The following is a 69,500-nucleotide window of genomic DNA, read 5'->3' on the forward strand; positions in this document are numbered from 1 at the left end:
GGGATGTATCGTAGGATGAAATTACACCTCAGCTAAGCCAGAACCAAAAACAAGTTATAGTGTAGTGTGCTCATGCACATTTCTCGAGAGTATTTTTTTTTCAAATAAAAATGCAGGGAAACATAATTCCAAAAGTTGTTCCTTATGCCTTCAATAGAGCAGTTTATTTCTGAGCAAAAGGACAAATGACTCAATTGTTAATGTAGCAAAACAAAGTTTGCTCATCAATTCTTATCAGCCAGTCTTTTACCCAAGCATCTAAAAGGAACCTTCAACAGCTTTTAAAGAAAAGGTAGAGTGTGAAGTAATGATGAAAATATGGCGTAATAAAACACTGCAGGTGAAATACGTTTATACACCCCCACAACTATTTTTCAAAGTCCTTGCTTGGCTTTAGATGCCAGTCTGCCTCCCAGCTACAAGCCCAGGCTGAGAATGTGGAGGAAAACCGGTCAACATTCGGAGGATTAATAGAGACTCTCTGTTCTTTGCCCAGGGGCTCAATGGGCAGCCTCCATTTGTCCCCAGGAGAGGCTAAAGGTCGAACTGCAAATTGGCCAAGAGCATAGTGCTTTATTCAGATGATCAAGGCAAAGCTTGATCTCAATTGCTGTTTAATAATTCCATGAAATTTTATGGACTTAAATGTTGCAGAATCATTTCCTCCTTTTCTGATGGGTGAAAAGGAAGAAAAAGAAAGAAAGAAAAGGCTACGGCTTTTATTCACTAAAATTTGTTCTCTTGCAGGGGAAAAGGAACACACTTGACAGCTTATTTACCAAAACTCACTAAAGATTTATTGATTTGTCAATCGGTGCCTCAAGCACATGCTTCTCTTCATTGGAAAAAAATTATAATTTCTAGTGGTATCTATATATAACTAAGCAAATGCAAGAACAATTTGAGCTCCAACACTCATTCTTCTTAGGGTCTGTGGGAGGTTAAAACTGAAAGTTTTGTTAATGGAGAAAAAAATGCTTGCGTGGTTCCACTCACACAATGTTAGTAGGACAGCATCAAGGAACCCAACAGCTATTTGAAAGACTGCAGGAAACTAGAACCCTTGGAAAGGTAAATACAATGTGCTTCCAGATTACCAGCTGCAAACCATTTTCTTTGTCATTTTACCATACCTTGTGGGCATTTGTAGCAATACCAGCGGGTAAAAGTAGAAAGGATTTTTAAGTTGGTTTTCAAACAGCTCTGCTTCTTAATGAATCCACTTCTAAATAAAAGCCTGCATTTCCTAATGACTGAAAAGTCTTGGCTATCTGTAGCTGCAAGGGCTATTAAACCAATGTGGGACTTACATCTGGGCTTGCTAAGTTTCCTAACATTGATTTCAGCGTTGAACTCTCTGGAAAAAATTCCTGCACTATCTCGGCCTCTTCTGTTGTGGGAAGAATCCAGAGAAAGAAATATTTTGGGGAATATTAAAAAGACAGAATCTATTTCCCCAAAGGAATAATGGAGAAGATATTAAAAAAAAAAAACAGAAACCAGCCCCAGCCCCTCTCCCCCAAGCAGAAACTAGGCAGAGGCCAGCTTTTAGAAAAGCAGAGGTGATAATCCTTTCAGAAAGATTGGAGCCAGACTCAGGTCAAAGTACATGACACAAGAAATACAAAGCCTCAAACAGGAAACAACCTCAAGAGCCCCAGAAGATCTAAAAACCCACCAGTCCCAGCAACATGTGGTCAGCTGCTCCAGAACCTCACATCTTCTGGCTCTGCTCTTTAATAAACTGCAACCTTCTTTCTAAAGCAGTCTCCATTTTGTTTATTCCCGGCTTGGACTGGACCCTGATGAAGATATTTCATTCAAAGCTATATTTACAGGTCTTTGCTGAAAGAGTAGATGGCAGCTGTGGCTAAGCTGAGCAAAGATTGCGCCCTTTCCTGGATTGGGCACCCTTCTCACAGTCACTCATGCTTTGGCACTGCTTCTGTGAATCACTGCAGAGTGCTATATACGGGTCTGCCTTTGAAAATCATTCTGAAGCTATAACTGGTCCAGAATATAGAGGATATATAGAGTAAAGCAGTAGCAGTTCTGGTGGGCACCGTCTGAGGTCATTAATCTCCATTAAGGCCACAGCTGTAGCTGTTCTTCCTAATGGGCAGTACCTACATTGGTTTTGCTTGAAAATGTATCTACCTGTCCAGAAAAGAAGAAAAAAGGAGGCAAGGAAGAATTGATTCGGGGAGTAAGGACTAGTTGGAAGCATAATGCAATCTGCCTTGTAAAAATGGAGTTTTGTCACATGCCACACTGTTCTGTTAGACTCTTTAAACTAGGGGTGCCAAACTGCCAGCCCGCGGGCCTGATGCGTCATGGCAAAACCGCGCCCACCCCATTGCCGGCAATGGAAAAAAGTCATGATATGTCACAACACGGGTTTGCGAGTTTGACACCCCTGTCTTAAACCATGCCTTCATATGTGAAGGTGGAACATCCAGTTATACTCTGGAGGGACTGAATTGGGATTATAAATATGTGCCAATTCATATTGTGTGTTATATTTTATGGTGGGACAGAGATGAAGGAGCCCTGGTCTCAAATTGTATTTATTTACCTACTAATCAATGAGATTTACATGCAAATCAATCTATTTACATTTAGATTTCATATCCTTATGATTAGTACTTGAATGTCTCTCCCCAAAATCCTGGGTTGGTCTTTGTGGCTGTCATTGACGTAAATATAAAAGGACTCTGAAAAATTAATGGCAACAGAAGAGGAGAAAATCAGTGGAGCTTCTCACCAACACTTGTTTTACATTATTAAAAGACTACATATAGTAAGGCTGCAATACATTTAACTTCAGGCAAAAGCAGGAATGTTACCATTAGTATACTGCAACTGTCAGCCAAAAGTTACATGTTATTGAAAATATATCTAAGAAAAAAAACTAAATGAGAAAGAATAGAATAAATTATGGAATGTGCAATACACTTTCCTTAATAAAAAAAAACCTGTATTTGGAATTTTTTATTCCATTTTTAGGAAGAAGAAATTAAAACTAAGATACTAAAGAAAAATAATATAAAAACACTGCCCTCTAGTGTTGAATTTAATTAAAACCAAAGAGTTACAAAGGGTTTGCACTTTTTTAAAACACAAAAACTTTTCTCTTTAACCAGAAAGAGGAAACGGGGCTTGTTTTTCTGCTTTGCAAAAACCTATGCACAGTGGTGGGATTCAGCCAGTTTGCCCAGTTCGGCAGAACCGGTAGCAAATTTTTTGTTGCTCAGGCCCAGAATGGACTTCTGGAAGCGGCATCCCCACAGAGAACAGATTGTTCACATATTTGAATCCCACCACTGCCTGTACATCACCTTTCCACCTCATAAAGCTTTTGATGGGTTTGGATTTTTGGTAACTGGAAACACTTTGCCATGGTATTATGAATTGTCAGAAACCACTCTAATTAAAAAAAAAACAATCTACCTTCTGCCCATGAACTAAATTAAATTGGCTCTAAAGCGCAGAGGACAGCAAGTAATTATTATTTTTAAAAGCGCCAGTGAAAACAATGTGTGTTTAATAAACTTATATGATAATATACATCATATGGAGAAAATGAATGGCAAGCTCTGTTGCTATGTGACCACAAAACATTTTGCTATCTTTCTGCAACATTCAGGTTTAGTTGGATATATACAATTCTATTCAAGGAGTCTATTCAATTCAATTCATTTATATAAGTCTTAATTGTTTTCCTCCCTAATGAATGTTGCGTATTGAATGTACTTGAATAATATTTGCATTCAATAACTATATATAGACTATAAAGAATATGAAAACCAGTTTCATCTCTAACTATAGTTTCAGAAGAACCGGGCTCCTTTAAGAACATCCGCTGTTCAAGGAATCGAGTCGCCACTAAATGGTAGCAACTGGACTATAACTCCCAGAATTCGTAGCGACGGCCTCCCGCTCTCCCCCGCCCCCCGCCTTCTTCGTTTCGCCCAGCGCGGGGCACCGCGGTTCTCGCGAGATGTCGCTGCTGTTTCCCGGCATCCATTTCGTGGCGCTGAAGGCTGAAGGCGGCGGCCGCCATATTGGGAGCGTTGGGCCGGCTGTAGCCTGCGGGCCGCTGGCGCGGAGAGGAAGCGGGGTCGGCGGCGGGCGAGGTCGGCGGCGCCATGAGTGGGGGCACGCCGTACATCGGCAGCAAGATCAGCCTCATCTCCAAGGCCGAGATCCGCTACGAGGGCATCCTCTACACCATCGACACCGAGAACTCCACCGTGGCCCTCGCCAAGGGTGAGCGCGGGCAGGCCCCGCAGGCCGGGCGGCGGCGGCGGCGCTAGGCGGGCTTCGGAGGGCCGAGTCTCGCCGCGAGCGGGATCCGGACCCCCAGGGGCCGCGGAGCCCTCGTCTCCCCCCACGGGGACCTTCCCGCTTCCCCCTGGTTGTTGAAGTCGTTGGCTTCCCCAGGGCTTTTGGCAGTCGCCTGACCGATCGGCCAGTTGCTGTGTTAGGATATGAGAGAAAAATCTAAATTGTTCGCCTTTTCCTTCGGTGATTCACGCGACGGTTCCCTGGCTTAAGCCCGGAGCCCCCTCGCAACGTTGAATCAAAATAGTTTTGGGGTGGTTCGAAACCGTCTTATTTAAAAATGAGCCTTGACATGGTATTTTGAGCGTTACTTGTGTTTAAAGGTTTTTTTGTCTACTTTTAACGCCTTTCCTGGATAGTTTCAGGACTTGATACTATTCCTGCTGTCACTCTATATTATTGTTCGCTGAGTTTCATCCCTTTTGTCTCTCTTATCACTAATTAAGTCTTTAAATACTCTTAAGGAGGATAGAATAACAGAGTTCCCAATCCTCTGGGTAAATATTCCTGTTCTGCTTTTCACTCTTCCCAGATTTACTGCATGAAATACTTAGTGTTACTATTTGTAATATTTTGGAAAGAATTCTTGGTAGAATATGTGTTACGCATTTCAAAGCCTTTTCAGCCCTCCAACATCTTCAAATGGACATTTCCAGATTAATGTCTGAAATTGGACACTTAAACTGGGATCTTAGCTGTTTACCTGAAGATGCTGGCAATCCAACAATCCCTGTATGGGGCACTGGGACTCTTGCTGGAGATAGTGATGTGAGTTGTAATTCAAAGTACAAGAACTACGGTATTAGTTTTGAATTTGGTTAGTATAGATACTGAGGTAGACATATCAAGCAGCAGACTGATCTGAAAAAGAGAACTCGTATCATTTCCCCAGGAAACATTACATGAAGACAAAAAAACTTATTTGGTTGAAGGCAAAACTTCTTGACTAACCAAGCAAGTTCTGCTTACCCAAATTATAGGAACCACAGTGCAATGACAGACTGAAGTTTTGTAAAGGGGAGACCTCATGTTTAAACTGCTGCTGCAGGCTGAAGATACAAAAGATAGCTCATGTGGAGGAAGACCTCCGCTGAGGCTGTAAAAAGTAAGCCAGACTTAGTAGGGCAGAGAAAAGGCAGGAGCAGAGAAGGTCAGCCAGTTTACTTGCAAGGAGAAAGCCTCACCCTTTTTGACAGGCTGCACTGGAAGCTGGCTAATTAGCACAACAGACAGATGGAAACGATGCTGGGAACAATGTGTTCATTTTCTAGCTGTGTGTTTTCTGGTTGTTGTGATTCTTGCCTTGCTTTGGATTGACACAGTGCCTTGTGAACTCTGGGCTTTTCTTGCCTCACGAACCCTCTTGTATTGTGGATTTAATGTTCCCTGGTGGGTTTATTTTGATTGGGAAACTTTGTGGACTCATTGCCCATTGCTCTGTGGATTAGCATTGGTCTGCTTGTGGCTGGAGTTAATTGGGACAGTTCTGGGTTTTTGGTGAAGGGAGTTGCGGGGGAACTCCTTGGCTTTGGGTGAGAGCTGAGATGTCTGCGACACAACCAGTTACTCATCTTTGTACATGGAATAAAGAGGGGCTTTAAGATTACAGAGGATCTGGCAGCAGTGCAGTCAATGAAAGAGACAATAAAGAATGATTTGTTCACAGAGGTAAATGCATGCTTGTTACAAGGTGGGACTGAAATGGGACAAATTGGCAGATCTTACAATAAATGGTTGTCACACAGGGAAAATGAAATGGATGCAGGATAGACTGAAATGAACCCTAAACAGAAATTAATATTTTTACATTGTATTATACATCAGGAGATGTTGTGCTTGAGGCTACACATGAGTGCTTCTGGTTGTTTGTGCCTGATGGATCCTTTGTAGCTTGGTATGATGTGACAGCTCATCACTGAGCAGCATGCAAATACTGAAGTAAACAAGACATTGTTTCCGATTGATATGCCTCTATTTAGCTCTATTTTTGAGAAATGTTCATTTGAAAATATTGGCATAGTAGACAGATGTATGAGTGATATTGCTCTAGGATTGCTTAGAGTAGGCATGTCCAACACTGTAGTTAATGGTGCGCCACAAGATTGTGAACTTGTAACATTAATATGTAATTTATATACATTAACTATTGCCCAAAATGATTCTTCATTTGGTTGGTCACCCATGGCTTAGAGACAGAGCAAATACTTAATGATCCAAATTCTTGAATTATTTGCATATAACAATAATATATACAAAAATTTGTTCTGCAGTTTGTTCATTTGGAACTGAAGACAGACCAACTGACCGGCCTATACCACCTCGTGATGAAGTATTCGAATACATTATATTCCGTGGAAGTGATATTAAGGATTTAACTGTTTGTGAACCTCCTAAACCACAGTGTTCTCTTCCCCAAGATCCAGCAATTGTTCAGGTATCACTGTGTAACAGTGAACTATATGTGGGTCTAATTGTGAAAAGTGAAAAATATGTTTGTGTGTGTATGTGTTAAAGTACACTAAATGTTACTATACATAAATATTTGGTGAATATTTCCCTGAATTTGAGAGAAAACAACCAATACCTTTGCATAATGGATTTTTCTTTTTTAAATATGCTTTATTGATTTTTAACATAATCGCTTTAATATTTGGTAAACAGCATGTTGTCTAGGTTAGTATTTAAAAAACAATAACAATTTCTATAATTCTATAGTCCATATTATGGCTTTGCTTGATTTTCTCTTCTTCCAATAATATTCTTTTGTCAACCTTAAATTAATAGTTCTTATTATTTGAATAAATGACAGTTAAATATAAACATTTTGCTCATGTTTCTGCAAATAATAACCACATCAATATAAAATTTCTTTTCTGATTAATCATCTTGATTGCCTCATCATAGATCCTGTTTACAAAGTTCTTATTTAAATTTGTTTTCCCCACAACATTCAAAGCATTCTTACTGGTTAAGATTTTCTCAAAATTAGTTACAGTTAAGTATTTAAATCTTTTTTCTCATACAAGCCATCCCAACATTTTTACATTTCTCATATCTTAAAAAAAGAAAAAGAAAAACAGAGAAAACATTTCTTTTATATAAACCATACCCACTTCCCATCACCTGAACGCATTTCAGGTGGTCGATAACTTGTTCATATGGCCAGTTGCCAAGTGCCCTGCAATCATGTGATCGCCATTTGGAATCTGCCATTTTCCCAAAAAAATCAATGGGAAGCCAGCAGGCAGCGTTGCTCCAGCGCTTTGAAAGATTTACCCTCCCTTCCTAAAGGAATGGACCTCGAATCAGGTGAAAAACTAACAAGGGCCATGGTTCAGAGCCTTTGATCAATGTTTTTCCATGACTCCACAGGGGAAAATGCTAGCAAATGCCAGCATTCAGAACCTTTCAGCTTGCTAGCATTTTAGCAAATGCCATTTCTGCCCCTGTAGAGGGGAAAACTCTACTGTCAGTATCCTGGGCCTTCCAAAATGTTGCCATTTATTATTGTTTTCTCCAGAATTGAGATTTGTCTCTCCAGTGGAGGAGATATTCCTTGGAACAGACTTCTGCCATAAACACTAGGGAACACCATCCTTCTCACAGTTATTCTTCCCGGCAAATGAGTTGATGAAAATTAAAATTACGCATGTCTCCAATGTGTAGAATGAATTTTTATGAATGGACAATTGTATACCACTGATTGTTAAGAGTTAAAAAAAGAGCCTCTTGTTTTTATTACTGATTTGTAGAAAATGGCACGAAATCTCTTTCAGACATTGTTTTCTTTAGTCTTCTCTAGGGTCGTCTTCTACTTCTTCATACCAGTCTGTGGGTTCCTATGGCCCTTTTGGCAGAATGCCGGCCTACAGTCAGTTTAGTCCAAGCCCATTAGTGGGTCAGCAGTTTGGGGCTGTCGGTGTTGGTAAGCTGCATTGTTTTTTTCTTCAACAAGCAAAAGCCACGTGCACAATAGAGGGACCTCATGGGCAAACTGAGGGGTGCCTGTAGCTCTCTGAGCTGCTACCTTCTGGATGAGCTGAGCTTCTGAGGGGCCGTGAAGGGCAACCCCATCTATAGAGAGAGCTCGTTACATGTAGCCAAGGTGGCTGAGTGACTTGATCTGTTAAAACGTGTTTTTTTTAAGTAGTAAAAATAACACAAGTGAGATGTGACACTTTTTTTTATCTTGATGCAGGAAATTCATTAACATCTTTTGGAACAGAACCTCCAGTGAGTTCTAGTTTGTCCCAAAACAGTGCAGTTGGTTCCACTTTTACAACAGATGCAAGATCGCTAAAAACACAGCTCTCTCAAGGTAAGGATTAATCCTTTCACATTCCTTGTAATTGTCGTGTATTCCACAATGTAGTATGTGTTCTGTAAATCTGTGCTCCCCAAACAGTGATGATAAACACACGTTTAAGCATAGCATAACATTTTTATATGTGCTGCTCTATTTCTCCATATCAGATATTAAAGCCTTGTGAGTTCCTTGAATTTTGGACCACACTAGATCTTAGTGAGGAAATTACAGGTATAATTTCTAAAATCCTTATTTGAGAGTGATCTATTTTCTACATGAGAGTACCAGTCAGCAGGTATAAATGCAAACAAACATATCATAGAAGAAACCTAGATTCTCATGCCCTCATATATTTCTTACTGGATATACAAATAGTCCTTGACTTACAACCATTTGTTTAATGATCGGTCAAAGTTGCAACAGCACTGAAAAAAAGTGGCTTATGATTGTTTTTCACACTTATGACCCCTGCAGCATCCCCGCAATCACGTGTTCATAATTCGGGCGCTTGGCAGCTGGCCTGTATATATGACGGTTGCAGGGTCCCAGGAGAAAAGTTATCGGAAGAGAATTAGTGACTGAAGATAAAGGTTTACAGCAAGACGAGTTCCCTTTATTTAAAATGAGAAAGGGAATATTTTCATCTAACTTTACAGATAAATTCTATTTGAGAAAGTTATGTCTTCAAGTGAATTAGTAGATTTCCAAGGAATCCTTAAAGGAGGCCCAAAGCTAATACTATATTCCTGCTTCTGTTTCAGCTCGGTCAACCCCTCCTCCCTTAGATCACTTGAGAAAGAGTCCAACCCTGGAGCAAGCAGTGCAAACCGCATCAGCCCATTTACCTGCCTCAGTCCCAGTTGGGAGAAGTTCTGTTTCAAACCGACCACTTGGGTCTATCAACCAAAAAACATTAGATCATCAGGAACACCGGAGAGGTAAAATATTACTTTAGTATGATATTGCTGCAACCTTGTGTAGGGTGGGTTGTTTTAGATATTTTGAAAGTCCCTGTGATTGAATTTTGAATTTGTCTTATGTGCTAAAGTGGAATAGAGATCATCTGCCTGCAGACAATTGTCAGGCCTTGAGATAAAATGATAGGTGCATCTTTATGTCTTGTGTCTGGGAAGATACTTCTGGCAGCAGGGAAGTCTGTTCAGTGGAAAAACGTATCCTTTTGTTCTGGGGCATATGCAGAACGGAAAGCTTAATGGTTCTTAATCTGGAACAAACCCATCACATTCATTTAGAGTCAGCTCGAGTTTGGCAGAAATGAAGCCAGGAATGTTTTGCTTCTTCCAAGCCCCAGATGAGATAAAGCCTGATAAAACAGAATAATTATTCTGTTTATTATAATTATTCATTATAAGTATTATTTGCATTTCCTCAATTTCTAGCTGAAGCACAGAAGGTGGCAAGATATGAAGCAGAACATCTAAGACATGAAAACAAGCGACAAATAGGTAAGCTGAAATCACTTTTGAAAATAAAACATTCTGCCATAGGGTGGGCTAAACTACAACAATGTCCTAAAAGGTCTTCCCTGCTTTAAAGGGTTGAGAATGTAAGAACGTTCCCCCTCATTTTCTGCTTCCGTTGGACATGAGAACAACCGGATAGAACGTCTTGCATTACATTCCTGAATATAGGGAGGTGGCTTCCGCCGTTGCTGATTGGAACAAACCAGGACCAAAGTGGATTTCAGCTCTGATCCACAAACAGCTGGCTCCTTATCAGACATTACCAAGATGTTGTTTGTGAAAGAGCGAAAGCAACTGCTTTCCTCTCCTGAGAGATTTGGGGGCAGGGGGCAGGGCTGGCTTCTAAGCTTTCTTTCTAAGGAGACCTGGTGTGTTTTCATCACTGATGACTTTTGAGTTTGTGTCTCACCCAAAATGCAAATATTTTTGATCCTGAAAAGATTGAGGAGTAGAACAATCTTCAGTCTTATGAAGCACATTCATTCAGGATTTCTGTGACTTTTTAAACTAATTCATCCAAAATAAAACATTCAGTATGTCTTCAGTAAACTGATTTTGTCTGGTGACATCAGATATAAGTTGTTTCACATTATTAGTATTAGCAAGCAAAATATTGCCCATTGTTCAGTGTTGAATGTCATTTGAAGATGCTGTTTACCAAAACCTGGAAACCTGTGGAGCCCTTTAGACCCTGGTTTTGTTTTTTGTTTTTGCTGCAGTTCCAGGGGCACCTACACGGAGGAGCCGGGCAGGCCATCGAGGAGGCCGAGGAAGGTTTGGTGTGAGGCGGGATGTTCCCATGAAGTTTGAGAAGGATTTTGACTTTGAAAGTGCAAATGCACAGTTTAATAAAGATGAAATAGATCGTGAATTTCAAAATAAGCTAAAACTGAAAGGTAAGTGGTGAACAGAGCCTTTTTTATTTGTATGAGGCTTGCTGACTGTGGAGTTAAATCTTATGGGTGCTTTTGTTGAAGAGAGGCTTCATTTAGACATAGTCAAAGTCTTTGAATTTTCTCCTACATAATTTTCCTTTTCCCTGAAGTAATTGTGTTGTCTTACATTCTAAAATGCAACTGTGTATGCACCAGATTTAAGTACCCAAATTGTTTGAATTAATAAAATGTAATTATAGAGTTTCCAGTGGGTTCAGTTTATACCTAATTGTGCTTAGAATAGATTGAAAATCATCATGACATTGTGATTTCAAGTAGTTTGATTCTAAATGTGACTAAATCTGGATCTAGCTGATCTCCTGGTGCAACTTTAGTTTTTGCTAGTTACAAGAATATGGTAAAATGTGGTAAAAGGGTACGAAAAGAACCATTTGTGTGTTTTCCCAGTTTTGGGGTTCCCTTCCCCCATGTGACAATGCCATTAGCAGTCATTGAACTGTTCTGCTCCAAAAGTAGCTACACCAAGAAGATCAGGCAGTGATAGTGAAATTAAACTGTTATCAGTCTTTTCAGACATTATTTTCCTAGAATGGTCATTGAGGTTGGTCTTTTTCTTTTCTTTTCCCCTTTTGATTTTCTAGAGGATAAGCCTGAAAAACCTGTGAATGGGGAAGATAAAGGCGATTCAGGTGTTGACACCCAAAACAGCGAAGGCAATGCAGATGATGAAGACCCTCTTGGCCCAAATTGCTACTATGACAAAACCAAGTCTTTCTTTGATAACATTTCTTGTGATGACAACAGGTACCAGGTTTTTCTGAGCAAGCTACACACAATGTTCTTTTGATACTAACATGTAGAATGTCTGAGCCAGAATTTTGAATGTGAATAGAGAACTGAAGTTTCTTTTTCACATTAAGCAGAATGAAGGCAGTAGAATGAACTGGACTAGTGCATCGTATAGGTGGGTGCAACTTTTGATTTAACGCAAATATTAGTAACTTGTTTTTATAACTATAATCTTTCTTCTGTACTCAGGCTTGCCACAGTTCATTCTACTCTGCTCATTTTGCTGCAGGCCATATGAACCATAGATGGAGACTTCGAGTTTCAGGCTTGTCCCGACTTGAGCATTTAGGAAAGAAAGACCCTCGACTCCATTTTTGAAGTGAAAGGTTTACTTTTACTAAAGTCAAGTGGTTACAGCATAAGCAAAGCTGGATCTGAATATTCCCAAGCAAAGTCTGCATTTTTCCCTCTTCCCTGGTCCTCCCCCATTGACCAGTTCCAATGATATTTGGTGCCTCTTTGGTGGAGTTTTGCATTCCATTCTCATGGCCAATCTGTTCTGGATTGACACCTTTGGTTCCTGTCATCCTGTCATTCCCCCCTCCTACCTCCCCAATTTCTCTCTCTCCCCTGCATTTTATGGCAGGATGCCAACAAAGCAGAGTGTGGTGAAGATGGCAGACCTGACACTGAGATTGAGACTTCTGCTAAAATCAGGCAGGTTCTCTCAAAATCCAAGGCTGAGGCAGTGGACAAAGTTGTTTCATCATTTTTCTCTTGCAAAAAGGTGCAACCTATTTTTTTTTTTTTACATTTGGGAGACTTCTAAGTACTGCGTCACTTCATCAACAGTTTAATGAATTCCTTCTGATCTCAGTTCTCTCCCAAGTGGAACTTAATGAAAATGCTGGCATTTCTAAATTCACCTGTCTCTTTTCCTTTGGGTATCTACTACTAAAGGTTTGAGAAACAGGTTACATAATGTGCTGTAATGCAGTTTTTACCTTTCATTTTGCTAACTAACCCTGGCATTTCTAGTGGTCATTTGGTGCAGATATCTTTTTATGAAAAAACTGGTCATGACTTGAAGCAACAGCAACATATCACTTCTGTAACTTTCAGAGAACGAAGACCAACCTGGGCAGAGGAAAGAAGAATAAATGCAGAGACATTTGGAATCCCATTGCGTTCAAACCGTGGTCGGGGGGGATTCAGAGGCAGAGGGGGAAGCGGAGGAGGTGGTGGCTTCCGGGCAGGTAGAGGACGTGGAAACGCAAGAGGAACCTTCCATGCTCCTCGGGGTTTTCGTGGTGGATTCAGAGGTGGCCGTGCTGGCAGGGAGTTTGCGGATTTTGAATATAGGGTAAGGCAGTTACCAATATTATTACTATCTGTAAATTGCTAATTGTCGTGCTACTTACAGAACTGAAATAGTTTATATAATTCACTCACTTTTTTCTTTACTTATGGTACCATTATCTCAGTATATCTTTATGGTTATCATAAAACTATTTATAGCATGATCTTACAAGTACAGTGAAAGAGAAAATCTGAAATGGTTCTGTGAATCTTTGTGCCAGTTTTTCCTTTCCTTTTCCACCACTGGTTGGTGCCTCATTGAATTAATTAATTAAGCACCACAATAAATGGGCTACAAATTCATGGTGAAGTTTCCTTTTTATCAAGTCATATCACTCCTCTGTCTTACATCATTAAGCTATACTCCCCAGCAATAGCAAGGATCTTTCCATCTGTACTAGGCAATGAATTGGGACTTTTCACAGACTAAACATAGGCACTAAAGTAAGAGGCATGCCTTAATTTTTTCTCAAGAGCAGAAATTGTTCTATTTCATTCATATTTTGATGTACAGTAGTTATTGTTATTTATGTTATATAACACATAGTTGGTAAAGTAGATGTAATGAAACTCATTCATTTTGAAAATTTTATTAGTTTATTATTTATCAAATTTGTATGGCTGCCCATCTTTCAAAATGTTTATGTTCTTGATCAAATTGACTTTATATCAGCTTGAACCAAAAATAATGTTAATCTTATATTACTTTTTAGAAAGACAACAAAGTTGCAGCATAATCTACAAAGAATTTGAAAGCAGGTGGACTTGCTGATCTTCATGGTACCGAAAAGGTGTTGGTTTTTTGCAAAGAATTATGTTCATTTGCTGTTAAAACTTCACCAGCACTGGTGTTTGTTTTTAATTTCAAAGGAGCAGTAGCTTTTTTTGAAAATATGGCCATCTTCAAAAACAATATTAAATATATTTGAGATAGAAAACTTAAATAATTTCTTACATATAGTTAAAGTATAAAGCAGTACTTCTGTGGAGTTTTAGTATTTTTTTTTTCATTACACAAAGGGTTTTTCTGAACTAAAATTGTATTTTATAATTGCTGCAGGCTGCAAAGACAATTGTATGCAGAAGGCCGTCAGTACTGTGAGTGTGTTGATCCTGTGAAGGTTGTATTTGAAATCCTATAATCTCTCTTCTCAGATAGTTGTAACTTTTGTCAAACAGGATGCTGGGCAGTAGAAAATTTGGTTTGTCAGTAAAGAAAGTATAAACATTGAAAATGCTGTTTCTTAGGCAAAGGAAGCTTTTTATAGTTGTATAATTCCATGATTATCCCATTGCCAAAGAAACACTAGGGATTTTGTATAGCTGTATAAAAAGCAACTAATTTTTTAAGAATAAACATTTTTAAGTCTTACAAAACTGCCGTGTTGAAATGCTAAACACATGTTTGGAAGGTTTCTTTCTAGCTTTTCAGCTTTAAATTTGTTTGTTTTTATATTTTGACTACCAATAAATATTTGAAATGTTCTTCCATTATTCAGAAGGATTAAAATATTTCTCTTGCAAGAAATTCATTTTCTAGTTTTTGGTCTTGCTGAAGGACTGGACCACACTAAGGGACTATTTAGATAAAGATAAACTGTAACACTTTATGCACAGTTTGAAAGTCACGTTATGATAGTAAGTGAAAAAAGAACCAGCCCCTGAATTGTTCCCATTGAGGTGCCTGGAATAAAAATGAAATGTCTCCATGTATCGATTCTTAAAATGTTTTGTATTGTTGGCATACTCAATTAAAAGTGATTTCTTAGTGTCTGCAATTGCCAGAGTTTTGATGGACTGTAGCTTGGAGACATTGACTGTTCATTTTTACCCCAGTATCACTAGAGTGATTTTGCCTGGAGTAACTGAGGTTAATTCTGAATAACTAGTTATGACTTCTTTTGCTATTAAGTTATAATTAGATACAGATCTTTAATAATTTGTATTTTTATGTATATCTGAAAGCCACAAGAATAAAGGGATCCAAAGATTAAAATATTTTATCTAATTTGCTGAATTTTTGTTCATTTTCCTTCATGTTCAGTCGTGATAAAATGTGGATAAATGCACTGTTAGCAAATGGGAATATTAAGGTGATAGAATCATAATTTTATATTTTTTGTATAGCACTATAAGGAAGTATTTTGTAATTCATTTCCATATGAGGTCAATTATTTGGCAACTGTAGAATTAGATACTATTGTTTAGTAATATTCTGCATGTTCACAACAATGCCTTTTTTGGAATCCACAAATCATGATACTGAACAGTTTTGAGGGGGCTTTTTAGACAAAAGGCAAATGCTGTATTGTTGCAATAACTATGTATACTGTATAAGGTGTCCCAAACTTATTTAAACCAGATAAATTGTAAATACCAATGAGACGTTATGAAGGTATGATTTGGTTCCGATTTACCCATCAGTTATTTGAGTTTACTAATTGGGGCATGACATCCCTTCAGTGTATCTTGCTACGGAAAAGTGGGTCTTCTATTTTAAGCCAGAATAAAACCATTCAATAAGTAAATTAATCTTTGTGAAATTTCTTTACAGCTCCATCATATTTCAAACGTAGATATTTGGGCCACTTCTTTTGGCTCACTTGTTTTAAGACCACAGTTTGATCACCTGTTTAACAATTAAACTTATAGCCTCACAGCTTTGGATGAAAACAAGCTTAGTATTAAACTTAACTGGCCTAAATTTTAAAGTTTTGATCTTTTTCTTATATTACATTATCTTAATGGTCCATGTTCTTCTATTGGCATTCGGTATCAAAATACAGAGAATAGGTTTACTGTATTAGGATCATCTAAACCACAATGAAGCCAAAAAAGGATAAACACACTTGATGTGCAAGAAAATCAAGATTTCCAATTTCTGGTTTTGAAAACCAGTGACTCAGCCATAGGAAGCTGAGAATGTTTGCTCTCATCCCACCGATGCAGTTTTTGCACATTTACATTTAAGAGACGACTCTGGACTGCAAAATGAAAGATTGGATGACCTTCGATTGGAGGGAGGCAGATCTTGTTCAATAACCAACGCTCAGCAGGGATTTTAATCTCAAAACGGGAAATGATTTAAATCTGTGCCTGCCTGAAGTTAGAAAAACGTGCAGACTTTTATGTTTTATTTTGGTTACTCCTGGCTTTGCCTCCGAGGCCTGGGCGAACCGGCTGCCCAAGGAGGAGCCCCGCGATCAGCGTTCCGCTCTCTCGCCTCTCTTATCAACCACGGAGGCGGAATTGCCGTAGCCGTAGCCGGTCAGGAAGGTGAAAGGCGCGCAAGAGCTGCGTCGGAGGAGACGCGGGGCCCGCCCGGGGCAGCAAGGCGGCCCCCCACCGCTGCCCGCGATGCCCCTTCCCAGCCGGCTGGAAAGAAGCAGCTTCGCGCGCCCACATTTGGCCGTCCTCGCCTGCCGTCTCCAGGGGGCGGGCGCGCGCCACGCTTCCGGTCGCCCTGCCGCTGTTTCCGCCACGTGGGTGGCCGGAGGCGCCATGGCGACCGCGCCGCCCCGGGTGCTATTGGGGCTGTGCGACGCCGCCGTCCCGCCGGGCGAGGGCCTCCCGTGGCAGGGCGCCGCCAGCAAGCTGGGCGGATCTCCGGTGGGTCGGGGACCCGCTGAACGACGACGACGACGCCTCCCCCCGGCGATCTGGGTGGGACAGTCTGAGGGCGCCCGGGCGGTGATGGGCTCGCTCGGGCCTGGCTCCCCGCCGGAAAGCTCGGGAAGATCTTCGGAGGGCCGCGAGCCCGTCCCCGCCGCGCCCCTTGAGCCTTCCCGCTGGAGGCGCCGCAGCTCAGCCGCGCTCTTGCCCCGCGGTGCTGGCGACAGCGAGGGGGCGGCGGCGGCGGCGACGCAGGACGGCGTGTCGGTCCCGGCTGCTCTTTCTCGGAGCGCGGCTGACGCTTCTCTTATCAACCACCCACCCCGGGCTGGGTGGCCAGGCGTTCGCTGCGAGGCCGAAACGCTCTGCCGAAGTTGACCTCGCCCGCTTTATGGCGGTTGGGGGGGGGAAGGGAGTAGCTGGAAGCCACGACCTTGGCCGGGGCTCTCTGGCGCTGCGTGGCAACTTGCAGGAAAGAAAGAAAGAAAGAAAGAAAGAAAGAAAGAAAGAAAGAAAGAAAGAAAGAACGAAGAAAGGAAGGACGGAAGGAAGATACTTTATTAAACAAGTTAAACAACTTCCGGTTCTTTCCCTTTTCTCCCAGGATTGGAGGCTCCCGGCGCCTGTGGCCCATCCTGCCTGCGGGAGTTGCGGGGCTGGCTTGCTGCACGTGGTGCAAGTCTATTGTTCCCTTGAAGGCTCGCCCTACCACCGTGTCATCAACGTATTTGCTTGTGCCACGAAAAGCTGCTGGGGGAATTCTGAAAGGTGGTTTGGGTTTCATCTCCGCTTTTGAGGGGCAAACTCTAGTGCTTAAGTGAGACTTGTGTACGTAACTAAGAAGTAATACGATCTAATACTTTGCTCTGTAAAGTTCTTTAAATTTTCTGCAATTTCAAGAAGTAGACCCTTCCTATTGTAAGAGTTTGCAAGAGAGTTATGGATGAGACCTCGAGTGGTAAAGAATATTCCAGAGCTGCTAATTGGTTCAGGAACCCCAGCAAATCATTAGCATAATTTACAGGTTCAGCAACTGTTTGAAGTTGTGACACTATTGAACAAGTGGTATGTGCAACCCATCCTTGAGAGGATTGCAGCATCCCAGTCATGTGATCTCTACTGGCTTCCTACAAGCAAAGTCAATGGGGAAATCGGCAGAGAAGGTCACAAATCACTCCCATAAGCCACTCCCACTGCTTTTTTCCCCACGAGCCTGCTACACAACATCCCCCTGCCGTCACTCCCTATCATACATTTGCCTGGCCACATTCTGTAGCACTCACCTGCTGACTGGCCTTGTGAGCCGACTGGGACAGATTTCCTGCCAGCTTCCCCATTGATTTGGCTTGTGGGAAGTTACAAGTCGTGGCCACATGAGGTCCTTGCTTAATAATCCATGATCCTCATTTAACAACGGCAACTGGGACTGTGGGAATTGTAATTTCTAAGCGATGGAAGTTATATGATTTGGTTTATGATGGAAATTGCCATCATTAAGCAAGGACTGCCTGTATGGCTTAGTATGCTATGTCAACCCAGCCATTGTGATTTATAACCCATGGTTTATTTTTTAGTTTGTTGAGGTAATCGGTGGTAATAAAGCAGACCGTACGTTGCATGAATATTGTGCAAAGCAAAATAGACTAGTGGCCTGCTTTAGAATCGGGTGGCATCCTGCATTAGTTCACCCAGTGAGAACAAGGCAAAAAAGGAATACAAGTCAGAAATTTCTTGATTTATACAGGTTAACTTTTTTGCAGTAAGCAGTCAAATCTAGTAAAGTTACTGTGAAGCAATTTTGTTAGCATTAATTAATTTGTTTCTGTTTTGCTGTTGTCTGTACCATGTTTTTAAAGCTGGAAGGTGTTACGATCCCAGTATTTGCAAGTTCCAAGAAAAGAAATACAAGACTGCGCAGGGAAGCAGGTATCGTGGGCCACCGAGAGTATATTCCATAACTCGTTGCCTGGGGGAACTTCCAATGTAGAAGTACAAGCCTTTGCTGGACTATCAGTTAGGAAATTCACATTAGAATTGGGGCATTTAATGGCCATTGAACTAGTAGCTTGAGTTTAGTGGCTGAACTCGTCCCTAAGTGTCAGTGAAACAGGGAGAGGGAGTGTTATATATATTAGTCTGTTGAAACAAGGGTAGCTTGCAACATGCTACAAGATAATATGTGTAGTCTTCATCAGAATATATTATATTTGTGCACCTTATCTAAGTATAGCTACTGTATATAGCTTGGTATAGTTAAAGGGAATATTAATGGGAAGACTAACATGCCTTTTTATATCAACTTCCCAGGCTGGATGCAAGGGCAGACAAACATTCTCTGTGAAGCAGAAATATTCCGCTATGTATTGGTTAGGTTATAATGGGTAAAAAAATGTTCAGATAGTTAAATACATATACACCTTACTAGCATTGATAATGTTACCTAGTTTGGGTAATGAAACACCTGCAAGTTCAGAGAGCGCCAAGTACCCCTTATTTCAACCCCAAGCTACAAATATTCTTTATCATTTAAAATGGTTTTTTTTTCTATAGCCATGTGTTCATTTCAAAGGTGTTTTCAGCTGTGCAAAATCTGCATTGTGTCTCCTAAAAGAAGCATAAAGAGATCAAAGGTATAGCTTTGTTCTGCAAGCAGAAGGGCCCAGCCAGATTTATTTATTAGTTAAGTTTATGTAGCTGCCCATCTCAAGTATGGCTCACAGGAATTAAAAAAGAATATTTTAAAAAATCCTGACCTCGTCTGGATTAAAGCAACTGCTTTAGAACTGCTTGGATCTGGCTCTGCGTAAGTTACTTCTGCATCCCTTGGTTTAATAGGAGCAAGAAAGGACACAAGCAGCCACAGACTGGTGCAATGGAGCAGATGACTGGGGAGAGGACTGTGAAGAGGCCTCTTCTGAGCCATGCGGGATTTTCAACACTTTCCCCAGAGAAACACACTGTGCAGCTCTATTCCAGAGGATGAGCCTGGGGAAGAATACCGGGGGGGCCTTTTGTAATCTGGCTCAGGAAGAGCGAACCAAGCCCTCCAGCTGCGTCCCCGAGTTCCAGCCCTACTACATCAGTGTAGTGGATGAAGAAGACTACCTTTGTTGGGATGACCTGGATCACGCTCAGAGGCTTTTAAAGGAGTATCAGCAGAGGGAGGATGTGGACTTGGAACGTTTGATGTCAGCAGGGTGAGGCTTGAGTCAAGGTTAATCTGAAAGTTTCCCCTGGATTGCAAAGGTCCTAGAGTGGCCAGAAAATTTGTACCAAGCAACAGCCAGGTCTGCAGATGTGGAGAAGGAGAAGCATAGAACAGAGTATATTCAAGAGACTTGCTATTTGAATATTTATAGTTTTCTATTCTAGGCATCAAAGCAGTTCACAAAAGTACAGACCATTCAGATAACAAAATACAAATGTAAAAAATTATCAGGATCAGTCATAAAGTCAACAGCACAAAACAGTATAGATAAATCTTCCTCCAGACAGAGCTTCAATCCTGCTGTCATGGATTTTAACCACATCCTGTGGATATCCCAATCCATAGTTTTCACTTTTTCTGTTTAGTAGAAAACACTTCTGAATTTGTTACTAATATTGTGATTGGTGTCATATCAGTGCTTCTCTATGCTTAGTTACACCACTGATGGTTCTGGGGAGAAGTATGAGAAGTATGAAGCTGAAAAGAAAAACCAGATATTCTACAAATTCATGAAAAGAATTTCCTCCTGCCAGGAACAGATCTTAAGGTAGGTTAGGTCCATTTATTTAGCTTCTATGTATTAAAAAACAGAATGTGTTTGGAAATAAGCTAGAATTTAGAATATATTTGAGCTCTACTGTCAACCCTCCCACGCAGTTTATTCAGCAAATAAAGACTCCTTGGCCAGTTTCATTTTCCAAGAGTATAATTTACTGAGCTGGCATGGAAATGGATGTAGAAAAGCTAATTCTAGCTGTTCCCGCAGAAATAGCATAAGTAAACATCCCCCTTTCTCCCCAGCCATCCCACAGTCACTTTATTTCCTCCAGTCCACTATGTTCATTTTGTTTGGGTAACGGGCTGGACTTTTCCAGCTGCCTGACCTTGAGGCGTTGGCATAGCTGCAAGCTTCGAGTGGGCTCTCTTGCATTCCTTTGGCCCCCCTCCTAATACCTCCCTTACATTCCAGTGTTTCTTGTCTGGCTGTGAGCAGGGTTTGCAGAAGGAGTATCCTAAATCATGGGAGGCAGGCTTTTAGACATTTAAAAACAAAACATTTTTCCTCCAAGCAGTGGGGCCACTGATAATGTAGTGATGTTCCTGGACGATAGAGAAGGGGGTTATGCCGCTTTCCTTTACCAGTGGAAGGGGAGGATCTGAGGCGAATAGCGGCCTTCAGCTGGCAAGTATTTTGTATACCTGCTGTAAACATTAAACAAGAAAAGCAGTTGCTGCAAATTGGCAGGTTGCATTGAATTTCAGACCTGCCTGGTGCAGGTTCACAGACCGGGGCGTGGGTGCTCGGCAACCGGGCCCCATTTGTAACAGAATATCTTCACTTCTGATGTTTTCTTTTAAAAATATTTTATTATACTTTTATTCCATGTGTTACTAATATAGGGCCATGGTGGCGCAGTGGTTAGAATGCAGTATTGCAGGCAAACTCTGAGCACAGCCTGGCATTTAATCCTGGCAGAGCTCAAGGTTGACTCAGCCTTCCATCCTTCCGAGGTCGGTAAAATGAGGACTCCGATTGTTGGGGGCCAAGAGGCTGACATTTGTAAACCGCTCAGAGAGGGCTGTAAAACACTATGGAGTGGTATATAAATCTAAGTGCTATGGCTGTTGCTAAAGTTATCATAACTATTTTTACTGTATTTTTTGTTTAGTTGCCATGGGATAGCTTTTTCTGTAAATTGAAGCTTGGGGGTAATAATATGTCTGGGACCTTTTGACTCTTAGATACTCCTGGAATGGCCAGCCTTTATTTATTACCCACCCATCTGCAGACTTGCAGGCAAGAATCCCATCCTGTAATAACTGCAAAAGCAAGAGAATCTTTGAATTCCAACTGATGCCAGCCCTAGTCAACATGCTAAAGACCAGAGAAAATGGTAGGTAGCTGAATTAAGATTTTGTCTTGCAATTAGTATTTTCTGGGGGGATCCTCCTTTCTGTGGTTTAAATAGGGAAGAGAGGCTGGGTAGAAAACTGAAGGTTCTACTTCAGAATAGAAGGCTGTTCAGCTAATTTCTGCCTATATACTGCTTCTGTTTGCAAATGCCTTGTCAGTCTGGGTTTGGCTGTTCCATTCACCCTATGAATTTCTCTTACAATAAATTATTTTTTTCCACATGCTTGGACCATCATATCTTTCTAAATATAGTAATCTTTTATTTCTAAGAGTAATCCATTCCTTTAACCATGTTAACGCACATGCTTGGCAGTATAAAACCCAGTCCGGAAATCCAAAGCCTCCATTTTCTTTAGATTCTTGTAACATTTTCAATCTTGATTCTAGCTTTTTTCCCTTGCCAGGTGAATTTCAGAATATTCTAGCTCCTGTTCTTGAGGAGCAGCTGACAGTCCACAGGGCCTTGCCATGAATTCATGTTGTGCTCTAGTTGTGTCCATTCCTTGACTGGGAGTTTTGCTCATGACCGCAGACTCATATTGTGGTCACCTCCCATTGGAGCTATGGCTGCCTGGACCTTGCCCTTAACTGCTGCTGCACAAGTTGCACTTGTTTCCCGTTTCTTTCCAGGTGCTGGGTGTCATTTTTAAAACCCTGCATGCCACAGGGCCAGGTTATTTGAGGGATCTGCTCTCCTAGATGGTACCTGCCCATCCCACTAGATTGGATAAGGTGCTTGTTCCGGATCTCCTCTGTTAAGTGTAATCTGGTGGAACCCAGGAGATGAGCATTTTCTATAACTCTGCCTACCCTATGGAACAGCCCTCTCCCCTAAAATACAAAGGCCTCAGTCCCTCCTTGCTTTCCAGAAGGCTGTTAAGACCTGTCTCTTCCCTCAGGTATTGAGCATTTGAGGCATTTTTTGAGAGACTACTGTTATGGTGCTGATGGGGGGGGGGGCGGTTGAATTTTAAAGACAACACTTTCATAAATTATCTTTTTACATGCATTTGTAATGAGGGCAATAACCCTGAAAAAGCTCTTCTTTTTTTGGCAGATACATCAATAGAATTTGGAACAGCAGTAGTATACACGTGTGAGAAAAGTTGTTGGATAGCCGGTTGTTCTTCACCCTTGGAAGAATTTATTTTTGTACAAGAAGATCCAGACCAGCAATTGTTTAAATAGATTCTATTTAATTCCTTGCCTAACCGAAGACACACAAGAAAACTGAACCAGGTATCACGAGGCCCTGTAATTTGTGTAAAAGAGAAATGTTGTCCTCCACTGGTCCTACCTGCCTAGCCTTGTCCAGGCTCAGAAGCATATATTCTGCATAGGCGCCCCCATGCACGACTGTCAAGCACTTCATGTCGGGGGCTGGTTTCTGCATCTCCTGCTGCAGCTGGGCTGACCGTTCTGAGATTGTGAGGAAAGGCAGCTATCTGTTCTCCATTTCGGGGAGGTCATGGATGTGACCCCGGAGGCTCTGCTTTTTTGGTGTTCTAGAATGACCTTAACAGGTCCCTTCCTCTGCCTCCCCTTTAGTCTGCCTTTCAGAGAAAGCAGAAGGCAGCTTTTCCAGCAGGCGTTCGAGACCTGATATCCTGTGTTGGGATTAGTATACGTTCCTAATCTTGTGAGCTACCAAGAGTCACATGGCTGCAACATGGTATGAATTTGATTAATAAATATTGTACTGTTGCGATGATTTCATGTATTTTTTACTGTTACTGTAGGGGTGTGTGTGTGTATGTGTGTGTGTAGTTCCCTTCTCACCCGTATGGGTGGCATGGATTTTTCCCAGTCTCCGGTCTCCACCAAAGGCGATTCCGTGCGGGGTCTGGACGGAGAGTTCTAATCTCATTTTTGGGCTCTGTCTCCGCTGCTGCCTGCCGGCCGCTAGGGGCCGCCGAGCAGCGAGGGCAGCGGCCGCTCTGGGAGAACGCTTCCTGCTCTGTGGTGACGGTCGCCGGAGGCGGCGTGAGGAGCGGCGCATGCGCGGCGCCCCGCGGGAGTCCCTGGCCGTCCCTTTTCCCGCCCGCTTCCTCAGCGCTCGGATGGCGGCGGCGGCGGCGCTGGCCCCGCAGGGGGAGCTGGCCCAGGCCGTGGCGCGCGCCCGGGTGCTGGTGGTGGGCGCCGGCGGCATCGGCTGCGAGCTGCTCAAGGACCTGGTGCTCACCGGCTTCGCCCACATCGACGTGGTGAGGCCCGGGAGCTCGCGCGGCTCGGCGCCCGCGGGCCGCCCGCGTTCCACCCCCGGGAGGGGCGGGGCTTGGTGGCGGCGCGGGAAGGGCGCCTCCTTCCTCCGCGGGGGGGGGGCGCCTTCCCCGCCGCCCGGCGCTGGGCCTTTCCGAGGGGCTCCCCGGAGGGCAGGCGGGCCGGGGCTGGGCCGGAGGGTCCCCGGGAGAGCAGCCCTGGCGCACCGGCTGAGCATCCAGGCGGGGACGCCGGAGAGCGGGAAGCGGCGGGGCTCGCAGCTGCAACCGGTGTCCGGCGGAGGGAGCTGCCCGAGGGACCCGGCCTCCTTTGCAGCAGAGCTGGTGGCCCGGGGCCTCCTCGCGAGAACCCTGGGCCGCCTCCCGCCGCCCCCTCGGCCGCCCTTCCCGCCGCCTGGTCCGGGCAGATGGCGAGGGAGCGGCCGTCCGGAGCTGCCCCGATCAGGGGTCCCTCTAAGGCTTTTGCGGGCAGTTTTGTGGCCTGGCCCGCTTAGAAGTGGGGGCTGCTGAGGGCGGAACCTCCACGCGGAGAGCCTGGAAAGAAAGAAACAAAGGAAGGAAAAGAGCAGCCTCGGCCCTCGTGGGCCGCCCAGAACTGTCTGTCTGTTGGGCTCCTGTCAGGGCAGGCAGTTCACCTTAGACGAGTGGTCTGGATTTTGGGTTCAGTTTTTCTGCTCTTCATATCTGAAGCCTTATTCTCTTTATTCGTTAGGTGCTTTTGAAATCTTATGAAAGTATGTGCAAAGTAGCTCACTTAAGTTATACGTTAACCCGTTTTCCTGGATTAGTACATTGCAATTTACACTAGCTCAACATTAAGATAAAAAGTGACCTCCCCAGGTTAAAACTAGTGAAACTGAATATGTTTTATAAATGCATTTAATAGGTCTTTATACTTATAGTTTGCCTGTGGTTGCTACAAGATTGTCTATTCATAACTGAGCTTTTTCTGCTGTCGATTGCAACTCTTTGAAATCTATTCCCTGCAAAGTTGTTATTTACAAAGTTGTTATTTACAAAATTCCTTAAGATTGGGAGGAGTCTGTTTCAGTGTGTACAATGACTGCTGTGTATTTGTAAAAGAATTGTGCATTGTTTTCACAACAGCTTGGGATATGCAGGAAATATAAAATGCTTAAAATTCAAACTTTAATATCACAAATAATACAAAAATTGTAGAGGATTTCAAATGATATTTTCAGACATCCATAAACTGCTATGTCCTTATAGATATTTCTAGCTGAGATAAGTGTACTTTTGCACCTGTATGGGATGGGTATAGGTAACATTTTTTCTGCTAATAAAGCTTAGTTTAGCTACGTTTTATTGATTAATCTCATTCTTTAATTTGACTTCACCGGGACATAGTGGTAGGACAAACAAATTATGATATTGGAACATCACTGATTTTATTTTATAATGCAAATGAAAATCAGTTATTACTTGTTGATTACTGCAAAGTAAAAGCTAGAAAATAGGATAGAAGGGTATATTTTTAATGCGCAGTAGGTTGGATTCAGATTTAATTATACTGGGAGCAAATCCACTGATACTTTGATTAACCAAAGTCTCACTGATTTCAATTATTCTAGTTTAAGTATGACTGAACCTGGACTCAAATTTTCTGTTTGCATTCCAATAATTATGGGATTATCAAAGCCCCTATGTGAAGTCTTAAGCATACAAAGAAGAGACCCATTTGAGCCATTTGCCACTCATGGATGTACAAGATTATTGTGCACAGAAAAGGGGTGGTCCATATTTCTGGGTCCTTCCTAATCCAAAAAGCAATACCGTGATCTCTAATATGCATAACATATGCTTTTGTTAATTCATCTGAACAGATCTGGTAACTACAATTACTATATTTCTAGATTGATCTGGATACCATTGATGTCAGTAATCTCAATAGGCAGTTCTTGTTTCAAAAGAAGCACGTTGGGAGATCAAAAGCTCAGGTAAGAGGAATCCTAAGTATACACAGTTTCTTATATTTTTCACCTAATTTAAATTATTCACCATTTATATCCTCTCAAGAAGTCATTTTCATTTGTTCCTCTCCATTTTTCATTGTACAAACTGTTCCTTAAATATTCATTTATTTTATTCAATTTTGTGTCTTTCTAACTTACAAATTGTGGCCTTGGGTTTCTAGTACTGTGTTAAAATCAAAGAAACAAGGAATAACAAAAATATATTTAAAAAACAAACAAAAATTACAACTCCAAAGCCATTCAGATCTGGGCACTAAGTAAAATCATAAGTTGTTTAGGACTTAGAGCAGGGGGTCCCCAGCCCCCGGTTCTTGGGTATAAACATGCTTTCTTGATCTCTTGCAGGTTGCCAAGGAAAGCGTGCTACAATTTCACCCACAAGCTAATATTATTGCTTATCATGACAGCATTATGAAGTATGTCTGATTCTTGTTCTTAAGTGTTTTTAGTGCTTATTTTTTAAAAATGTGTATTTTGGAAATAATTTTTTTTATCACACACAGCTGAGTTTCTTCCATAACTTGTAGCATTGTAAGATATCAGACCATTTGAATTTTCTTTTTTTACTTAATTCTGATTTGGTAACACAGAATATCTGATAGCTCCTGAAACTTCTGAAACCATCACCTTGTTATCAGCTATGCATATTCCAAACAAAGACAGATTTCGCTAGATATCTGCCTAGATATAACAGAGTCAATTTTATTCAGAAAATAAAATGTTTTTGTTTGGATCGTAACTAGCTTTTGCTTAAAGAAACAGGTTGTGGAAAGAGCAGTGATCTTCTATCAATTAGCTTTCCAGCCTGAAATAAAACAGCCCATTTTATTTTTCTTCAAACTGTTTTGATATATTAACTGAAAGTATTTTTGAATTAACCTGCTAATCCATGCAGTTTGTGTAATGGACTGGGTAACCAGTGGAATTGCAAGCCTAGTGATTTGATGTTTGGAAAAGGTTGTATTTACATAGGTTTCATTTGATTTAACTAACAGGTATGTGATCTTTTTCTGCAGCCCTGATTATAATGTGGAATTTTTTCGTCAGTTCATCCTAGTAATGAATGCCTTAGATAACAGAGGTGAGATTTCTCTTTGCATCTTACATTTTTTTAACAGACAAATACATTTGTAACCCCAAATATTTGCTACATCTCTTTCACTGTATTTCATAATAACATGGGGTGCATAGAATAGGTTGACCTCTGTGAAGCCCCTCAAATATTGGAAGACAGCTATTTTAGTCAGGTCTATTTTGTAGGACTGACATCACTGTTCTTTCGGGAGAAATGTGGCAGTTTTGAACGTAGATCTTTTGGTTCTTGGAAGTCAGTAATGGTCATCTCTTTGCCCAGCTGCCCGTAACCACGTGAACAGGATGTGTTTGGCTGCTGATATCCCTCTTATAGAAAGTGGAACCGCAGGCTATCTTGGGCAAGTCACTGTTATCAAAAAGGTAGGACATTATTATCTTTCTGGTCTCTGATGCTGCAGCATTGTAACCCTCAAAAATTATCAATACTCTACGGCGTTTTTTCCCCTGTTTTTTCTTTCAATAGGGAGTGACAGAGTGTTATGAATGTCATCCTAAGCCAACCCAGAAAACGTTTCCAGGCTGCACCATTCGGAACACTCCGTCTGAACCCATCCACTGCATTGTGTGGGCAAAGTATTTATTCAAGTGAGCTGCCTCTTTGGAAGGGGAAAACGCCATTCTCCTGCTCCAGTCCCAGAGGAGTTCCGCTTCTCTCGGCCCTGCGAGCGCTGAGAAGCAACTCCTTGGGCTGGGGCTCTGTACCTGCTTTATTTAGATTTATCTGCCAGGACTGGGATCGCATCTTACAGAAGAAACCTGGACGTAATGAATCATTACAGCCAGCATGCTGTAAATGTAAACAGTTGCAGCAGCCAAGAGCGCCTGTTTTTCTGTGGAAACATCTCTGAAGTTTTTATAATAATTCTTCAGAGATTCTTCTTTTAAAAGCTGCATTGAATGATGAATACCAAGAGTATTATAACCGGCAGGGCCCTTTTGGACAAATTCCAATACTGGCAGTCTGTTCTTTACAGATAATCATCAGATGATTTGGAATTGGTTCAAAGGATGATCCAGGCACTAGAAACCCTCAAGGAAAGATTGAGGAAAGTGGTATATTTGGCCCCGAGAAGCGAACTCTCAGGAGGATGCAGAGGCAGTTATGAAACTTCTGTAAGGGTGACATGTAGAAGACCAAAACCTGCCTTTGTCGCCGCATAAAATAATGGATTAGAGAAAAGCAAATTCCAACTGAATGCCAGTTGGATCAGGTTGCAAATCCTGATCGCTTGAGTACAAGATGGTGCAACTGTTGTAAATGTGAGCCTGTTTCCAAGCACCCAGATTTCAGTTCTGATTACAGGGATGGTGCAATGCTTTTAATTTCAAAGGCGATAAGTCACTTTTTCCTAGGCTGTTGTAACTTGAACTGTCATTAAACCAACGGCATAAGTCAAGGACTGCTGTATAATATTTGAATCCAGATCAAGACTGATTTGGACATACAGCATCTCTAACTCTTACTGTGGGATTTTTTTCTCTCTCTAGTTCTTAAACACTTGCCTGTGTGATATAGTGTTAAATTGGGCTAAAGTCAGCAGACATTCCAAAAAGACATCCTTTGCTCACCATGAAATTATACATCTTGTGTGTTTGAACCCATAGCCAGCTGTTTGGAGAAGAAGATGCTGATCAAGAGGTGTCTCCTGACAGAGCTGATCCTGAAGCTGCTTGTAAGTGTAAAATTCTTCTTTGTTCTTTAAACGAGCCCTTTGCTTTGCCTAATGGGGGCCCAGAACCTTTCACAGCTTCTCACCAGGCTTTTCTCCCAGAGGGCCTTGCCACCAAAACGTCGCTACCCAGACCATCAAAGTCTTAGCCGTTTCCTTAAAAGGTTTGGATTAAGAACATACATGTCTTGGAATCTAAATGATATCCACGTATCCTAAGAAGTACCTGCCTTGGGCAAAAGGCCGTGGGCAAAAGGTCTTAGTAATGAATGTAACATCTCCCATTATTGACAGGGGAGCCAGCGGAAGTGGAGGCTAGAGCAAGAGCCTCAAATGTGGATGGGGACATCAAACGGGTTTCAACCAAGGAGTGGGCTAAATCAACAGGCTACGATGCTGTTAAGCTTTTCACTAAGGTAGGGCATGCTCACTGTTTATGTCTCTGCAAGCTGAAGAAAAACAGAACTGTGAAGTAAATGTCTATAATGGACTTAGTTCCATAATGCCTAGTTGTACAATAGGATGTAGTGATGAAATTAAATGAAACATGGTACTATAGTAGTCATCATGTGCGCACAGCTCCAATCATGTGAGCATTGGGCTGGCACACACATGCGCGTGCAGCTCAACTGCTGGCCCACCAGTCACGCCGGTTCTGCATAGGCCACGACCCAATAGTGGGCCACAGCCCGGGGGTTGGGGACCCCTGCATTAGGCTACGTCAGTTGATGTTAAACCTTTAGAGTTCACAAAATGTTCGTTAATTTTGCTCACTTTATCAAATTTACACAAAACTGCATTCAACAATTTAAGATATTCCATAAATTTATTATTGTCAGCAAATTTCAAGATTGTGTCTCTTTGAAACAGCTCTAATATTCCCAATCAGCCCTAATCCGAGAGCTGTTAATATTTATAGCATAAAAGAGCATCCCTTAATATTAAGCTTCCTTTCCAAATCTGGATTTCTAGCTTTTCAAAGATGATATCAGGTACCTGTTAACAATGGATAAGCTCTGGAGAAAAAGGAAACCCCCTGTTCCTCTGGACTGGAATGAAATACAAAATCAAGGTAAGCATTTTTAGATTAAGAGTTGAAAATATCTGAATCAGCCAAACAGAATTTCAATACTGGCCTTCAGCAGAACTGTGTATTTACATCATTTAAATTTGACAAGTTGTTGTTGCTCTTTAAATTTGTATGCCATCCAATTCCCAAGGACTTTGGTAACAAAAAACAAACAAACACCCAGTCGTTTTATTCATTTAATGTATAGTCACTCATTATAGCACACAATTTCACATAAACAAAACCATCAAAACAGTTGAAAAACAAAACCATTAAAATACAACTAAATTGATTAAAAACTATAAATTAATGCTGCTGTTTATTTGCTTCAGATGTGTATTTGTGCTTGTAATAGTTGCAGAGTGAGTGGAACTCTCATTAATGTACAAATAATATATTTGATGTGAAATTGCATTCAGTTTAGAATGTTTTAAAGAACAACTTGCTCAGTTTTTCTTTTCTCCTTTTGCATCTGAAGACAGCAGCGCATCTAACCAGCAGAAGGAGTCTCCCTTGGGCCTCAAGGACCAGCAGGTTTTAGATGTAAAGAGCTGTGCACATTTGTTCGCTAGGAGCATAGAGACCCTGAGAGTTCAACTGGGAGAAAAAGGTGATGGAGCTGAGCTTGTGTGGGATAAGGTTAGTTCAGCAAATGTCTGAGAGTCTGTTTACTGCAGAGGAATAAACCAGCCTGCTAGCTAAGAAGTAGCCTACTGTATATTGTTGAACAGAGCCAGAAAATGCTATTTAAGATGAAATGAAGGCTGCGACATGAATCCATTAGAAAATGTTCTTTACTGGACAAATGTGCAAGAAAGGTTTTGAAAATATACGAAACTGAAGAAAATGACCCATATATTTTATATTTATACTTCATGATGGGGCTGTAGATACTTTCTTGTTAACTGAAGATAGAAATCTTGTTTACAGGATGACCTTTCTGCCATGGATTTTGTCACTTCTGCTGCAAATCTCAGGATGCATATCTTTAGTATGAACATGAAGAGCAAGTTTGATATTAAATGTAAGTTTTGGTTTCCCTAAGCTTTTTAAAACACTTGCTCTGTTGTTTCTACATGCAGGAAAAGCATCCTATTTTTGCTTCCTTTTCAGCAATGGCAGGAAACATCATCCCTGCTATAGCTACTACCAATGCCATAATAGCTGGTCTGATAGTGCTGGAGGGTCTAAAAATTCTCTCAGGAAAAATTGAGCAATGCAGAGCGGTAAGTGTGGTAGCAGCTGATTACTTTTCTTTTCTCCCTGGCCCTCCTGAATCTATGATTTGTTTCCTCCTCCAAGATCTTCCTGAACAAACAACCTAACCCCAAAAAGAAGCTGCTTGTTCCATGTGCTCTGGACCCCCCCAATCCTAACTGCTATGTTTGTGCAAGTAAACCAGAAGTGACGGTGAAACTTAATGTCTACAAAATCACTGTTCTAACACTGCAAGACAAGGTAAATCAGTTGCACTTTCCCCATTCAACCCCTGCTTGGACGGCATTGACAGAATGCGCCTCCCCAGGATCTGTGGTGCCCCGGCCGATGTTTAACATTCTTGTTTTTAATTTAGAGAGAAAGGGAGAAAGAATTTTAGCATCTGAAAGTATATTTTCATCTAACAGATAGTTAAAGAGAAATTTAATATGGTAGCGCCTGATGTCCAAATAGAAGATGGAAAGGGAACTATTCTCATCTCATCAGAAGAAGGAGAAACTGAAGGTATGAAATTAAAGCTAAAACAGGATGGTGAATATTAAAAAAAGGGGAAAAAAACAGTTCTCAACTTTCTTTATGTTACATTTCATCAGTATTGCTTTGTCCAAACTCCACAACACTCTGTCCCACCACAATAGAAACAAACGCCTTATTTTTTTCTGAAAGCACATTACATTGTTTTCTGGTTATAATTAATTTAACAAACATATCCTCTTCTCAATTCACTACCTTTACAACTGAATTAATTTTCATTCCCCTTGTTGTCTAATAGTAAGACAACAAGGCAAAATCAAAAGTAAATTCTCACTCACTAAAATCTGCTTGCAGTCGAAGCAGCAAAAGGGTGAAAAGCTGCAGTGTTTGCAGGCAGAAATAACAGGATTGAAAGCCGAGATCTTCAACAATGGCAGCAGCCTTCAAGGAAAAATTTGCTGCTTAGACAGGTCACCCTCATCCCTTATTCTCCTCCTCCTTTTCCAAGAAGCAAAAGAGAACAGTGGTGGGGGGAGAGATTTCCCTTCTTCAGCCACTTGTAAAGCAGGAAAAACCCGTGAAAGGAGAGCACGGACGTTCCCTTTTCTCAGTGGCTTCTTTGGGAATCAAAACTTATTCTCCTTGTGTCCTTGCTAGAAGTGCGAGATGCAAGGAAAACGGTACCTGTGATGACAGAGAGGGAAAGCAGAAAAGGTTTCACAAATGAGGATTGGACAGTGACTCACCTGGGCAAATATGGAAGTGGGAGAGATAAATGAGAAAGAAGGGGAAGAGTTCTCAAGTCCTTCTTCTACCCTGAGCTGAACTACAAAGAGGAGTGCATATCAGGCTGGAAGATGGCCTGCTTGCAGTTAGACATGGGGGTTGAGTAAGAATGTATTTTGAGTCATTGTTAAAGCAACTGTTTGGTCAAGGAAGAAGTAATTCTGAAAACACTGGCTCCTGCACTTCCATAAAACATTTACATCTTTTGTGCATATTCCTTTCTCAAATATGGTACATGTATCTCCCACTTTTTTCAGTCAGGCAAAGAACTGACTATAATTCAATGTTTTGCCAGCCTTGTGTTTGATTATTATAACAATTTTGTAGGTTAATGACATTTTCATAAAACATTACATGTGTCCTTTTTCTGATTTCCTTCCTTGTTTACAGCAAATAACCACAAGATGTTGTCAGAATTTGGGATTCGAAACGGCACTCGGCTGCAAGCGGATGACTTTCTGCAGGATTATACCCTACTCATCAATGTGCTACACAGGTGAGGAAGGTCAAATCCAACTTTATGAGATATTGCTGAAATCAGAATTTCTGCAGAAAGAATGACAGAGATGTTGCTAGCAGAGAGATCAAATCTGTGGCTTTTCTTGGCCAATGGCAGGAACCTGGAGGAGGCTCAGAAACACTTCTCATTAACCAGGCAGCCTCGCCCATAGAAGCTTATTCTTGTCTGTGTCTTTTTGAATAGCGAAGACCTTGCGAAAGATTTGGAATTTGAAGTTGTTGGCGATGAGATCGTTGGCCCCAAATCAGAACAGCCCACTAGAAATATCACCAACGGAAGTGATGATGGAGCTCAGCCATCGACATCTACAGGTAAGAAAAAAAACAATATTGCTGAGGTACTTCGTCATTTTGGAAGTTTTGGCAGCCAAGTTGCATGTTGAAATGTAATGTATGTTGAAGAAAACTAATTATTTTATTTATTTATTTATTTATTAAATTTATATACCGCCCTATCTCCCTTGCGGGACTCAGGGCGGTGAACAGGCTATACTAAAAACCACGAATAAATAAATAGTTTCTGTTTTAAAATCGAATTGAATAATAGGCCTGTTCTAAAAACACACCCATACAAAACCCCCCCACTGAAACACAGTCCAAACTACGCCAGGCCGGCCGCACGGAATAGATGGGCCTTCAGGGCTCGGCGAAAATGTTTTGTACATTTTTTAATACTCTGTAAAATACACAGATTTTATTTAATCCTCTAAATAAGGATTACGCCATTTACACTACTAGATTTATCTTGTCCTTACAACCACATGTCTTCCTCTCTCTTTGACCAGACATTTTAGGAATTAAAGTGGTTTAGTAATTCACATCCTTCACTGCAAATGTCAGGTTGTGACGTATTCATAAATGGTGGTTCTCCAACAGCAGAAAGTACTAATAGAAATAAAAATGCATAGATGCTTCCTGTAAACTTGCATTTTAAAGAACTGTAAAAACAGTTTGCAGTATGATAACTCTTTTCTAGCTCATGATGATGATGATGATGTTCTGATTGTTGAGACTGAAGAAGGTCCATCAAACAATGCCGATGGCCCAGAAGCTGAGAACCGCAAGAGGAAGCTTGAGGACAAAGAATACACTGGGGCGAAAAGAATGCGTTCCGAGCTGCCAGATGACAAACAGGATGATGTGATAGCCCTGGACTGAGGGCTGCCATGCCAGGGGGTGTGCCCCAAAAGCCAGTGGAAGGGAGGTGTGAATAGCTGTATCAGCCCGATTTGCAGAATCTCTTTCTATCAAATTTAGATCTTCCCCAGTATGCTATTTGGAATATACTGGGTTATCTTATCTACTCCAGCAGTCACAAAGATGAAGCTCTCTATAATGTTTGAAAGATGAATTGATAAAGGAAAACAAAGGAACCGCAGATTGGTAAAGAGTTATAAATTGGTAATTTTTTAGAACATTTCAATTCTGGCTTAAAAAAACATTTCTTAGCCTAGTTCTTGCAATTTGTCACACCTTCAGAGCTAAATTTGAAAATGAATGAATTGTGTTTCAAGTAATCATTGGACACTATGTAAATTACTGTAAAACAATACTCCGTCAGCTGGTAGTGCCTGCTGTGTCAACAATGGATGTTGGTGTAGTGTTAGAATTTCGGATTATTTATATAGGATGTTATGTAAAACTTAACTGCTACTCTACCAGGCACCTGATGGACCAAATAAATACATTAACTATAAACTACATCTGTTTGCACAGACCACCTGCGTGCTGACATGAGGATTTGTAAAATGAATTTATAATACTGTACTAACTTTGATATTGAGTATCCACAAACATACTGCAGGGCTTTTAAAAAAGTTTATTTGTTGGCATTGAAAAGGGAGGGTTTTTTAAATAAAAACAATTCACTGATTTTTCAGAAAAAAATCTTTATTTGCCATGAGAACATTTAAATCAACTTCTTAAGTGATTTCACTGTTTCAAAAGTATGAAAAGTAAGTTGAGATATGTAATCCAACGGCTAGTCCCCAATTGTGGTTACAAAATGAAAAATACCTGCAACCTCTTTGTGCTGGGAAAAGCTGTCCTTTACAGATGGCTTACAATTCTGCTTAGATGGCACCATCTCATAGTTACTTCTTCAGATGATGTTCTAGCTAATTAAGCATGGCGGGTAAGAGGGTTGCCAGCTTTATTTAGTAATCAGGAGAGGAGGAGGAGAAAGAGCTCCAGACCATCTACCTACAAAATGTGGACAGAATGAAACTGCAGCAACAGTAGGTCGCACGTTTACACAAGCTATATGTTCCCTGATAGGAGTTGGAGCAGATGAATCTCCTTTTCCAATTGTGCTTTCTTGTATAATCCCTCTTCAGTCTCCCTCACATACGCTGGACTCAGATACCACACTAAAGTTAAATCTAGCCGCCCAAAGTCGCTCAAGGGTAAGACAGGGACAAGCCTGACACAGAGCATTAGATATGCTATACAAAACAAAGGCAAATTGTTAAACAAAGAATAATAATTCAAGACTTTAACAAACAGGCCCCTGCCACATTTCACCCCAGGCTTTACAATTGCTGATAAGGAAGACAAAAGTGTGTGAATTTGACACTACCTGGAATCAGCAGAAGAGAAAATCACTAAAAACAATGTCCTGCAAATAGAAGTGAACTGACTGGGGCAAAAGAAAGCAAAGGTAATATCAATAGTGAAGGCGCCTGGGGTGCAATCCTAAAAAAACAGGAGCACAACTTGAGCACCATCCGTCTTGACAAAATTCCCAGCATTCCCATTGCAAAAGGCAGCTTTACTGGGAATAGCTCCATCTTGTGACCAAACCTATCCAACATCCAGATCTTCTTATCCCAGGACCCTGGAAAGGACTCAGTAGGTGGATAAAAATGCCAATCCAGTTTTAAACATCTGGCTGACTGTCTGAGGACTCCCCCAGACGATTCCACAGATACCTCTAAATGTCATCTCGGGGGAGGATGAACTGGTTCTTGGCTGGCCTGTCAGGAGCTGAGTTAATTGATGGCTCTGAGTGGTTGTCTGGAAGGGAGCTGGCTGAGGCTCCAGCTGGAGAAAGCATGCAGTTGCAGATGGTCAGTGAGGAGGAAGAGGAACTGCCTTCTGCACCTGATCCAAGAACACGTAGGACAAAGAAAAGTTGGAGCAGAGACGGTCAGCCAGACTACGTGAGAGAAGAAAGCCTCGCCCTTCTTGATGGGCTGTGCCAGAAGCTGGCTATTGAGCACAGCAGACAGATGGAAGCGACTATGGGAACATGTTCGGTTCCTAGCTACGTGTTTTCTGGTCGTTTAGATTTTAGATTTTTAGATTTTATTAAATTTATACCCCGCCCTTCTCCCGGAGGACTCAGGGCGGCTTACAGCCAGTTTAAAACAGTAATACAATACAAAATTTAAAAAGATTAAAAATAAATATTTAAATTTGGCCGCTTCTACTAAAAATTTAATTTAAAACCCCTTTAAAATACCCCTAGGCCAGTCCTGCCGCTTTGGATCGACACCATACCTTGATTTGAACTGTGCCTTGGAAACTGGACTTTTCTTTACTCGTAAGCTCTCTTCTGTTGTGGATTTAAGTTTGCCCGGTGGATTTATTCTGCTTGAGAAACTTTCAAGTGCCTTGTGGAGTCTTTGGCCATTGCTCTCTGGATGAACATTGGTCTGCTCATGACTGGACTTAATTGAGACAATTCTGGGGGTTTTGGTGAAGGGAATTGCTGGGGAATATTGATGAACTCACTAAACCAGTTATATGTGCCTGTGAGTGAGCGGGGCAGCACATTATGTGATGAACTATAATCGTAATAGGCGTCCCCAGAGAAGCACTATCTTGATGTGGTTTTGTAGGGCTTGTGTGCTCTGAGGAAGAGGAGAGCTGTGCCAGAGGTTCACTAGAGGAGCCAGACAAAAGAGTCTCTCCCATTAAAAATATGGTGGCCTAGAATTTGCAGAAACATCTACTCGGTCAGTTGTCTCAACACAAACTGCACCAGGTGTTTGAGTTCCTGGACATCCGGAGGGAAATGGGCTACAGGGCTCAGGACCGTTGGCTGACCTCCGGCTCACAGGTAATACAAGAAGGCTCCACACACATCTGCACTTCCCAGGTGACCCTGAGGACACAGCTCCCTATTCTGGATGGGGATAACACAACAAATGGGAAACTTTGCCTTCATTCCCTAAAACGGGAAAAGTGGGAAACGGGTCATCAACTCACCCCAGAGGAGGCTTTCAGGAAACGCCAAGCTAATCGCCTCATTTAGTTAATTATCACACCTGCGCTCCTCTCCCCAAGGCGAGCGATCCTTCCTCGCGCTTACGGCCCTCCATCCTCCTGGGTTATAAAGCGAGGACTGCGCTGGCGCAAGCGGAGGCCGGCGCCCATTTCCCCGCGCCGTCGGGCCGGACCCCGAAGGGCGCCGCTGGGCAGGCACAGGGCGGCGGGGGGGGGGCTCAAGCCGCAGGGGGTCGAGGAGCGGGACCCCCCCCGCCCGCCCCGCCCGGTCGCCCGCGGAGAACGGCAGCAGCGCAGGCGGGGGGGGCGGCTCCCCTTGCCCCGCCCCCGCCCGGGTCAAGCCATTGTTTGGCGCCGGAGCGAAGCGCATTCCAGAGGGACGCAGCGCCGTCGGGCTCCTCCGCGCATTCCTGCCCCACACAAAGAAGTTCCTCCGCCGCCGCCTCGCCCGCACAAAGGAGGGCGCCGTCCGGAGAGCGCCGCCCCGGACAGGGAGCGCAGCGCAGCGCAGCGGCCGGGAGTCCAGCGGCCGGGCGCGAGGCGGACCTTNCTCCAGCCCGCGCGCCAGCCTGGCCGGCTCCTCCGACGGCAGCAAGCCCAGCAGCGCCCGCACCAGCGGCATCAGCATGGGCTACGACCAGCGGCACGCCAGCCCGCGCTCCTCCGCCGAGCTGGAGGCCGCGACCGGCCGGTCCCCGGCGCCGCCGGGCTCCGTCGGCGCCGCCTCGCTGGTCAGCCCGCGCTCCAGCCTCTCCAGCCACAGCTCGCGCAGCTCCCGCAGCTCGATGGGCGCCTACCCGGAGCTGCCGGCTCCCTCGCCGCGGGCCTCGCTGCTTCCCGAGGAGGGTCCTCAGGCAGCCCCCGACGCCGAGGCCGCCGCGCTGCCCTCCGGCCCGGCCGCCAAGTTGCGGCTCCCCTGCCAGGTCACGCCGGCCCGGGAGAGCGGCCCCAGCCAGGTGGAGCGGCGTCTGGAGGCGCTGACGCTGGAGCTGGAGAAGGAGCTGGAGATGCACGTGCGGAAGGAGTACTTCGGTGAGTGCGGCGGCCGCGGGAGGGAGGCAGGCAGGCAGGCAGGCAGGGAGGTCGTCTTCCCCTTCTCGGGCACGGCCCCCCGGGCTTCCTCGGGTCGCGGCGTCGGCCCGGGGTGGCCCGGCCAAGGAGGCCGCCTGAGGGTTTCCCCCGAGGGCCGCTTCCCACGGCCCAACCTCGGCCCCACCTTGGCCGCCTCCCAACCTGGTTTAAACGGGCCGGTTAAAGAGCGTCCGGCTCTCTGGGCAGCACGTGCTGAGGGTAGCTTTCATTCTGGTGAAAAGGTTTTTCTTTGTGCGGTCCCGACATTTTGTGATGTACAGTCTTGTTCTGCTCTGGGCCAGATTCTTTCCCAGCCCCTGTGAGATCCGAAGGCGCCTTTCCCGCCCCCCCCCCGAACAGGCTCCGTTCATTGCCTTCGGGAGGGGGGGAGACGCCCCTGAAACGAAGCTGGCTGGAGTCGGTGCTCCAGAGGGGAAGAAGAAGAAGAAGAAGAAGAGGGGCGCCTCCTCCGCCTTTGCTGGGATTCTTTTTCACTGTAACAAGACTAGTTTTGTGCTTGGTCACTTTTCCCTAGTTAAGCAAAGTTTAAAAAGCAAGTTTGGCCTTCAGTGGTCCGAAGGGCCCCTTTCAACTCTAGGCCGCTGTGAGAACCGGAAGGGCCGCTGCCTTAGCAAGAAGGCCCCAGGCAGTCCTTTTCTGGGCCTTAAAGTTTCCTGGAACATCTGGCCAGCTAGTGGCAAACTGACAGACAGGGTGGCCCTTTTGTACCATCTGGCAGGCGGTTGGGCTGCTCTGCCAATCTCTTCATAGGGCCCGCCTTCTGGGACCTTCAGCTTCCAGAATTTCCAGCCATCAGAGGATCCTGAACGCTAATGCCCAGGTTGGGAAGGCTGTTTGAATGCTGAAAGTGCCCCGAGAAATCCAGGCAGGTTTTGGATGTGGCCGTCTGTACTGCCAAGGCAGGAGAGGGTATCCTTGTAGCAGCTACAAATCGCCCTTAATGGCCTTTGGAGCAGGAAAGCTCTTGGAGCAGGAAAGTGGCGGGCAGAAATTTTTCATCTTTAAGTGGAAGAAGGCTCACGGTTTTCTTTTTTAATTTTGCTGTGCCTCTTTCATGAGTTACATTCTAGTTACATTCTCATGACAGGAAACTACCATTTGCTTTCTTGGTTAACTTGGGAATTCCATGACCCAGAATAGTGTTCCAGGTCTGTGCAGTATTTGCTCCTGACCTGATGAAGTTTACCATGTTTCCAAGGTGAAATGACTGATCATCTCTCTGAAGGTCAAATGTTCCAGATCATTTTCCTGCCCTGCAACATCCCACCTTTGTAAGAAAAGACCAGGGAAGTGCAAGATTGGGGAGTTGCGTGTAGGTTGCTGTAAATCATAAGACACTTTCATGGAAATCGGGCACTTTTTGCTGAACCACCATTGACACTTTTTTTCTCATGAAATTGATAGTGTTTTGGTTTAGCATTTGTTTTACTTTCAAGCAAAGCTAAAACAAATGCACTAAGCTACTGCTGCTTGTATTTGGTTAAAGCATCACGGTATGTGTTTAGATTTAGTTGAATCTGAAATGTAGCAAAATATAGGAAAATGTATTTTCAAAGTGCTGTATTTCAAAATACATAAATACTTGGAAAAAGCATTATACCAGAGGCTTCCAAACTTCATACTATGTGATGTCTAAAAGTGATAAATGAATTTGTGTGAGCTCCCATTAATAAAGCAAAGGATTTAACTGGAATTAGGGCTCAGCAAAACATACATATTTCACTTACCTGGAATAATTAAATTTGTAGTCAGTACAAAGGGAGGGGAATAAACATCTTAGAACAGGGTTCTCCAGAGTGGTGGGTATCAAGCCCCAATCCAAGGCCAACATTGTTATTACTATTACCCAGAGTACTCTTACACTATAACTAGTGTGGGAGGGTGTCAGTGAACAGTCTGAAATTTCATGAGGTGGTTGATGAGCTGAATAGTTTGGAGAACCTTGGAAGATTTAGGAGTATCTTGACAAGTTGTATTCTTTCATACATTTGTCTTTGTGACTGGATTCTGCTTCCTTCTTTTGTTCAATCACAATCAGTCAACAACATATCATCTGCATACATTCCTGCTTCTAAGGTGATCCCTCAAATGTCAGCAAAGGCATTTCTTATACAGGTAGACCTTGACCTTGACCCTGACCCATTTGGTCAGCAATGTTCCGGATTACGACTGCGCTGAACAAATGATGGTCCTCAGAGTTTTGGCTGTTGCAGCACCCTGTGGTCACATTATTGCAATCTAAGTGCAATTGGTTGCCAAGTGCTACAATCGTGTGATCATCATTTGCAACCTTCCCTACTGGTTTCCCCAGAGAATCAATGGCAGGGAAATGTGCAAGTTGTTGGAATAAGCTCCACCGGCCATGTGTCCTCCTCTAATCTCTGTGTTTCAGCTGGCAACTAGCACCCCACCCCCATACATACAACCTCCCCCCCCCAACCCTTGCTGTATTTCTCACGGACCCATGCCCTCTCCCCACCTGCATCTCTCACAGCCTCAAGTACTCTCCTCAACCCTCCCTGACCCACGCAGCGCCCCTCTCACACCGTCCCCAACTTGCACTGTGCCTCTGCCTGTGTCTCTTGCCTAGGCCTTCTTGTTTTGGATTTAAACCATGTTTTTCCCCTTGTCATTTTGGCAACAGATGGGGTCTATCCATGACAAGGTCATCTTCCTTACAGTGCTCTTTTAAGTCAGCTGTGAGTGAAGAATATGGGAGAGCTGCGCTAAGGCCCTGAGAGATACCAACACTGGAAAAAGAAACTTGTGCTTGCCACCTCCTCATATTTAGAACTCTAGTAATCTCTGTTCCCACTAGAGGAACTTGGAAGAGGCCATCGAGTCCACTGTTTCACCAGCTTAATACATCCGGTTGCTCTGGTGCTATTTGAATGCATCCAGTGAAGGCAGCCCCTCCCCTCTTTGGCTTTATTCTTGTTAAACTTTTTTAAAGGATGTACAGGAACATAATCCAAGTGAAAGCTAGTAAATTCGCTCATATTCTGTGTCTTCTCTTGGGATTGATGGAGAGCAGGTTTTGACTTCTGTACAGTATTTTAGGTATTGGGAGACTATTGTCTGTCCCCCTCTCATATTTTCTCAAGGCTAAATACAGTCAGTTTGCTCAGTCTATACTCTTAGGATTTAGTTTCCAGTCTTTGTATCCTCCCCTGCACTCTCTCTTTCTGTTGTACCTTCAAATGGTAATTGAGGCAGAGTCTAAAGGAGAATATAGTGGAGCTGCTAAAAAAACGTTTCCATTGTGATAGGCATAGGAGTATGTTGGTTGTAAATGGGAAATATTTCATTTGTTGGAACTCTCTAATCCTGTGTCTTCCCTCTCCATGAATTGACTCTGCAACTCCTGCTTGGAAGGAATTGCTTTCAATTTTATGCACCTGCCAGTCCAACAGCCCAACCTTAGTGATGTGCCATGTATACATAAACTCTGTAGGATAGTTCCCGATGCATTCTTATGACGGGCCTAGGAGATGTGGGATGCTGCATGCGAGTGCACATTTTAAGGAGGCTGTTATAAATTGGAATGTGCCCATTGAGTGATGATTTAAAGATGGGGAGCATTTGGAAATGACAGGGCTGAAAAATTTACTCGGTAGAACAGTAAGATTAGACGTGAAAGACTGCTTTTTGAAACATTGCCATGTAGAAGTGCCCCGTGGTTGCTCTGGAGAAGGACTAGAACCAGGAGGGAGAAATTGCACGAAATAACATTTTGGCTCAATTTTGTGTGAAGCTTCCTAGAAACAGCTGATATTATGAGTTCTGATTTGCTTGAGGGAAATTTGTTGTCCCTTCCAAGAATGTGATTCTCGGAAGTTAGGGCATCGGGTGGGATCTGTTGCTGTGTTTGAAGATTTTTCTAAATGAAGACTTATTAAAATAAATGTTGATTAAGTGAGCATGTTAATGTAAGATTGCACTAATTTTGGAAACTGAATTAGCCGTTCATGAGTTACCTTTTTACCCAGGCAGAATTTGCACATTTATTGCCGAATTCAGGCTGATACAGCTAGGGCAGGGGTAGGCCACCTTGGCTCTTTTATGACTCGTGGACTTCAACTCCCAGAATTCCTGAGCCAGCATGTAGGTGCCAAACCGAGACAAAAGGAGTGTTATCTTATGCCCTTTCTGGAATCATCTGAACAGGTGCTGCTCTGAGTGGGTGCCGGGTTTGGATAGTACACAGCGACACTCTGTGAGGAGAGTGGGATGGGGCAGGGCATTGAGGATGAGGCTGACCGAATCACTTTTTCTGTTTGTCTTTTTAATATGCTCGTCTAAAAAAGGGGCCGTAGCGTTTCTTCATTCTTCGGATGCTCCAGTGCCTCTTTGAACAACTTTCCCAAGTGAAATAGCATCTGTTTAGTGGAGGGAAATGACCGCGATCTGCTGTACACAAATGTTCTCCCGAAGTACTGGAATTGTCCATAGGCCAAATTTTATTTTCAGTACATAACTTTGGCAAACAATGCAGCTGTGTTTTCTTCCAGTGACTCGGCAAATGCTACTCTTTGTTCTGGTTCTCTGGTCTCATGTAATGAGTATTCCTTCTTGCCCCTTGCCAATAGTTTCTTAATTCTTAATTAATAATATAACAGAACGTGCTAAATGTACACATGCAAATTTGCAAGTGGTACTTGCAAAATTTTTATTATTACTTTTTATTATTATTTTATTGCAAGAATTGGCATTCGTTTCTCATGGAATTAGGGAATAGCTTTGGTCTGGTTTCTGCAAGGGTTGCAGGGTTCATCCTAAGGACCAATCCATTTGGTACCAGTGACCTTGAGCAAAAAGGTTCTTCTGTGGTTCTGGAACGGTGAAGGTGCAGGGATGTATGTACCTGACAGGGCTTTCTGCCATGGGCAGCCCTAACCTTTCGCCCACCCCTTGGCTGAGGCACATGGCGACAGGGAGTTCCCATGTGAAGCTACTCCCCCTTGCCCCCCAATGCCAAGAACAAAATAAAAGCAATAGCTGGCAAGAAAATCACTTGCCTCTGAAATGAGCTACTCCTTGGCAACAATAACTGACTTCCATTTGAGTTTAGCAGCCATAATCACTCATGCACAGAAGCACGTAAGTATGAGCATGTTAATACCCACCTCGCTCACTCTAGCAGAGCAGAAAAAGGTTGAAAGAAAAGGATTGGAAAGAGGGAAAGGAGGTGGATGGGAAATTAAGAAATTAAAAGTGTACCAATGGGGTTAGAGCCATTTGCACCCCACAGCTCTTCTGTTGGAATGTCATGTTTTCCTACAAGTAAGACACCTGCAGATTGCTAGTCGGGAGGGGTACCTGCAGACCATTAACAAGGTCTAACGCCTCTTCTGTTTTTTTCCTCCAAAGGTATTTGTATCAAGTGTGGAAAGGGGGTGTATGGGGCCAGCCAAGCTTGCCAAGCCATGGGGAACCTTTACCATACCAACTGCTTTACATGCTGCTCTTGTGGTAAGTTGCACATTTATACTCAGACAACACCTATACAATTCTTATGCCTTGTGCCCCTGTTAAAACTGAACCCCGCCAGCAGGGTGTCTCCATGATTGTTCAGTGTGAGTTTTGATTCGTGCTACTTAAGAACAACTTCTGAAATGTGGCCTATAACTCTATAGCAGGGGTAGGCAACCTTGGCTCTTTTATGACTCGTGGACTTCAATTCCCAGAATTCCTGAGCCAGCCACGCTGAGGGGAAAGGGAGAGGTTTCCAAGCTGAGCCATGCTGGCTCAGGAATTCTGGGAGTTGAAGTCCACCAGTCATAAAAGAGCCAAGGTTGCCTACCCCTGCTCTATAGGTAGTCCTCGACTAATGGGCACAATTGAGCCCAACATTTTTGTTGCTAAGTGAGACATTTATTAAGTGAGTTTTGCCCCCATTTTATGACTTTCTTGCCACAGTTGTTAAGTGAATCATTGCAGTTGTTAGTAGTATTAAAGTTGTTAAGTGAATCTGGCTTCCTCATTGACTTTGCTTGTCAAGAAGTTTGCAGAAGGGGATCACATGACCTCAGGACAAGGCAGCTGTCATAAATGAACCAATTGCCAAGCATCTGAATTTTGATCACGTGACCATGGGGATGTTGCAACAGTCATAAGTGTAAAAAATGGTCATAAGTGACTTTCTTCAGTGCTGTTGTAATTTTAAATGGTCACTAAATGAACTGTTGTAAGTCAAGGACTACTTGTATAGTGAGTGTCACACACACTCAGAGGGAAGATTTGAACAGACCTTCAGATGGATCTGCTTCTCTCATCGGATCCATGTAAACCTGGAAGGTTCTTGGGATTGTATAGCATCTTGAATGACTTTCCCCCCCAATGTAAGGACTGCCCCTCACCTTAAAGACCACCCAGGTGTTCTTGGGGGCATTTGGGGAGGAAAGGAGCTTCTATTGTGATCACTGGAGCTGCACGTCTTGGGGGTTTGTTGTGTGATTTCTAATCTCATGATGGTGGCAGATTGTAAGCCATCAGAGTGTCCCATTGGATTAAAAAGACATTTCAAGTAAAGAAATATTTAAAACTCAACACATAATTATTGCAAATCAGTTGTAAAGAGACAGTAGACACTTTGCTACAAGGAAAGAACATTTCTGGAATAGTACTAAGAAAGTGCTAAAAGAATGGTACATGTTTTCCTTGGAGGAAAGGGAAATCCGATCAGTAAACATTTGGCAGAAACCACATTGGAAACATCTGTTTACTCCATACTTCGGATCTGATGTTATCAAGTGTTGGTCTAGAACTAGAAACATCTGGGATCAAAACATGCTTAATTGGGAAGCTCAGTGGGTGATCTTGGGAAAACTACGGTCTCCTAACCTAGGCTGACTTTTGGGGTTATTGAAAGAATAATACGGCAAGTAAACCATGTATAGGTAGGTGATCTTTGGGTTATGGGATTGGAATTTCCATAGCTAAGCAATATGGGTGTAAAGTGACCACAGGGAAGAAGGGGTGGATTGCCCATAAGTCCCAAGAGTCAGACCAGAATCAAGAGCAAGAGATGCAAACTCAAAATAAGGAGGGATTTTCTGAGCTCTATCAAGCAGTGGGACCATCTGCCTCTTGGGGTCATGGAAGGTTGCATCATTGGAGGCTTCCAGCTGTGGGGACGGGACAGCATTTAAGAAATCGGACATTGTTCTCCTTCTCACATATCCACCTCTATCCAGCCCAAGAGGCGAGAGGGAGGGCTGAAATCTCGTGGGTTATTGGGCATCTTACATATCTGCTTTTTCCTCAAGATGATTGGCAAAACCCAAAACAAACAACAAAAGGCAGCTCAGATATATTTTAACATTAATATAATTAATAATATTTGGATTTGTGGGGTTCATCTTGCTTTCTGAGCTTGTGGTTTCCCTGCAGATGTTTCCTTACACAACTAGGTAACATCATCAGTGCTAGAAGGGAGTGGGGTTGCCCCTCTGTTTACATACGAGTGGCTTGGCCTGTCAGCATTAATGAGAGTGTTCCTGCGAGTTCTTTGATCAGGCTGTCGTTTACTGCTTTATTTTTGGTCTGGTATTAATCCTGATATTAATCTCTGTTTATCTGGGTGTTAATTGCTGGTGAGGAAGTCTCTTGGTGTTTTTTGTGTCCTTTTTCACTTTTTGACAGTGTCCTTTGAATGGTATGTAGATGTTGTTCAACCCTGAGCTACAGATATTTTCTTCTATTGATACATTTGGGTTGCTTGTTGAAAAATATGGATTGTTTGGTAAGAGAAGGTTTTAGTCCTGTGTAGCCCTTGGCCAGTCTTTCTCTGCATTCCACACAGAATACTTTTTGCAATGATCTGTATACAAACAACTTTTTAAGAGAATGCTCTTCTACTCCCTTCCCCTAAATTACTTCCCACTGCCCAGATCTTATATTTTTAACATTCTTTGGATGCTAAAAAAAAAAATTATCTCCAGCAGCTGTGGGAACCAGAGCCATGTGGGACACAAATGCCCCCTCTGGCTGATCAGAGCAGTTTGGCATCAAGCCTGCTCAAACAGCAAATTCCTCCCGTTAAACGGAAGGTTTCCACATGATGCTGGCCAAAGAAATTGTCCTTGGAAATCTTCGAAAGAAGGCTGTCATTGCCCCTTACATGAGCTGCGTGTTTTTATTTTTCTCCGTTCTTAATGTCACAAAATGGAACTGGATCCATAACCCATAACATGATGGAGGTTAGCTGGCTGTAGCCTCTCCAGCTTTGTCCTTTGCTCATCTGTGCATCTCCAGCTCTCCCTTCAGCCATGTTGACAAGCTGTTTGGACGAATGTACTAGATTAGGGAAGGGCATCAGACCATATCAGGGATATCGTTTGGCAACTTTTCTCTCGGGGTTCATAGCAAGGAGTCATGGTAATCCATGATGCAATGGTGGCCAAAAGGTTGTCTATTCTTCTCGGGCTGTATGCTTTCAAAGACAGTTCCATGTAAGTCCTCTGGCACTGCAGAATTTTTAGATCAGGTTAATACTTGATTCATAGGGAGGACACAGTCACTTCTGTGGGAGCTGAGAAGCATTTCAGCTGCACATAGCAGAAGAGTTCATACTTGTAGATTTGAAAACTGCCCTGATGGAAAACTGGGAGGTAGGGTTCCCATATATTGTAGTTTGGTAAGTATGAATCCAATACAATAAATACATGTGCAGTTCCTATATATTTTAAGCTTCTACGGAATTCTTGGACAGGTTCTTGCCCTCTGTGGTTCGGCCGTAGTTCAGCTAGCTTAGGGTACCAGCAGGCCTCCATCGCTCTTCTCTGTGCTGAGTGGCATTTTAGAATCCGCAGAAGGGTTGGGCAGTCCACTTAAAGGGCAGCCCAGCGTCAACGTCTGGGCAGATATTTAGACCTTGGAGGCTGTCTTCCTTCTGGAAAATGCCTAGCAGCGGGGTCCCTTTTTGTGCAGCCATATTCCTAGTAGTGGGGAACCGGCTTCCTTCTGTCTTTCAAGGACTGGTAGAGCTAAAGGGGTGCAGGGGTGCAGAAAAGTAGTTCCTGGGAGGACCCTGCATAACTTGGAATTTTGCTTAATTTAATTTACTTGTTAGTAGGGAGGAAGGGGGAGTTCTGCTCAAACACACCCCAGTAGGTGACCTGAGCAATCTAGTCTTGTTTGAGATTCCCATGGTCATTCCCCACACATTTTCAAACAAATCAGCGGAGCTCCATGAGCTAAAACTCACTAATAAAAATTAAAGTTGAGATTTTCAAGAAGCTGAACGTGAACCAATGCAATATTTTAGGGGACCTCAATATTAACATTGGCAGTGATGGATGCTGTTGAATAAAACAATGCCCCTTTTAAGAGATGCTAAAAATACTAACTTTGGAGAATGAATAATAAATATTGGAATTAGATACAAAATGTAATCAGTGTAACCACCCCCTCTCATATTCACACACATGTGTATTACTTCATTCTTAAAGAGGGATTTTCCCAACACTAACATTAAAATACTCTTTACTGAGAACAGAGTGCATGGAATGGAGCGTTCATTTGTAAACCTCTGGAAAGAACAACTTGCATTCTTCAGGGTGTGCATGTGTGTGCATGCTGCGAGGTGGGGGAACAGGACTGCCTCTCCCATGCTTAAATTGTCAAATTGCAGACGGGGGTGAAATAGAACTGAGCAAGTCAGTGACCTCAGACTCCAAGAATGCTTCTTGTTTATGTAGCGCTCCTGCTAGTTTAGCAGCAAGCCTTTTGTTCTGCGCAGACATTGCAGGCCAGGTTTGTGTTTATTGGCCGGCCAAAAGCTTGTGCGATATGAGATTTGCATCCTAATACTTGTAGTAACAAGACACATGCGGCCCCTCAAAAAAAACAGTGCTGGGATCTTTTACTATGCCTTGGCAAATGTGGGGTGGTTTTTGAAAAGATCTGCTGCAAACATTGAATGCTTCCTTCTGCAGAACTCTGACTGAGGGAAAGAAAGAAAGAAAGAAAGAAAGAAAGAAAGGAGAATTGCACTGGCTTCGTTTTGTTTTAAATGGCAACTTTTGCCTCCAGATTCTGTCTTGATTAGACAGGAACTTTATTACTCGGAGGCCTGAGACTTCTAAAGTATTTTGGGGTCTCTGAACAACTGCAAGGCACTCTGCTGTAGTGCAGAAAATTTGAGCGTTTGTCTATCTTCTCCTCAGGATTGTCTTTCCCTTCACCACAAAAGGCCTTTTCAGCTTTTTCTGGCCTATCAGACGAGGCTCCGGTGCCACTTGAAGGAGGAGTGGAAGTGTTCTCACCGGGGAGGCTCTGCAACAGGCTTAGCGTAAAAGAAAGTACATTTGGGGAGAGGCCATCTTGATGTGGTCCAGGTTCATAAGGAATGCTACCTTTGCGTTCCTGTCGCTGGGAATAACGGCACGTGAAAGAGGAGGAAAAACCCGCAGGAAATGTTTTGCAGACGCCAAAATGTAGTTTTGTCTGTGGAGATGAATTTGGACACCAATTTTTCTTCCCTCCACAAATTCTCTCCCCCCTCCTTGCATAAGTCCTTTATCAGCCTTAGATACAGTAATAGGAAAGAGGATCAGAGTTAAGTGTAACCTGGAAAGATTTTGCTGCTTGCCGACACTCTGGCTTTGAGCAACTTCTGTGCTGTGCTTCCTTTCCTGCTGTAGTAGTGGATTGGTTTTCATACATTCTCCAAGGAATGGGGGGGGGGGGTTTCCACGCTTCCTTGATGTCAAATGTCCAGCTAGGGAATCCAAGAAAGGAACTCCTGGGACATTGTTCTTCCAAAAAGTAACACTTGTTTTGAATAAACTACATTGGCCCAAAAGAAGTAAAACCAGCTCTGGATTTCCCGCACAAAATCCACATAGTTAAACTTGAATTCCCCTTTGGCTGCTCCCCTCAGTCCATTGCATTGCCCAATCGGTTACCCTCCCTTTTGTTATGGGAACTGCCTGGATCGGTCGAACACCTGCGCAGCGTGGCCTTGAAGGGGGGAGCAGGGTCTCACAGTGTGCAGGCGGAGTCTTGGCGTTCCGTTCCTACCCCAGACATTACAGCCACAGACGAGGGCGGATCAGAGAACAATTACTTCAGGTCTAGGAGCCCTAGACTCCTATTAATGCACCCCAAGAGACTATTTCCAGTTTCTGCAGCAACATCATTAACGTCCCTGTCATAGTGATGCAAAGGGCTATAAATATACGGATGGTAAATTACCAAGTTGAAAATTATGACCTTAGCAAGAGGTCTAAATTTAGTAGCTGGTTTACTAAGAGTCTCAAATGGTTCAGAGGGTGTGCCACAGCCATATTATCCTTTTATTTTTCTAAAGGTGGACACTATATTCCAGTTTCCTTAAAACAATTTTGAGGGAAAAGTAATCCTACACAGTATGGTTCTCAATTAGGGTCTTATAACAATCTAACTGTGGCTAGGAGGGCAATCTACTCTTCTGCCCTCAATTATGCAAGTTCCTGGAAGTATCTCCAGCGAAGCTTTAGGGTTATAATAGACGGGACCTCAGGGTTGAACTGCGGAGTCCTTGGTGCTCGCTGAGGTTGGTGGCTGGGTTGCAGTCATAACACTGCTGCTGTTGCTGAGTGTGAGGTTTGCTCCTGTTTATGTCACAGCAGCTCGCCCTGCCAGTGTTCGTGTGGGTGTGGTTTTCTCCTTGGTAGTTCCTTAGTTAGGGTATTGTTTTTTGCTTGATGGTTTGCTTGATGTGAATCCCTGCTCCTCTGGGTGTTGGCTGCTGGAGAGGATGCGGTCTCATCTTTTTGTTTCCTCAGCTTTTTTATTGCCTCTTTTGAAGGAGCGTAAATGTAGTTTGACTCTCCATGTCTATAGAGGACTGATTTGTCTGAATGCCACGCTTTCTACATCCCACTTTTCGGGATTTAACTTAGTCTGGGATGTTGACAGTTTCCCAGTTGAAGCTATGGTTTAGTCTGTCTATGTGTGGTGAGATAAAATAGGTACAATATCCTAATCAACTACCAAGGAAAAAATCTCACACACACACACACACACTGTATGTAAACAGGGAGCAAACCTCACCTCGCTCCCACTGAGGACAAGTTACCTACTAGTCAGTAATCAAATGTCAGCAAGCAAACAACCAAGTTTAAAGTCACAGTTAGGAATCACAAGGACAGGCACCTGGAAGGCCATTTTAAACTACCAATTGAAATTAATCTTTAGCCAGGTGGGTTGATCAACAACTTTAGATCAACCTGTATCAGAGAAAAAAATGTGCTGCGGGTGTTTTATCCAGTGAGGAAATGCAGAAAATGAGATGTGCTGAAGCAAAACAAATATTGGGGGGGGGGGGTGTTTAGATAATGGCAGTAAGTGATTAGCATGACACCAAAGCAATGTCAACCTTTAAGGTGCGCTTGACCATTAAGCCAGCTGGTGATTGCCAGTCCTTAACAAATCGTAGACATCCCAGAGCATATGCCAGGGCTAGTTTTAATGCAGTCAAGTAGTTCATCGAATTGTAAAAGTTGAAAGGGGCCTAAGAGGTCATATAATCCAACCCTCTGCATATTGCAAGATGTATTACACCGTCTATAATGAAAACCTCCACTTTACTTTCTGAAAATAAAATTTTAATTAGAACCACAAATACTTTGATATAAAGTACGATCTCAGAAGCATAAATGAAAAGCGTGTCCTAGATCTCTCAGTAGCCTTCAGTACCATCAACTCTCGTATCCTTCTGGGCTGTCTGAGGGAGTCGGAGGCAGCTGGGGACATGGGGGACCTCTTGCGTGGTGGGAGAGGAAAGATCGTAAGACCGTGATTTGCAGGGAGCCTGACAGCCCTGTTCTCTCTGGGCTCCTTTTCAATATCTGTATGAAGCTACTAGGAGACGTCAACTGCTGGTTTGGTGTGAGGCCTCACCAATATTATGGGACGAGGCCCAGTTATCCATGTCTGTCCCTGGCTCTCCAAGGGAAGCTCCTGGGGCTCTTTCCCAACATCTGGTGGTGGTGAGTCTGGCTGGGGAAGAAGTTGCTGTTCAATCCAGCCAGGACTGAATGGTTCTGGATTTGAGGTTTCCCAGATCCGGGAGCTGAAGGGTTTGTATCTTTTGTTCTAGACGGGGTGACACTCCTCCATTCAGACGTGGTGCACAATCTGAGGTTTTTCCTGGACTCGCAGCTTCTGCTGGAACTGCAGGTGGCAGCGTTGCCTGGGGTGCCTTAGCACAACTGCACCTCATTTACCAGTTGCTTCCATTCCTGGACCAGGAGAACCTGCTCATTATCACTCATGCCTCGGTCCCCTCCTGATGGGATTATTGCAAAACATGGGGATACCCTGGAAAAGCATCCGGAAGCTTCATTTGGTCCAGAATGCAGCAATGTGGGTAGTTATGAGAGCAACTCATTATGGCCCCACGATTCTGCAAGTTGCACTGGATTCTATAATAAAACTTGCATGGAACACTTTTATAATGAAACAAAAATAGGCTTTTATCCCCGGGAAATACTATAAAAAAATTAGAACTAGGAAGGTGAGAAAAGAGAATTAGAGGATGATTCAACCCCCTTCAGCCCTCTTCACAAGAAATTTGAATTCCATCTGCTTAGCCACACATTTAATGAAATTGTTTGAATTGCCTTTTTTGATGTATACAGAATGGAACTGTGGGGATTTTTTCACAATATCCCATGTAAAATAGACACATCTCATTTTGTATATGAGAAAACAGGTTAATCCTCTCCACCTCCCCTTCCCTCCTTCACTTTTTCTGCTAGCTAGCGAGCTCTTGCTTGCTTCAAGCTTCCATCTGGGTGTAGATCCTAAACAAGTCACTACAAGCCATCTCCACTTAAGGACAGGGTAGAGCCGGGGGGGGGGGACTTTTAAGTCTGGATAAAAGAAAGCCTGAGCAGCCTTCTGCCTCCCTCCCTCCCTCCCCCAACTCAAAAAATATTCTTTGATGCAGTCCAAATTCCAGTAGCTTCTATGATTCTTGGAAGGAGAAGGCAGAGCAGAAGATATCAACAGAAAGAAAGAAAGGGGGGGGGGGGAATTAGTAATTATTGGATATAAAATTAGGGCTTCAATGTCATTTCAGAAAAATATAAACTGTTAACCCTCAGTTCCTTCCCTTCTTTCTGCAGGGTGGGCTGGAGAGGTTGGGTTGAAATGGCCCCAGAAGTTCCCTGGCTTTTTCCAAAGGGAATCATGGCTTGTAAGAACGACTCAGGAGAATGGCTGGATGAGGGGTAACAGTGCATGGATGAGTTGGAAAAAGTAGCACACGGCATCTTTCCAACTTTTGGGATCAAGCGATCCCCACATGTTATAAGTGCCATAATTGGGACTGGAATTTCCATCACTAAGCAATGCAGTCATAAAGTGTGAGCTTGCACAATCCTGGCACTCTCTGTTGCCATCACTAACCAAGAGGTATACATGGCTTAGCAAGGACTTACCCCAACCCAAACAACCTTGGTAAGAGAAGAGACTGGCCTCCCCAACCTCCACCTTTTGACCACCCTCAGAAAGCCTGCCTTGGACACAGTCCCAGGACAGGCAGCTCAGGGGCTGCAGCCAGCAGCGCTGCACAAAGCTGCCATCGCAGGAAGCACCAGCACGGTAGCAGAAGACCACAGCAGTGTGGAGCCACTGCCCTTTGTGAGGCATTTTCCCCAGGTCTCACGAGGAAACCACCACACAATTTGGGGAAGAAAACTGCCTCACAAAGGGCCCGGTGGGCATGCTTGCTCAGAAGGGGGAGCAGGAAGGGGTCAAAGGGGGGGGGATCAAGGAACATGGAGTGCAGGGGACCTAAAGGACATGGGGGGGGGAAATTGGAAGTGCCCCTGAAGTCATAAATGCAGATGGATTCTTGGAATTTTGCATGATGTAAATTAAATAATCCAGAGAACTTCAGAAATGCTGAAATGGGGGGGGGGGGCAATAAATGAGCAAGCTTTGCAGAGGGTATCTAGCAGGGCAGGAAAGTCGCAAGGCTGTCACATTGGAGCTGCTTTTTCTGGGGTGCTCTAAAGTAGAGGTCTCCAACCTTTGGGGCACCAGGGACTGGTTCTGTGGAGAGAGGTTTTACCGTGGATCAGAGGGTGTGAGGTTTTGTGTCTGCCTGCATCTTGCGGGTGGGGCTTTGCTTGTTTGTGTGGCCCGGTTGCTGGCATGCTGCTGCCCAGTGCTGGTCTGCGGATTGGGGTTTGGGGATCCCCGCTCTAAAGCAGGGCTTTTCTGCCTTTTCACAGATTGTGCCTCTTTTAGGACATGACAGTATTTGAGTACCACCAGTGCTTAGCAAGGTGTCAAAAACTTGATGACTAAAAAAGGGGGGGGGATTTGGGGTTTTACTGATTAGATTCATTTGTTGTTGTAGAAATGGCTAGTTTATAATATTATGGAAAAGTAAAAAGTTGAGGTTCAATGTTAATGCTTCGTTCTACTGCAACAGAGGAAGTCGGAAGTCAGTGTCTTTTTTTCCCCCTTCTCCCCATCACTTTTTCCCCCTTTTTCCTTCCCACTGTGTCCTACTGCTTGCTTTTATATTTTTGTATTTTATTCTATAATCTAATAAAATGTTACAAGCTGTAAAAAAAATGAGAAAAAGTACCGGTTTTAATTTCTTAAAATTCCTTTGCTGAATCACTTTCCCTTTGCACTGACAAATCTATGATGAATGTATCCATATTTATTAATATGCACCACTACCTTGGTGGTCAGATGGCTGGTTTTATAATATCCCCAAAATATTAAAGGTCTGACAGTGCAATATTTTTAACAGGGAGAAGATTACGAGGGAAAGCCTTCTACAATGTTAATGGAAAGGTCTACTGTGAAGAAGACTTCCTAGTAAGTAAGATTTTAGGCGTGGATCAAAAACGTATCCTCTTCAGTGCTATTGTGAAAGTCTTAGGAAAGTAATGTGTGAAGAACCATTCTCGCTTTTGCAGTCGCATTTTCAGTTTACTAGTTAATCGTGAAGATTTGCCTGATTGCTGGAAAGAAAATGTGTTTGTTACTTAACCGAACTAAAAGGGAAAGCCTTATAACTCTCTTCCCCCTTTTTTTTTTATAAACAGTATTCGGGGTTTCAGCAGACGGCAGACAAGTGCTTCATTTGTGGCCATCTCATCATGGAAATGGTAAGAGTTCTGGCTTCAGAAAAAAGGGGGCTGCTGGGGCAGTTGGGCTGCAGTGCTCTTTCTCCTCCCCAGGCACACACACACCTCGCAATCACAATTGTGTCCAGGTTTGCCTCTTACGCTGAACAGGTTTGTGAAGATGCCAGCAGCTGCATTTGCACAACCTACTAAGCTTGATTAGCTTTAACGATTACTTTTTTGTATCGTAACATGTTCTGAGAATTTGGCTTGTTGACCATACATTTCAGTCTATTGTGTGCAGCCAGAAAACAGATTTGTGCTGTAACCAAGTTCAGTCTGTTGTATGAACCCAGCCAGTCACAGGTATTGCGTCTTAGAAAACTACTGCCCCCCCCTGATCTCCCCACAGGGCTCTTATCTGTGGCCCCAAGACATATTCCAGATTGTCTCTTCCTTGCAGGGGCTGCCTTGAATATGTCCCCCCCAGGGGGATTGTTTCCTCATGATACTGCATAAAATCATAAAATGAACCAATTTTTTCCTTCAGGGACAAAGAAACTTTGCCACCAAGTGGTATTCTGCTGGCAATATATTAATAAAAATATTTTTATAAAATGTTTGTTAGTTTGGGGTGGAAAATCCATTTGAGGTTCTGTGAGGAAGTTCTTTGAAGGTGGTTTTATATGATGGAAGGTATGCCTAAAGGGGAACAGACCACACTTTGCATAATTTGTGACCTATGATTCTTTTCCAGATTTTGCAAGCTCTTGGGAAGTCATACCATCCTGGCTGTTTCCGCTGTGTGGTGTGCAATGAATGTCTGGATGGCATACCCTTCACTGTAGACATGGAGAACAATATTTACTGTGTCAAAGACTATCACACGTGAGAATGCAGAGCTCTGCAGGGCAAAAGAAAAAAGGGGGACCCCCTGCTCAGGTCATGAGGAAGGGTTGACTGCTGCTAAAGGAGACAATATCCAGGATCAAGTCCAGTTAAGGACTGACAGCAAGGCGATCTAGTGTTCAACATTTCTGTATGTTGCATTGAAAATGTAACAGGAACTTTTCCTATACTGAAAGGAGAGCACGTCTGTTTTCTTTTTTCTTTTAAACATTTCCACCAATGGTATTTGGAGATGAATGAAATCCCATCTATTAAAGGGATGGCTCGTGGGGACCAAATAGGTCTCACTAGGCAGCCATTCAGTTGGGGGGATTGTCTTAGGTTAATGGCATCGTCATTTTGTTCAGCTGTCCTGCTTTGAATAGAAGGCGGGATATACTTAAATCCACAGTTGAATTTAGATTTCATACTGTTGTGGTCTAAAAAAAACGCAACACAATCATGGGATGGGATTGGGATTAGCTAACGTTGTTTGCTCTCAGTTGTTAAAATGCTGCCTACTATTCTCTTTCTTTGCTTCTCAAGAAAAATATAACCTCTTTCCCCCCCTCCCTCCCCCCCAAATCTAGGGTTTTTGCACCCAAGTGTGCTTCCTGTAACCAGCCTATTTTGCCAGTCCAGGTACGTTTTTCTTCTTTGTCATTTGATTAATACTTTAGCCCCGGCACAGCAATTGTGTGCTGGCTTGCAGGCACTTTGCCACCTCAGGCACGGGAAAGCTCACTGGCTTGGTTTCCATTACACATTGACCCAGTCAGCTGTGTGGACACATGCCAAGCCTTCCAAAGGGATCCCTCTGCCCTCTTGAGTGGGCAGTCTCAGCAGTTCTCAATGTCTGATCCGTGTGAGATCCCTAAAGTGTTCCTTTTCTCCACTCTGCTGATACGGGCTCCGATCTTTCTTATCATAGATATAGGACCAAGCCCAAGTTTTGCAGAGAAAGTACATCTTCGGGAACCTTAATTTCTGCACTTAATTTTCTAAGGAAGGAAATTAAATATTTGGGAAATGGGTTTCATTGTGGCACTTATATAACAAGGAGGGATTTATACAGTTGCAGAGGGAGGTTTCAAAGTGCCTATTTGCCTTGAAATCAAATGATGGACACCTTTCCAATTTTCACCTTATTTTGTTGTCTCTCCAAATTAGGGCTCCGAAGAGACCATCCGGGTGGTGTCAATGGACAGGGATTACCACGTGGAATGTTATCACTGCGAGGTAAAGCTTAGAGCTGCTGAGACAGCCTAGTTAGAGGGAGGGAGCAGTTTGGGTCTAGTCCTTCCCCCAGGAAAAGAAATCCATTCAAAAGGGTTAGTAGCAGCATCATTCCTGGTATGTTTTGCTTTTGTTTCCTAATTTGCCTAAAGCATTTTTCCGCTACTCTTTAATTTAATTTACATTCTGGGGTGGGTTGCAAAGATCTATAGAGCACTATAAAACAGTAACAGTAATAAAGAGGTGTAAAAAATAAAAGACAGCACAATGGGATATATATGGCAAAATAAGGAAATTTGGGAGATGATAGTAAGAAATGCCTGGAAAATATCTTATTTCACCTTTCCTTTGCTTTGCACACCTGCAAAGGTCATAAATGCAAAGATTGGTCATGAGGTTACTTTTTCCTCACTATCATCACACTGAATGGTAGCTAAATGAGGACTAGCTGTACTCATTATCCCAAAGGCGTTTTTCAAAAGTCAACCAGACTTTTTTTTCCTTGAAGACATTTTCACTTGTCATCCAAGAATCTTCTCCACGGAAGAAACGAAGTCCAGTTGCCTTTTGAAAAGCACCTTCACAACCATGGCCTGGATGGCTTGGGAATCTCCATAGACATCTGTACTCATTGTGTCTCCCAGAAACTTACTTCAAGCATCCTAAGTCCACTGGCCACTGATGGATGGGTGGTCTTCTTTTTCTTAGGATTGTGGACTCCAGCTGAATGACGAGGAAGGCCGCCGATGCTATCCCCTCGAGAGACACCTGCTCTGCCACACCTGTCACATCAGGCGCTTGAGCACTAAAGTGTCGGCACACTCTCCCTCTGGGTACCCCATGCACATCACGGAGCTCTGAGGCTTCCACTCCCCATCTACCCAAGGCCAAGAGGAAGAGACCTGCTGGGAAAAGAGCTTTAGAAAGACAAAGCAGCCACCATTATTTGTTGCTTCTAAGATTGGAAAGGAAGGGGCACCTCTTCGGTTGGCTCTGTGTACAATTTGCCTAAGTAATTCTTTCCAGGATGCTGGTACTTGAAAAGTAGTGCACCTCGTGGATTGGATGGGGAAAGGGCACGGTGTCAGAGCTGTTGGGATGACTGACCATCCATTAACACTGGCTTGTTGCCATTTTTACTGTTGATTGTTTGAGCTCCCAGAAGAAAGATTAGCTTTCCAATAGGAAAGAGACCAAAAAGCTTCCATCGTGTTTTAGGTCTCCTCGCACCCTGACCTTGTGGTTTTCCTAATTTGAGAGGCACAGTGGTTGTTGCATGCGTCAAAAGAATGATGGCCAAAGTGAATGTGACTTAAAAGGAACAACTGACTAGAATGTAGGGGATACCTGTGGGTGTTCCATCTTGGCCTTTTGTTGGATTTCTCTGCAAAACGAGTGAATGAAAGGACGGAGAGCATTCCTGTTTTAGGGCTTGTCAGGCATGGTTCTTGGGTGCTCGGCAAGGATGTGAGGGTTTAGTGTTTCCAGGCAGAACACACAGCTAAGGGGAATGCTGCAGGCTCTCTAGGGAGACTGGTTACCTCATAGCTTTCTGGGATCCAACAGGCAACAACTGTCTGCAGAGGACCCTCGCTGAAAGCAGGGTTGGAGATGGGGGGGTGGGGTGGGGAAAGGGCATAAGCATTCCCAACCCGTAGTTTTTTCCTAGAATTCTCCTGCAGCAGAGATGTGAATGTGTCAGAATGGGAAAAATTATATACAGGTGGTATAAGTTTATTCATTAAATTTAATTCAGATTTGAATTCACTCAAATTAAGTTTCTGTCCCATCCATTTCTTTGGACCTGCCACCACTTATTTTTGAAAGGAATCTTCCCAGCATCCCGAAGTTCAGATGCAGCCTGGAGGCCCAGAACGATTTTGCTCAAAGAACAGCAGAAATGGGCAAGGCAGAAGCCCCATTGGTCGCCCTCTCTTCCTGCGTACAAGGAAAGTGGATCCTTGTGCTGGATGCACCAGGTGACTGCAGGCAAAGAAGCCGGCTCTCTCGTCAAGAAGGACCTTCCATACCTGTCAGACGTCACTTGGCACTTCTCAAAGTCACTGTTTTGAAACTGACTTTCGCTAATAAATTCAGCTTGGAGTGTCTGCAGGAAGGATCAAAAAGATCAAGATGGTGATTTCAGCTGCCTGGTTGTGGCCACCCCATTGTCATCAGCCTGGACATCCTGACTCCTGCAAATGGACAGTGCACCCATTCATTCCCTCTCTTTCAGCTAAAAGGATGGCAGTTCTGTGGCATGACTTGCAAAGATCCTACTTCTAGAGGTATTTTTGTTTTTTACAACTTGGTTATAACCCAGCTTTAAAGGCCAAGTTAATTATACTTGAATCCACAGCACTTGCATGATAATTTCCATGGCCTCTTGACCATCACAAAGCATTTTTAGGTAGCTCACAAAACAGTTGAACAGTTTTTTAAAATCTCAGGAAACAATAGTCTTTTTTCTAGGCGCTTGGATGTAAAGAAATTGGCTCAGATCTATAGCAGGGAAATGGCTAATTTGGAGCATAGAGGGTTTTTAAAAAAAAATTTTTAGCAAAAATTAAAACACATAAGAAATAATGTATTAAGAAGTCTTACACTTCTGTTTTGGCTAGACTTTTAAAGCACACTTCCAACTCTGGGAAAATCTGTGTTCCATATGGAAAACGTTTACTTTTTCTATTAAAAAATAAGCTATGTTGATTATTTGAGACAAGGAGGTGCCATTAATGTAATTAAAATTGACCACATCAGTTGAGGCTTCAGTTTCGGCCATGTTGTATTAATTCCTTATATACATTGACTTTAAAACAATTTCAGCTTGCTGCTTCTGATAAAACCACCTGGATTAACCCTTTGTAAAGCTGTTTGGTGCTCCAGCAACTTCAGTGAAAGTACACTTTGGGAATCAAATAGAAAAACACGGCTAAATCTGTTTAAAAACTAAAAAAGACCTCTTCTGGAAGAGCAGCAGGCTGCCTTCCCCCAGGCCACTCAGAGTCCTGTCAGGCGCAGCAGCAGCAGGGAGTCTCCCAGGTCTGCAGGGCTGAGAAGAGGGAAGAGCCAGGTGAGTCAGTGCAAAAGGAATGTGCATGGGAGCATGATGGGGCCCTTTGGAAGGAGCCCCCCTCCCCTTCCCATCAGATCAGCCCTTTTAAGGCTGTGCCAGATGGTTCTGTTTGCCTTTTCGTGTTTTGAAGTTTCCAGAAAGTCATCACTGTAATTCCCTTGATTTTGCTGCAAGGAACCCTTCCACCCACTCCCAAATGCCCATTTCCTCTTGCAGATGGATGGCTTTCTGCTTCCTTCTCCAAAGCACCTCCTCTCTCCTTCCTCTGCTGTGGAGTTTTATGGCACTGATTGTTTTCGTGTCAAACTTGTCCGTTCCTGCTACTGCCTTAATCTTCAGCAAATAGCATAACAGCTAAAATATGTACACAGGCTATTATTTTTCAAACATACCAGTCTATTTCATTTGTTTAAAATATTTCAGGGGATTACCTTTTACATACTTAAATGGATTTGTCAGCCTGGTAATTTTCTTCATAAACATTTTCTTGTTTTAAATTTTGTTTCTCCCCCACCCCCCACCCCGTTGCCGAAATCTGATCCAGCTGAGTTTTCTTTTTCCAATGCCTTTTTCCATATTAAAAATGTGGTTTTTAAGGAGAAAGCAGCTAGAAAGTGTCATACAGCAAAAAAAAAAATTTTTTTGCAAAAAATGTGAAACATGCTACCTCCCATCAATGGCGGCTGAACTGTGGACCCCCGAGGCCCTCAAGGGCTGGCCTGGCCCTGCTCCAGAGCCCCAGCCTGGTTGCTTTGCCCACCGGCCTCTCTCGCTGAAAGCGTGGGGAGGGCACTTCCCCACCAGCACCGCTAAGGGAACCTGCCCACCAGCCCTTCTCCTTCGCAGGAGGTCGTCCACCTGGTACCCAGGGACAAGGGGTGCCACACCAAGGGGCACCAGAGGGAGGGACCTGCAGAGGGAACCTGGGAGATCAGGGCCACCTCTGCATTTACTTCAGAGTTTGGGCTCCACAGGGATGAAGTACTTTTTAACATTTGTGCCAAAATATTTATGGGAGAGCTTCCTTCCTTCCTTTTCCTTTTCACTGATTCATATGCGCATGAGCGAGGAACCCGAGATAGATGCACTTATTGAAAAGAAAATAAATATTTGGAAGACCCATCCTGCCCCGTAACTTAAGGTTCCAAAGGAGAGGAAGAGATGGAGAAATAATTGTTTCAAAACAAGTGGGTGGATGTCTTATAATTTAGAAATTAAAAAATTGATGGGAGAGTTCCATTGAGTTAAACCAAAACTACAGAAGATATTTTTTTTCTTAGGCCCCAATAAACTCTTGTGATTCAACTAATGCCATAACTAGAGTATATAATTTGACTTAAATTAAGTTTGTTTCTTGAGAAATATTTGCATTTTCTTTAAAAGAATATAGGTTTTATTTCCAAGAACTTGGACCAATGTTATTTTTTCTTTTGTAGGAAATAAAAAATGGGCAATTTGTATATTATGTGTCTAGTTTACATCTGCAAACACATTAGGTTTAACCATATTTGTATATATCTTTCTAAGATGTCAGACTTTTAGTTCATAGACTTGTCAAAGTTTTTGTGTTACCACTGGTTTCCATGATTGTTGAAGAATAAATGTTGGGAAATGTAGATTTATTTATCTAAAAAAGCTACTTACTATTATCCTAAGTTATTTTAATATTAAAAGTCAGAATTTCATTTAACCTTAGATGTTATAATCTGCTTTTTTCAATAAAGACATTTTGTAGTTACCTCTTGATTTTATAGTGTAATCATTCTTTTTCGACAAAGTGGCTCTGTGGAAATTAAGAGATATGGAATTTGATGCTCCCAAACTGGACTGCAGACCATTAGATATTCTCAACTTTTCTCAAAGGGCAGAACCAGAGAAGAGAGAATGAAGGGGGGGGGATCATGGGGTCTAGAATCCCTCAACATGCCCCAACAAACCTCTGAATATTTGTGAATGTGTGTTACCTCAACTGACAGCAATTTTTTCCCCTTGGGATGACTTCTGATGTCAAAATGAACTTAGAAGGAGACACCCATCAAAGAGAACCAGAAGTGCTCAATATGGAGACCACCACTGATCCCTGGACTGGAAGTCTGAGGTAGCTTGAAGCCTTTTTTCTGAGGATGAAAAACCTAACTCTGCAGGTTCTCAGGATGCTTAACTCCCTCTGTACACTGACAAGACAAGGTACAGTCCAAATAAAGAACAGAAAGAGAAATGTGATGATTAATTCTGGTTTATTTCTGTGCAGGTAAGGCTGGGTCTTCACAAGACAACACGGAAAGGGTTTAACCATCCTCTACAGGCTGCTCCCGTCCACAGCAGGACCAGGCACAGGGACTGACACAAGAGGGATGCGGTGCTCTACACGTCACAGTTGCCATGAAACGGTCACTAATTCAAATTTCTAGATTTGTTTAAGGATTCCTTTGCAAACACGGCTTCCGGTACAATAAAGCTAACCATCAAGAACAACGAGGCCAGAACTGGTGAGAAGTCTGACCTGGGAAGCGGCTAACAAAGCAGCAGCTACAACACTGATCTGGCCATCGGGCCGGCAGCCTGTTGCGGTCAGGCTCGGTTCTTCTTGATGAAGGCGATCAGCCCGTTAGTTGAGGCATCGTGGGAGGTGACTGGTGCATCGGATGCCAGTTCAGGCTCAATTTTTTTTGCCAGTTGTTTTCCAAGCTCAACACTTAAGAAAGGAAAAGAGGGGGAAAATTCAGGCTTTGGAGTGAAAGCTTTAAAACAAGCACCAAATTCCTATTCTCACTGTCCCCAATTGTTCCGAAATCCCTTTGTAATATAGCAGGAGAGGGCAGCTGGCTGAAAGAGTGGCCTGATGTCAAAACCACACTAAAACGTATTTTGTCTGTAGTGGGAATCCAAACACTGTGCCTTGTAATAGACAATTTAGGGCTTGGCACGCTGTCACAAACATTTACAGCACGAAAACCAAGTCCATGACTACGCAAACATTAAATGGTAAAATGTTACCAAACTAACTTCTCAAATGTTGAGAAAAGATTTGAATCCGAGCCTTATAAGTTGACCGGGTCATTCAATATGCTAAACCCTGAACTCAAGAGAAAATGTACCAAAAAGAGGTTTTATGGCTATGACTTTTGTGTTGCAGTGAAGGCCCATTTGGTCTCCAGTTAAGGCCCTGTGAAATGGGCCCAGATTTTATTCTTTTTCTCCAAACTAGTCAGCCCAAATTCATTCTGCCTTGTTAGGAACGCAATACATTAATCGATTTTAGGACTGTTCATTGCCCAGAATCACTTGTTTGAGATGGGCAGCCAAACAAATTGAACTGACTAAGTAAGGAAGTTCTAACTCCCAGGAAAGCCATGATAACATCTTAGGGGGGGGGGGGGGGAACCGCCAGTATTAATAATTGATATATGGTAGGACACTTACCCCCACTGGTCATAGCTATTAATATCCCATACAATTCCTTGAACAAAGATCTTGTGTTCGTACATGGCTGGAAAGAGATTGTTTTCAACAAAAGCAGTATTAATAATAAGTCTTTTGAGACAATATACTTAAGAAACAAAAATATTGAAGAGGAAAAACTTACCAATTAAGGCTCCAAGAATGAATGGAGTAAGCTTAGTAAAGACAATGGAATTGGTTGGGCGATTTCCTTCAAAGACCTTTCAAGAAACAGAGATTATCTGCTAGCTATAAAATATTAACAGTTCTCTGTTCCATCCCCAAAACACCAGATCCTAAAAAAGTCCTGAAGTCAAGAAAGTTTAGTATTGGCTTCATGGACATAAACCGCGTTCCTAGGCATTCCCATACAGAGAAGCTTGTGGTTGCAACCTCTTTGGAACAGACAGCCACGACTCCTTGCGTCCTTCTAAAGCAAGCTTGAGCATGACACAGCTTGCAAAACTCAGGCTGTGTTGTCTATCCAGGTGGACTGGAGTGCTCGTCCTCTGAACAAACCGAAAGCTCCTAATTAGCAGCAGCAGGCTAAATCGACCGATGGCACTCCTGAAGCCCAGGTCTTGATCCCTCACCCGTTGAGACCATCCAACCCATCATTCATTGATCAAATCAGTGAACAAAAGGAAGGGACGGTAAGTGGGCTTCCACTGAGATCTGGAGGAAACCTGGACTCGCTCCAAGTACCTTATGTGGAAGCAGCTTCTCCAGAGCCTCCCCACTCAGTCCAGCAGCCTGTAACTCCTGGCGGGCCTCCTCTGTCGTCTTCCCTTTCATTAAGGCCTCTGTTTGAGCGAGAAAGTTGGCTAGAAGAATCTAGCAGGAAAAGCCAGAAGTTAGAATGGCAAGTTGGGCAGCCGGCCAGGACAAACGGCTTCTCTTCTGCTGAAGAGCAGCTACCGGTTTGGTAGCCACATCACCACCTGAACACCGTGGAGGAGAAAAGATGCCCACTGGGCACGCCAGGGCAACAAGGCAAATGCCAAAAGGCCAAGCCTAGATCTGTCCTGACCAAGTCCAGCTTAAGGAAATTAGAAGAGCATCGAATTTAACATGCAACTCCCTACGCTGAGCTGTCGTATACTTTTCCCTGAAAACAGGAGAAATAAGACTCATTAGAAAAGATAAATTTAAATATGGCAGAAGTACAGAGATTTGTATCTTTTCTTTTGCTACGCCACCACTGTTTGATGGGACTGAGGAGCACTGTTCTTCTGTGGCAAAAGACATTTTCACATGGGATATTCTGGCTTTAATTTCTCAACCTTTCATCTTTCTCTGGCTAAAATTCTAGAATGCCAGTACAGACGGAGGGGGACCCAAGAAATCACATTTACGATCTGACACAACTTGAGGTGACTTCATGAAGGCTCTTGGGTCACAATAGGGTCTTTACTCCATGGATCCACGTCCTGCCTTGCTTTGCCTTCCCAGCAGCCAGACTCTTCCAAGTCTGCAACTTGAGATGGGTCCATTAAGCTCCACAAATCGGTCACCCAGACCCTTTCTCAACATTTGGCATCATTTCCAGAAGACGACTCATTAACTGTCTCTTTGAACTTATTTAGGGCAGGAAGGTTGCTCGTTCAAAACAAGATGGGAACCGGACGGAGCTTAGCACAAGGTTAGAGGAAGGTGAGGAGAGGGGAAAGTGGGTTTCAAGCCATTTTACCTTGTGATGCAGGCCATTTCTGATTGGATTCTGGGTCTGGACTGGAATCAGAAAGTCACACGGGATCATGCGAGTACCTGCAAAAAAGATGGAGGAAAAAGTCATTTTATAATAGCAGGGACATGGAACTACTGCCGGGCTACGGGTCACCTTATCCCCTCCCTGGTCACGGTCAGGCTGTCTGCTGGTGAGGCCAGCTGAATCTCAACAAGATCTGGAGACCAGAGTCTGATCCCACCATGGTTGATGATTGCTGTACAAAGAACATCACACAACTAGATTGGCCACCAAGAATTTTGCAGACAAGTTCTGTGCAGTTAAAACATACAGCTTTGTATTTTAAATGTTAGTCTGTAGTCACTCAATGGTCCCACAAACTAACATCTGACACTGAGGAACTCGCATCAAAGTGGGTGCTTTTCTACAGCAGCTCCAGACAGACTGGAGTCCAACCTCCTTTAATTGGCTAAGTTGGCTAAAAGCCCCACCCCTTTTTCTATACCTTGATGAATCAGCTGATAGAAGGCATGTTGCCCATTGGTTCCAGGTTCGCCCCACACGATTGGTCCAGTATTATAGTTCACACGGACGCCCTTCCTGGTGATGTACTTCCCATTCGATTCCATATCCCCCTAATCAAGAACGGCAGAACATTTCACCAGGCTTACTTAGGCCTTTGCTCCTCTCGTGAAAGGTTAGGAAAGCTGGGATACGGCCGAATTCTGGCCAGAGATGGCGCAAATGCACTGAAAGCGTGTGAGGAGAGTCAGATATTGCCCGGGAACACATGCATCCCATCAATGTATGCACCAACAAGACAAACGAGATTGCACCCCAAGCTCAGGACCACCCTCAAGGAAGCACAGCCCCCACCCCAGGTGAGGACCCCTTCTCCTGGAGAACAAAAACAAGCCATCTCACCTGCTGAAAGTAAGCAGCAAAACGGTGCATGTACTGGTCGTACGGCAGGAGCGCATGGGTTTCTGTACCGTAACAGTTGACGTACCAGATCCCCAACATTGCCAGCAGCACGGGGACATTCTTCTCCAGGGGAGCTGAGCGGAAGTGATTGTCCTTTTAGGCGACAGCATAAGAACAAAACTGGATTAACAGGACAAGGTGGACCCCTACAAGACCCAGTACAAAACTCTAACGGAATACAGAGATTTTTAGGGCTTCCCAATTCCCAATGCTAGGGAAAGCATTTCATTTTTTTTGAAAGCTAAGGCTATGTTAGCCAGAGGGAATTCTAACCTAGGCCTAAGAGCTCAGAATCCTGTCCTGCAAGGGTTAGGGCATCACTGGCAGCAATTTGCTATAACTTGAGGGCTGCATGTAGACCACAGTCAACCATTTCCCCCAGTCCCAGAGGAGAGCAGCTGCTGGGAAGATTCAAGGACTTACCATCCAGTGGGCTCCAGCAAGCAGTTTCTCAAAATTGTCAAAACCTAAATAAAACAGTTGCATTATTAAGAATAGAATATATATTTCAAGAATGCAGGTTTTAAAGTCCAAGGCCTAATCCTATGTTCTGCTGCCCAAGTAGCTCTCAAGAGGTTTTGGAGTAAATATTCTTGTGGCTGAAAGATCCTCCCTCTGCCTGACCAGACTCTTTGTCCACCTCCCTGCAGACCATCTGCCCAACCAGGCAGGAACCTGCTGTAGGGATCGCAGGCCTGGATATCTTGAATGTCCAGCTTTGCTCTTGCCAAGCTGCGCTTGCATTGGTCAAATTAAAAGCCTTTCACTATCTCTATCACTACTCGCTTCTCACAACACTGTCCCTGTCCATAACAATAAATCCAAGGTATTTCGAAGTCACCTTTATCTGTTTTCTCAAAATTATATTTTTATACTAAATGTTATTCTGTCTCAATTGAAGGATAAGAACCTTGTGTGAGAAGGAAAGTAGGGAAGCTTCCTGTATCTGGCTGGAGATATAACGAAAGGCCAAAGGTAAAGAAGAAACGGCACCCTCTGAACTGCTCCAGGAAGCAGGTGGAGCAGCCCTGCTGGCTCTTAGTCTACTCCGAGGTCCTTCTGCACACCAGCCGGAAGCCCAAGGGAGGAAGGCGGTAAGTCAACCTTACACAATAGTTTGTCAATAGAGCTAGGAAGACCTTCCAATAACCCATCACCACCAAGATTTGCTGGACTACAACTCTCACCAAGCTAAATCAGCACAAGAGTTAACTCTGCATTGGGTTCACTGCCTTAAATCCAACAGTTCCACTCATGAAGAAGAAAATGTCTTCAGCGATCCAGCGATACAAAAATTAAGCTCAATTAATGGAAAATTAACTGGCAACCCATTTTTTCCTTCGTGCCATTATTCTGCTGAACACCTAATTCTCACAGAGCTGTCTAACCTCTGTGTGCATTTTCCCATGTGATTGGCGACAAATTCCTTGTGTTTCTAATCACACTTGTCCAAATAAAGTATTCAGTTAATCATGGAAGCACAAAAGATTGATAGAATACTACAACCTTCTCAGATGTTTTAAAAGAATTTCTTTCCTTGGGAGACACCCGTTTAAGAAAGGTCCAATCAGTTATTAAGCTAAACTAACTTTAATCACCCTCCATGGAACGTTCAGTTCACAGGGAAGCAGATACGTACCAATATGCAGAGCAATGGAGAGGCCGATGGCTGACCAGAGCGAGTAACGTCCACCAACCCACTGCGAAGAGAAGGGGTGGAAGGAGAAACAGAGAGTACATTCATCCATGGCATCGGAATGAAAATGGGAGCTTGGGGGGGGGGGGGGCAAAGTCTAGAAGAGCCCTCTGCATCATGCATGAAGAAGCACCCTGTGGCCACCCTTCCTGCTGCTGTCACCAAAAGAGAGCCAGCTCTGCCCTCTCCTGGCGATGGGGAATTCTGCCAATGTCATTCAAATCTGCAGAAGTGCTTGTCCAAATGATGGATGGCCAGATGGGGAAGGGCAGAGGCTACGCTGAGGAGCTTGGGCAGGAGTTCACCCTACCACTGATCAGCGGCAGCCCCCAATTCCATTCCCTCTGGCAGAATACTTCTGAATCCCCAAGGGAACGGAGAAGGGGGGCATTTTTGGCACCCCAGCTCAGCCACATTCTATACATGAGAAGAAGAAAGTCAGGTGGGATACTTGATATGTTACTAAGATTAACCAGCAGGAAAATAAGCACTGCAACTGTCAAATGCTTCCTGCCTTCCTCCAAAAGGAAGATTACTCAGGGCGAACTTCCCAGGGGCTTGCACATGGGACAGTCAAGGTGTCCAATTTAAACGATTAGCCCTACAATGAAGAGTGCGCTTCTGCCACATATCCCCAGAGCTTTACTGCCGAAGCCATTGGGCTCCAATCCCTTCCAAGACTTGGGAAATTCAGGGTTGAGGTCTCCAACAAGATGTGACCTTTAGTGGCTCAAGCGACAAGCTTTCACAGGCAAATGTCATGGCTTATAATAGCATCTTTGGATTGACTTGAGAGCAATTAAAGCTCTTTTTACCCAGCAGCAGCTTAAGCCAAAATGGGGGCAACAACCTCCTAGCCTGACCCCTGATGAGCCCCTGGCAGGACAGCTGAGGAGCAGGAGGCTCCAGGCGGCTCCAACTGCAACTGCAGTTGCCCTGCCCTGGCACGGCTGCTGCCAGGGCAAATCCCGTCAGCCCAGTCCCTCTTGGCCCTTCTGCCCCTCATCCCTTGCTGCTCCTGCAACAGAGGCCACAGCCCAGGAGATGGGGAGGCTGGCCAAAGTCTGAGACTGAGTTCTTGGAGCGCTGCTGCCAGAGGACAGGATCCATTGGGAGGAAGCTGATTTCATTCCAAAATGATTTGAGTAGATCTGCGAGGCAGATCTTCTGACACCAGTATTTCAACAGAATCCTGCTATTTCAGGACCTGTGCTTAGTACAAGGACGCCACTGCATGCTTCTGGAGGGGGCAAAACATACGCTATGAAAGGATGCTGGAGAGGAGAGGGAAACACTGTCCAAATAACAAAGGTGACCCTGCACAGATTTTACTTACATCCCAGAACTCAAACATGTTTGCAGTGTCAATTCCAAAGTCTCTGACTTTAGGCTGAAATATCAAGAGAAGAGAGAGAAAGCAGATATGGAGGTCTGTAAGGCTGCATTGCCCATCTCCCTCTCAGGACAGGCTCCCGGCAATATTTGGGCCTTTTTAGTCAAGCTTCACACTTTAATTTGATCTATCAATGGGGACTTAGGATTGTCAACCCCAAATGTCTTATTAGTGAAATACTGACTTGAACTACAGATTTTTAAAATGTGATGTACTCACCCCGTTGGTAGAGAGGGCAGCAAAGTGCTTGGCCACAGCAGAGGGCTTCAAATAAACAAAACAAACCAATTAGAGCAACATTACAAGTTCTTAAACATAACTTTTACTAGAAATTTAAAAATTAAATAATAATAATAATAATGAAATAAAGCATAAAATAATAAAATAAAATAATAAACCTCTACTTACATCTTTAGCAGCTTGAAGGAACCATTCTTTAGCAGTCTCAGCATTCGTGATTGTTTCTTGAGTGGTAAATGTCTAGGAACCAAGAGAGAAGACAGAGTAAAAAAAAAACCGGCCAGGTCATCCACGGGGGGAGGGGGGGGGGGGGCTGAGGCGGGCTCAGTGGCAGGGGGAAGCTTCCTCCAAATGGCACCTCTGCAGCCCCTCGTGTTTCTTGGGACAGAACCGGCTGTGCAGAGCTGCAGAGACCAAGGTTTAAAATCTTGGTAACCTGACCGGTTGCAGAGGGAGAACAGGGAACAGCTTAGTTTTTAATCTTAGGTTAGCACTAAC

At 43.4% G+C, this 69,500-nt stretch overlaps 5 protein-coding genes across 5 annotated transcripts in view; 4 read left to right on the top strand and 1 right to left on the bottom strand.

Moving 5' to 3' along the window:
• Positions 1-4,148: 4,148 nt before the first annotated feature.
• LSM14A (LSM14A mRNA processing body assembly factor) lies at positions 4,149-15,706 on the top strand. The gene is made up of 10 exons (XM_015812086.1): positions 4,149-4,269; positions 6,615-6,778; positions 8,137-8,269; positions 8,543-8,662; positions 9,412-9,588; positions 10,051-10,116; positions 10,854-11,030; positions 11,672-11,834; positions 12,942-13,182; positions 13,892-15,706. Exons 1-10 carry the CDS (start codon positions 4,149-4,151, stop codon positions 13,913-13,915), a joined length of 1,386 nt encoding a protein of 461 aa, XP_015667572.1. The 3' UTR covers positions 13,916-15,706.
• A 973-nt stretch (positions 15,707-16,679) lies between these two features.
• Positions 16,680-23,617, top strand: PDCD2L (programmed cell death 2 like). The gene is made up of 7 exons (XM_015812078.1): positions 16,680-17,057; positions 17,395-17,558; positions 18,647-18,716; positions 19,626-19,987; positions 20,432-20,545; positions 21,742-21,893; positions 22,971-23,617. Exons 1-7 carry the CDS (start codon positions 16,680-16,682, stop codon positions 23,099-23,101), a joined length of 1,371 nt encoding a protein of 456 aa, XP_015667564.1. The 3' UTR covers positions 23,102-23,617.
• A 356-nt stretch (positions 23,618-23,973) lies between these two features.
• Positions 23,974-34,675, top strand: UBA2 (ubiquitin like modifier activating enzyme 2). The gene is made up of 17 exons (XM_015812087.1): positions 23,974-24,117; positions 26,007-26,090; positions 26,472-26,542; positions 27,143-27,207; positions 27,481-27,581; positions 27,685-27,806; positions 28,827-28,894; positions 29,186-29,307; positions 29,864-29,963; positions 30,439-30,599; positions 30,891-30,984; positions 31,074-31,186; positions 31,263-31,418; positions 31,586-31,682; positions 32,829-32,934; positions 33,142-33,269; positions 33,934-34,675. Exons 1-17 carry the CDS (start codon positions 23,974-23,976, stop codon positions 34,113-34,115), a joined length of 1,914 nt encoding a protein of 637 aa, XP_015667573.1. The 3' UTR covers positions 34,116-34,675.
• A 409-nt stretch (positions 34,676-35,084) lies between these two features.
• On the top strand, positions 35,085-57,364 carry WTIP (WT1 interacting protein). The gene is made up of 10 exons (XM_015812079.1): positions 35,085-35,091; positions 35,294-35,362; positions 37,548-38,219; positions 43,650-43,751; positions 54,043-54,110; positions 54,341-54,403; positions 55,119-55,249; positions 55,840-55,891; positions 56,420-56,488; positions 57,194-57,364. Exons 1-10 carry the CDS (start codon positions 35,085-35,087, stop codon positions 57,344-57,346), a joined length of 1,386 nt encoding a protein of 461 aa, XP_015667565.1. The 3' UTR covers positions 57,347-57,364.
• A 4,415-nt stretch (positions 57,365-61,779) lies between these two features.
• Positions 61,780-69,500, bottom strand: part of GPI (glucose-6-phosphate isomerase) — a 14,485-nt gene continuing 6,764 nt past the window's right edge. The window contains exons 7-18 of the mRNA XM_015812089.1: positions 69,171-69,242; positions 68,982-69,026; positions 68,706-68,759; positions 67,313-67,373; positions 66,097-66,140; positions 65,614-65,766; positions 65,195-65,324; positions 64,693-64,769; positions 63,708-63,836; positions 63,148-63,223; positions 62,985-63,051; positions 61,780-62,256 (exon numbers count right to left, since the gene is read on the bottom strand). Of these exons, the coding sequence (XP_015667575.1) occupies positions 62,133-62,256; positions 62,985-63,051; positions 63,148-63,223; positions 63,708-63,836; positions 64,693-64,769; positions 65,195-65,324; positions 65,614-65,766; positions 66,097-66,140; positions 67,313-67,373; positions 68,706-68,759; positions 68,982-69,026; positions 69,171-69,242 (1,032 nt within the window). The 3' untranslated portion in view covers positions 61,780-62,132. The remainder of the gene's footprint in view (positions 62,257-62,984; positions 63,052-63,147; positions 63,224-63,707; positions 63,837-64,692; positions 64,770-65,194; positions 65,325-65,613; positions 65,767-66,096; positions 66,141-67,312; positions 67,374-68,705; positions 68,760-68,981; positions 69,027-69,170; positions 69,243-69,500) is intronic.

Source organism: Protobothrops mucrosquamatus, unplaced genomic scaffold, assembly GCF_001527695.2.
Source record: "Protobothrops mucrosquamatus isolate PMUCROS unplaced genomic scaffold, P.Mucros_1.0 scaffold67, whole genome shotgun sequence".
Taxonomy (NCBI): domain Eukaryota; kingdom Metazoa; phylum Chordata; class Lepidosauria; order Squamata; family Viperidae; genus Protobothrops; species Protobothrops mucrosquamatus.

What these genes read in the sequence shown, in the direction of transcription:
- LSM14A (XM_015812086.1), top strand. Translation starts at nt 4,149, where the DNA reads ATGAGTGGGGGCACGCCGTACATCGGCAGCAAGATCAGCCTCATCTCC. An exon ending in AAGATCCAGCAATTGTTCAG is followed by an intron (nt 6,779 to 8,136) that starts GTATCACTGTGT and finishes TGTTTTCTTTAG; the next exon opens with TCTTCTCTAGGGTCGTCTTC. An exon ending in GTTTGGGGCTGTCGGTGTTG is followed by an intron (nt 8,270 to 8,542) that starts GTAAGCTGCATT and finishes ATCTTGATGCAG; the next exon opens with GAAATTCATTAACATCTTTT.
- PDCD2L (XM_015812078.1), top strand. Translation starts at nt 16,680, where the DNA reads ATGGCGACCGCGCCGCCCCGGGTGCTATTGGGGCTGTGCGACGCCGCC. An exon ending in CGACGCAGGACGGCGTGTCG is followed by an intron (nt 17,058 to 17,394) that starts GTCCCGGCTGCT and finishes CTTTTCTCCCAG; the next exon opens with GATTGGAGGCTCCCGGCGCC. An exon ending in GCTAAAGACCAGAGAAAATG is followed by an intron (nt 21,894 to 22,970) that starts GTAGGTAGCTGA and finishes TTTTTTTGGCAG; the next exon opens with ATACATCAATAGAATTTGGA.
- UBA2 (XM_015812087.1), top strand. Translation starts at nt 23,974, where the DNA reads ATGGCGGCGGCGGCGGCGCTGGCCCCGCAGGGGGAGCTGGCCCAGGCC. An exon ending in AGAAGAAGGAGAAACTGAAG is followed by an intron (nt 31,683 to 32,828) that starts GTATGAAATTAA and finishes CCTTGTTTACAG; the next exon opens with CAAATAACCACAAGATGTTG. An exon ending in TCAGCCATCGACATCTACAG is followed by an intron (nt 33,270 to 33,933) that starts GTAAGAAAAAAA and finishes ACTCTTTTCTAG; the next exon opens with CTCATGATGATGATGATGAT.